The 72089-nt window shown below is 35.5% G+C and overlaps 3 protein-coding genes across 5 annotated transcripts; 1 reads left to right on the forward strand and 2 right to left on the reverse strand.

Annotated features, from left to right (window-relative positions):
- Positions 1–22291: 22291 nt before the first annotated feature.
- On the forward strand, positions 22292–24788 carry LOC113282910. Its single transcript, XM_026532019.1, has 2 exons — positions 22292–22870; positions 24342–24788. The coding sequence occupies exons 1-2, from the start codon at positions 22520–22522 to the stop codon at positions 24552–24554; spliced, it is 564 nt and encodes a 187-aa protein (XP_026387804.1). The 5' UTR covers positions 22292–22519; the 3' UTR covers positions 24555–24788.
- A 432-nt stretch (positions 24789–25220) lies between these two features.
- On the reverse strand, positions 25221–27736 carry LOC113327525 (small GTPase LIP1-like). Of its 2 annotated transcripts, XM_026574712.1 has the most exons (7): positions 27385–27735; positions 26758–26849; positions 26530–26671; positions 26090–26394; positions 25936–25989; positions 25706–25836; positions 25221–25621 (listed from the first exon to the last, which is right to left on the reverse strand). In XM_026574712.1, exons 1-7 carry the CDS (start codon positions 27479–27481, stop codon positions 25603–25605), a joined length of 840 nt encoding a protein of 279 aa, XP_026430497.1. In that variant the 5' UTR covers positions 27482–27735; the 3' UTR covers positions 25221–25602. The 2 variants fall into 2 exon arrangements, with proteins under 2 accessions (XP_026430497.1, XP_026430501.1); XM_026574716.1 differs by lacking the exon at positions 25221–25621 and having other exon boundaries at positions 25936–26008; positions 27385–27736.
- A 28711-nt stretch (positions 27737–56447) lies between these two features.
- Positions 56448–58445, reverse strand: LOC113327537 (probable WRKY transcription factor 51). Of its 2 annotated transcripts, none has more exons than XM_026574724.1 (3): positions 58061–58445; positions 57790–57936; positions 56448–57212 (listed from the first exon to the last, which is right to left on the reverse strand). In XM_026574724.1, exons 1-3 carry the CDS (start codon positions 58348–58350, stop codon positions 56996–56998), a joined length of 654 nt encoding a protein of 217 aa, XP_026430509.1. In that variant the 5' UTR covers positions 58351–58445; the 3' UTR covers positions 56448–56995. The 2 variants fall into 2 exon arrangements, with proteins under 2 accessions (XP_026430509.1, XP_026430510.1); XM_026574725.1 differs by having other exon boundaries at positions 58057–58231.
- Between the last annotated feature and the right edge of the window lie 13644 nt (positions 58446–72089).

Here is a 72089-nt window from a genome sequence, read left to right on the forward strand (position 1 = left end):
TAGAAAAAAATAATTTAGTCCCCCATAAGATAAATGTCTGGCTCCGCCACTGTCTATGTCATTACCTAAATTTAATACTTCAACCCAAAATCTCTCGCGATCCAGACCAAACCACGGAAAATGGGTCATTTGTCCAAATATTTTTAAAACATGGTTCTAATGGGCGAGTAAAAATTAATATGGTAAAATGGACACCAAAAAAATAGCAAGAATGAAACTGGAATCATCCTGGCTTAAACTTAAAAAAGAGCGAGGATGAAACTGGATGCATCCTGATGTAAATTAAAAATAAGAAAAAGCATTTGAAAATGGGTAGGATGAAACTGCTTACATCTTGTCAATTTTTACAATCTCGTCCATTTAAACAGTATCAAATTTTACATGTCTTTTTCATCTAGAAATTGTCGTTATTGGGTTAATGGACCAATTTTGTGACCAAATATCCCGTGCCCCAAAAGTTGCGCAGTGACTTTCATTGAGTCTTAGACTCTGGCATGTGATTTGCATTGCGACTCCAATTTTCCCTGTGATATACGTAACTCAAGATTACAATTCAAAGTAAGCCATTGTGATCTCATATTTACCCTGCCCTGAACTAACATCTGTCAAATGGCCTAACAATTTCATCGTCATCCAAAAATGTATCCAGATTGCTGAGAATTTGCTTGTAAAAGTATGCATTATTATTCATAATCTGCAATGTTATTCAAAATGTGAACGATCGATCACATTAAATCAAATCAACGATTGGCCAAAATTATAGAATGACGTATTCGAATTTTCTACCTTTTGGTGGAATACTTCTCATGTTTGAGACAAATCCTTGTTGGCTCCATCCCCTCCCTCCCTCATAGAAGTTGCCCTCCTGTTTGTGCTAATGTTTAATAATCCCATTCAAGTTCTAATGATACTGATACTGACCATTACCTGCTGATAATAGCCATCGCCCCTAAGTGGTAATATCCCATTCTTCATTTCAATCAGTACAGTCAAGCTCAACACGGTTTCAAACAGGCCAAGATTGAATTCCTGGCTTCACTTGTGTCGCTAAAAATCATGGACCTCTTATCATTAGATGAGAAAGTAACGTCTGAGGTCTACTCCATAGAAGATTTATGGATTCATTTTAATACCCTCAACCAACTAATAAATGAATATGAAATGGAACTCAAAAATCTAAAACTAAGCATGGTTGTGCAAGGCACACCAGTTTATCGGGAGGGTGCCAAAATCTGTACACGTAATACAAAGTGAAAAATGCGTTTCTTTCTTTATTATTATGGACTTAAGTACCTCCAAGTAGTGTGGCACCGCCATCAACAGTGTCGATAGTTCTGGATGAACCGTAGCTTAGGTACCACTGCCTTACTGTACTCTACTATTCTGAGTCTTCAAGTCACACTTGTTGATTGGAAAATTGTCTGGCTGGATCCCTTGCTAGCAAGGCCCCAAACATTAATCACTAAAATCCGTACTCTATATGTATAGTGATAACCTCATCATGAGCAGCAAGCGATTGCCGACCCTAATATAGCAATTAATTGCATCACATGGGAAGATATATATTGAATTAAATTAAAGGGTGGTATATAACATGCATTACATAAATGAAAACTTAATAGAGTGTCCGTACACACTTCACTCAACACTAACAATTATAATCCACTTCAATCACTTAATTTAATAGCAGTAGCAGTTGCTTTCGGATTGAGTGATTTGGTTTTCCATCAAATCTCTTTATTTGGGAATTGCCTAAACAAGCGTAATTAATCGATTAAACTGATAGCAGTATTGGTTGCTTTCAGGATTGCGTTCCTGGTAATCGTCTCCTGTGAAGAAAAACACAAACATCACTACTAATTGGTCCAAGTTAAATAGTTAATTCACTTGGTAACTTTTATTCTTATTCTCCCAGACGTGTCACTAATTAACATTTGCATACAACTGAACATTTAATGGCGACCAGGAGAGTCCGATGAAATGTATAGGATTTCTTGTTATGTTAGTTAGAAATTTGTATGAAATGGATATGGTTCCTAGCAAATATTCAAGTGATATCCAAGGATGGAGCTAGGAATATAAGCATGGGTAGGCAAAGAAGAAAACGAAAATGGACTTAGGGTAGACAAACACAGGGTAGGGTGGGCTTGGAAGCCCATTTCATCAACGAATATGCCTGGAAGCCAGCTGTTGGGTGTGCAAGTGCAACTGCCACTCATGATTCAAGACATCTAAAAATTGTCCTTATATAAGAATGTTTTTTCAGGGACTTTTTTGAGGGGACCATGGTTTTATTAGGCCACCTTCCCTATATTGATAAAGGGTGTCCTAAAATATTGAAATGACTAACCTACCCTTAACCTAATTTAATTTAAAACAAACCTAATAACCACATATATATAACCACCACCTCCTCCCACCATCACCTCCGATTATCACCACCATCAACCACCGATTACCACCACCGCCCACCACCACCTCCGATTATCACCACCACAAAACACCGATTACGACCACCACCTCCTCCCACCACCACCGCCACCGCCTATTTAAGAAATGTAACAACATCAATACAGTCACAATTAAGTTCGGTTACATAATAATTTTATCGAGTATAAAAGACGCCAGCCGCAACCTGATTCTGCCATGGGACCACTCCGGAGGTATTTTCCAACATACCCTTCACTTTAATTTGATTTTGATTGCTTCAATCGAATAGAAATCATCAAAATAGGGTTTTAATAGAAGTTACAGAGCCATGTTCGGTTAGGCCGATTTTCCAAAAAAACCTAGTTTACTAACCGAACTTCTTGAAAATGAAGAACACGAAGAAAAGTTCGGTTCTATTGGATTTAAAACTAAGTCACCGAACTCTGTGTTCGGTTGTTTCGCAAAAAAATTTAAAACTACAAAGTAACCGAACTCCACCCTTAGAACAAAAAAAAAACAAATCCAGTCTAACCGAACTGTGTTGTTGTGGCCACTATGTTGAGTTCCAAAATAACCGAACTTAACCAATAGAGTTCGGTTTGTTCGCAAAAACTATTAATACTACAAAGTAACCGAACTTAGCCAATAGATGTTGGAACTTCACTTTTTTTTTTTGTTAAGTTCGGTAACTTCACAATTTTATCGCAGAAACCGAACTCAGAGTTCGGTTGGTTAGCTGTTAGGTTCAAGTTTGCGAAAGAATCGAACTTCGTAAACTTATATACTCTTATATTACGTAAAGTTCGGTTAGATTAAAAGTGCATGCAGTTTGCGAACCAACCGAACTTTGTACACCAAAGTTCGGTTAGTTGAGAACCAACCGAACATAACTCTGTAACTCATAGAAATTCTATTATTTGAGAGTTCGGTAACCTGCTTGTTTGGAACAAGTAACCGAACTACACTTTCAGATGAGTTCGGTTACTTGTTCATCTCATGGGGCAACCGAACTACAGCTTTAGATGAGTTCGGTTACTTGTTCTTCATATAAAGTAACCGAACTGTTCAAAATCTAGTTCAAATCCGGATCATTTTGAAGATTAACAAATATTCTAGGAGAGGATGGAGATGAAGAATCAGATGATTTTTCATCATTTGAATACTCAAACTTAGTGAATTGGAAAAAAAAATTATTTTTCATGTTTTTCTCCTTCATCTTCTCTAACTCTACTCTCTCAATAATTCTACTTAACTAATAATAAACCCATCTTTTAATTTAATTTCACTAATTGTTTTTAACTAAATCATTCATTAATCATAACCTAAAATTGACTAAGAGGGTAGATTAGGTATTAAATAAAGAAATAGATATGGGTGACCTAAAATTACTTCTAATGCCTTTACCCAAAATAAAACCATGGTCCCAAAAAAATCGTTCTTATATAACCCCGAACGAGATTTTAACGGAAAATGCTAGCTTGACCGAGCAAAATAATCGTCTCTAATAGATGGCTGGGCCCCACTTTATCCCATTCATCATTCCAATACTAAGAATGCGTCTGAAACCGTCGATTCCCCTCTTGGGATGAAAAATCAAGATAAACACCCGGTGAGTGCATCACTTCCGGATTTTAACTCGTTGATAGCAAGACCAATTCTGCAAAACAAATGGTGTATGATTCCAGAGGTATTGTTATATTTTTTTTATTTTTTTATGTTTTTTGAAGAAAAAAGGATATATATAAAGACAAAAATAATTACAAGCTATAATCTAACAAAATACATTCTTAAAACAAAAAAAAGGTTGCTTCGAAAAAAAAAAAAAAAAACAAAAAAAAAAAAGGAGTTAAAAGACGGGCTAAATTGGGGCCTATGCTCATTAATTTGGGCCTGCACTATAGGACAAAAAAAATTATTAAGAGATGAAACTACCAACTTACCGTTTATCAAATATTAATACTACAAATGTGTCCCCATTAAATCCTAATCATAAAATTAAAAATTAAAGTCAAAATCATAAAACTAAAATCATAAAATTAAAAACTAAAATCAAAATCATAAACCTAAAACCACAAAATTAAAATCAAATTTATTTTCATCTCCACTTCAACTGATTTTTCTTCTCAATCTAAATTAGGTTTTAATAACATGCAATCGCTCAAAAATTAAAAATTTTAAAATCGAACTTTTCCGGGTTTACCAGAATCGGTTAACGTTAATGTACATGTGATCCGATTGCAAATAGAAACCGTTTATGTTCATGTCCACAAAGACCGATTGTCCTGGATATGTTTTGTGGTTCGAGAAATTTGAACCAGAATCGTTCAGTATTAATGTCCATATAGCCTGATTGTCTACCATTTGAATACATAACTGCTTAGCCCATAATCGGATTACATTAGCACTTATAAAAACCGATTATTGATGTATAATGCTAGAATCGGATTTTATATGTGTGTCGAGTAAACCGATTGTTGTAAGAAAAAATTCACAATCTTTCTGTATCTTTTTTTTGTTAGAATCGGATTACATGAGCACTTTTATAAACCCCTGTTGTGCAATGTCAATAATCGGTTTTTATGTGTGTATCGTGTAAACCGATTCTGGTTATACTCAAATTGAAAATGAGTATGACTATATATGATTTTACACAATTTCAAAACGAGTATGATTTCATACTCGATCTCAAAATGAGTATATGAATTTATACGCGAACTGAAATCGAGTATGAAATCATACTCATTTTCAGATCGAGTATGATTTAAATTATGTTTGACTTTTTTCTTTCCCATAATCAGTTTTTTGTGTACATTTGTAAAAACCGATTCTGGTTTTTTTTTTGTGAATTGAAAAAATCAACCCAGAATCGGTTTATCAGAGCACGAACATATACCGATTCTGGTGTGATTTTTTTCAAAAAAAAAAATCACGTTTTGATGAAGAATCAAGATTAGTTAATTTTTAGTTTAGTTTGATTAAACATCAATTAATCACCCGATTAATACTAATTAATCAAGGGATAAACTAGCCATTTTTTAAAATAATTGGATAAAGGGTGTTTTTTTTTACATTTTAATGACTTTTTTTGTCATGTAGTTGTAGGTCCAAATTAATGGGCATAGGCCCCAATTTAGCCGGGGTTAAAAGACTCCTACGCCAAAACAGACTACTGATTCCAGAGGTAATACTTTGCGGCATTTGGTCCGAAAGAGAATTTTAGAGCTTTTGAGAACAAAGAGAATTGAATTATTGCAGTTCTGAATAAGCCTAGGTATCAGTTATTCACTTGGTTTTTCATTTTTATGGACTTTGAGAAAACTTTTCACACTTATGTGGTGGTTAATTGGGATGTTGCTTATTTTGATAAGAGGTTAATGCTGCAGTTCGTTAGGATGTTCGCTTTTTGTTAATTATTGTTTTTATTTGCCAGGGTGATTTAAATCATTAGTACAAAAAATTTACTTCATGAATCTTTGACCATTCAAATAAAAATATCAAATTAAGACTTAGAGCCAACAAGATTTGATTCTTCTGGCATCCGTATATCCCATTCCAGCGGAGTTCATTTGCAATTAGCTTTACTAGTTCGGGGAGATAACATTCATTACATAAATGAAAGTTACCTCATCCATAAATGAGTAATCAATAACCTGTTTTCATAGCAGTATTGGTTGCTTTCAGAATTGTGTCCTAGTTAATCGTCCCTTAATAAGAAAAACACAGATAATAACACTGTCCGGGCTAGTTAATATTTTGTAATGCACTAGTCATTTTCCCTAGTTAATATTTTGTAATGCACTAGTCATTTTCCCTTTTGTTTTCCGGAATATGCCACAAGTATTTGCATACAATTAATAAATTTAACGACAAGAGCAAGTCTTATGATGGAATCCATCCATCTTCCATCTTCCACGTCACCTCAACACTTGGAACTGTGGATGGAAGCTCAAGTGTAATGGTGGAATAGTAGAAACGCTATTCTTAAAGGAGCTAAAAAAACGCAATTAAGAATGAAGCTAAAAAAAACGCAATTAAGAATGAAGCTTTTTTTCAGCCGTTAGATTCCAATAACTCATTTTAGATCTACGGATAAAAAAAAACGCAATTCTTAATGACGTGTTTTAGCGCCAATCTTATTTGCGTTTAGCGCTATTCTTATTGGCGTTTAGATGGATTCCACGAACCCTTCCACCAAACCAAGGAACCCTCCTTGGATTTTTTGTGAAAAGCCCCAACTTGGAAGCCACTAAACTTGACATTCCATGATTTTTCCACACTTGGAATAGGTTGGATTCCACCATAAGACTTGCTCTAGGGGAGAGTCCGAATTTTTTTCACATTTTCTACAAATGTCCCATTTAATATTTTCATGTGCCTTTTAGGTTACTTTTAGTAGTTATATAATGGAGAGGCTTGTTCCCTAAACCTAAAGCAGTTTCATCAATAATCCCTATCAAATTTACGCCTCCTGTTGAAGTTAAAGACAAACTTCAAGTAAAAGCTCAATCGGAAAATCCGACGGCGGGAACGAAAAAATGTGAAAACAGAGTGGTGTGATTTTTATGGGTAAAAAAACATCTTCGAAGCACTGCAACTAGCAGTAAGCAAGCAGTGAAATTTCAAAAAATATGTAACAATCAAGCTCTATAATAATGCTGCATTTATATTAGATTCCAAAGATGAAGAAGATAAAAGACTTGTGCTGAAAACAAATTCAGTTTACATATCAGGTAAACTCTTCACTTTCAAGCGCTGATCGTTGGAAAATTCAATCTCCATGATCAAAAATGTCCCTTTATGGGTCATGATTTATGGGTACCACTGCATATGTGGGGTAATGAGGGATTATGGTTGATATCTAGTTATCTAGGGAAACCCTTATATGTTGATGATTGTACTTTAAACCAAGAGAGATAGCCTATGATAGGGTCTGTGTTGAAATAAATTTATATTTTTCTTACCCTGCTAGCATTCCGCTGGTGTTAGATGGTAAGATTGCTCTTGAACTTCCAGTAGATTATCAATGGAAACCAGCACAATGTGATGTTTGTATGGTGTTTGGACACACAACAAAGAATTGTTCGAAGAAAACGAAGACAAGAGGGAACCCAAAGAAGAACAACAAGACTCTGCAAGTTGAAAGCATGGGGGTGAATGGGAAATGTCCAATCACAATTGATGAAGAGATAAGGCAGGGGACAGAAAAAAGATGTCAATGGTGATGAGACTTTGGGTATTAATTATCTTATTCAAGGGGACATCAGTAATGGCTCAACATAAATCCCAACTGAAGCAAGCAATGTTGACAACAGAGACGAGAATGAGAAGCTGCAAGACCCAATGGAACCATTTGAATCTCCTTCCCAGAGATCCAAGAATTTAGAATTGCATTTGAATGCAAATGGAGGGCACAAGAAGATCACGTGTGCTGCAAAGCCTGCAGAAGGAGTTGCAAATAGGGTCAAAAGAAGACTGCAGAAGGAAGAAAAGGTTGTGGGAAATTTTCTAAGACTTCATCGATGCATGCTTCAAAAGGTGTTATTGCAGGTGTTGATAACACGAGGAAGATTGAAAATGCAACTAAAAGATCAGAAAAGCTTCATGCAGTGGAACGGTTGTTAAGAAAGGGGTGGTACAGAATATATATAGTGGAAAAACTTAAGCATAATCCCTTCATAATGCTCAATGATTTCCCATTCAAAGCTAAAAGTCGATACCCAATAGACAGCAAGAAGGTTTTGGATGGTGAAAATGCAAATAAAGGAAGGCATTAACCCTAGGAATACTGCAAACAGTAACACTATTGAGAACAAGAACGAAGTTACAAGCAAAAGCAATGCTACTAGGAGTGAGTCTTTTGTCAAGGTAAGTACAAATAACTCTTTCATCTTGTTGATTAATGAGAATGCTCTAGCTATCCAGGATAAAGATAGAGTTATTATTAAAGATTGTGAGGAGGATGGTGAAGGGTTCTCTGATGTTGATTCGGATACGAATTCTCATTTCTTGGTTTATGAGGACAAAGCTTGTAAAAAAACATAAAAAGAACTTTCCATACTCAAATGGAATGGCAAAATCCCCGATTAAGGTAGCAATGAGAACTTGGGCAGAGAGCAAAGATCTGTTGTTAGGAAACATTAGTCTTCTATTGTTTCTTATTAGGAGTGTTTGCAACATCATTGGCTTATGCCCCTCCATGTGTTGTTCTTTTATTGTTTTTAGTTTGGCTCTTGCCTCATCGCTTGACACACTTAGGCATTCATCTCTTGTATTCTTTTTTCTTTTTTCTCGGTCAATGAATAACTTTTAAGTCAAAAAAAAGTAGTTATATAATGATGAACGAGATTCTTAACCAATTATTATTTGACCAATTAAATAAAAATATCAAAATTCACAATCCTTATGGATAAGGTGTAATATTATGTTTAACGGAGTTTGTAACACCGTTTGTGTAGGAGGAGTTTCAAACTACGCATTGTTTTTCAAACACTGAGTAGTGATTTTAATATCTTTCGATCCTGGGAGGTGCTTTACACTTTCTGGAGATTAATGTGTGTTTTAAACTATACTGAGATACAAAGGAGGTTTTCAACAAGACCATATTTACTGAAAAGGCAAGTAGGTTTTCAAGTTTTAACATAGTTCAAAAAAAAGATTCAGAATCAATGGAAATTAAATAACTCTTATCAATTTGTTCATATGAGCAAGGGTTTTATTACTATTAATCTTAAAGGAAAACTCGGAGTTAACTAGGTGTCATCTTCTTCATCAGTTATCACTTTTTTCTATATATGGTTCCTACTTTTCTTGCATGCAATAATCTCAACCTCCTTTACCTTTTTGATATAGTTTTCTTTTTATTGATTCTAATGTTTCTTTCCATTTTTTCATTAGGTTCTCGTTCATCGCGCTTGGATGACTGTCTAGGACATCAGGGATTTTACTTAATTGACCCTTTCATCTATCTCTGTTTTTTCCTTTCTTTATTTCTTCTAATGACCCCATTTTTTATTATTATTGAAAACTGGAATCCGAAGCTTCACTTAGAAATAAAATCAACTTAAAAGATTTTATCCTTTTCTGTTTCCTTCGTCGTTATCATTGACAACAGAAAAAACAACCGTAATAACCCTAAATCCAACCTTATACCCTCTCATACTCAAAAGTTACATATTCATTAAGCTTTATGTAGCTGTTCTTATATTTGTTTTCTATAATCTGAGCTTAATCAGAAATTTCATAAAGAGTTTCTCTCTTCTGATGGATCCACATACTCAAGAAGTTCAAAAAAGTATGGACACTGTTTTTATCTCATCTAAACTCAAATCCCTAGCTAAAATAGCCAGAACTAAACTTTCAAAGATTTGATCCAAAATTCAAATTAATGGAGATTTTTGTTTTACTGGAAGAATCTATTCAAACAAAACATACATTGTTGGGGAACTTAAAATCTATGTATTAAGAGTAAATATATCGTCACCCATGGAACATATTCACGAGAAGGGTTAAGATCAGCAGTTACATTTTCATAGAGTAATTCAAGCTGTAAAACACAGGCCAGGAGAGAGTCAGATTAGATGCAATATAAAACAAATAAGAATGAAATGCAACATGAGAATGCTCGATCTATCCTTTTTGCGAAAAAATGGTCATTTATCCAAATATTTTTAAATCATGGTTCAAATGGACGAGTAAAAAATAGTTTGGGTGAAATGGCAAAAAAAAAATAGTAATCCTAGCTTAAATTTTAAAAATAGAAAGGATGAAACTGGATACACACTGTGTAAATTAAAAATAAGAAAAAATATTTGAAAATGGGAACGATGAAACTGGTTACATCCTGCCTATTTTTACATTTTTGTCCATTTAAACAGTATCAAAATCTAACTGTCCATTTCACCAAGGAATTGTTGATTTTGGTCTTTTTAACCAATTTTGTGTACTTTTTGTGCCAACCTATATTTGTAGAACTTATGAGTGTTCCAGTGGACGGGAATGTTGTTGTCTAAGTAATGATTCGATTAGTATGTCTTTTCTTTCGCAAAGAAGTTCTCCACATTCAAGCGGAAAAGGAACGAATCATTTAGGATAATAATACTTCACACTTTCATTCTTTAGATAATAGAAGGAGAGCTAGGAACAACATTATAGCTCTTAGAGATTCAAATTGGCAGTGGTATCACACAAGAAAAGATCTTGTTAGCTTCTTTACTACCCACTTTTCTTATATAACTACTATTACATCTCCAGCTCTACCAAATTATTTTTTCCATCTCATTCAACAAGTTATTACTCAAGAAGACAATGAAGATCTCATAAATATATCATCTAGAGATGAAATTCATGAAATAACGAAGAGCCTAGATAGTGGAACGTCCGTGAGCCTGATGGTTGTACTACAAGTTTTTTCCAAACTCAATGGTCTAATATTAGTAAGGATATCATAAATATGGTGCAGAACCTTTTCTTAACAAAAAAAATACCAACTCATATGAATCAAACAACCATATGTTTAATCCCAAAAAACAAACATCTTTCCACTCTAAATGACCACAGACCAATTAGACTGTGTAATAATACCTATAAAATAATTTCTAACTTGCTGGTAAGTCGAATGAAGCCTCTCATGGGAAAAAAATTATCTCCCGTACCCAAGCTTCATTTGTTCCTCAGAGATTTATCAATGATAATATTGTAATTACTAATGAGTAAATCCATTTAATAAAAAATCCCACAAACGAAAATAGGTCAAGTATCTCTCAAGGTTGACATGTCAAAAGCATTTGAAATATTTCAATCAATAGGTTTTTGTTAAAATTGGAGAGCACTTATTCCGAAAGTGTATGACCACAACTTATATGTCCTTTAGGTTAAATGGTGGAGTTTTTGATTCTTTTAATCCCGTTGGAGGTTTGAGACATGGGACCATTTATCTCCCGATCTTTTTATTATAACAACAATGTAGTATAACAGTACAATGTTAAACATAGTTGAAGAAAATAATCTTATTAAACGAATTCAAGTTGCAAAAAATTCTCCTTCCATCAACCGCTTACTTGTCGGTGATGACTTCCTACCTTTATTTATAGTCAATTCTTCTTATCAAGGTTTAACATCTATCTCTTATCAAAGGCATCAACGTTGTCAGGTTATCCCTAAGGAAATCTGCAAGAAATTTTGGAGAAAAGCTCCACATAAGGTTAAACTTAAAAGAAATTATTTCTACTAGAGTAAATATAGCTGGTCAGGATAAACAAGACTTGGATAACCTATGCATCCACTGTAATAAATAAGAGGAGACTCTACAATACCTCACTATTGACTGTGATCATGCCAGATCCATTTGGTTGGCCATGAACCTTAATAATATTGTAAACCTTATTGCTTGGGAGTCTCTACACCATTATATAAATGATGGAGGTCTTGATTTTAGGAACGTAGAGAAATACAACAATGCTTTGATCACAAAATTATCTTTGAGAATATGCGCGGAGTCGGATCAATTATATGTTAAAATCCTAAAGCCAAAATACCGTCCATGTTGTGACTTTATTCATTTTCAGAGTGAACATTATAATTTTTCCTGGAAATAGAAAGGAATTGAACAAAGTTTAAAGAATGTTCAGAAATTTTACAGATGACAAGTTAGATGTGGAAACAAAATTCTTGTCTGGTATGACAAATGGGTCAAAGGTTTTATTGATCCATCCATTCCAAATAATAACTTTGCAAAGACATTTGGAATAGTTTACGTGTCAGAAATATGCTTCACAATCCAAGAAGGTGGAATGCCCCCTCTCCCCTAACCCCCCAGAAATTTTTTTATCTCTCTTACCCAAGATGCTTCTTTTCCTTAGAGATTTATCAATGATAACATTGTAATTGCTCATGAGTTAATCCATTTAATACGAAATTCCACGACGAAAATAGGTCAAGTATCTCTCAAGGTTGACATGTCAAAAGCATTTGAAATATTTCAATCAATAGGTTTTTGTTAAAATTGGAGAGCACTTATTCTGGAAGTGTATAACCACAACTTATATGTCCTTTAGGTTAAACGGTGGAGTTTTTGAGTCTTTTACTCCCGCTAGAGGTTTGAGAAAGGGGACCATTTATCTCCCGATCTTTTTATTATGACAGCAATGGAGTATAGAAGTACAATGCTAAACATAGCTGAAGAAAACAATCTTACTAAGCGCATTCAGCTTGCAAAAAATTCTCCTTCCATCAACCACTTATTTTTCGATGATGACTTCCTACCTTTATTTTAGACTCACGATAAAAAAATTAATCACATGCTTAAAATTCTTAAGGAGTTTGGTGATCTTTCTATAAAATTTATCAATATTCCAAAGCATGCAGCTTTTATAATAGGGGAATCGTCTCATGATGAGAAATTATCCGCAGTAAATAATTAGGGGGTAAAACAACTTTGTTCTTCTGACAAATATCTTGGTTTACCAATTGTCTTTGGCAAGTCTAAGAAAAGTTCTTTTACTAGGGATCTTTCCACAAAGACTTCTCCACTCTTCCTAAGTAGGAAGATCTTATGGCAGGGCTCTCAAGATAAGTTGTTGGTAGGACTCCTCTTTCAAGATAGCGGCCTTTAAAAGAACACACTCTGAGACAGCTAGATACAATTTAAAGAAAATTTTGCTAGGGACATAAAAGTAATAAATTTGTAAACCTTATCGCTTGGGAGTCTCTATGTCATTTCTAAAAATGATGGAGGTTTTGCTTTTAGGAACCTAGAGAAATACAACAATGCTTTAATCACTAAATTATCTTTGAGCATAAGCACAAAGTCAGATCAATTATATGTTAAAATCCTAAAGCCAAAATACCCTCCACATTGTGACTCTATTCATCTATATTGTGACTTTATTCATCTTCAGAGTGAATACTATAATTTTTCCTGGATATGGAAAGGAATTGAACAAAGTTTAAATAATGTTCATAAATTTCATAGATGGCAGTTAGATGTGCAACTAAAATTATTGTCTGGTATGACAAATGGGTATATCCAGAAGAACTGCTTCCCAAACACGCATCTGACCTCATCCGGAGAATGTATTTAGTTCACATGGTGAAGATACAATCATCAGGGAACCTAACGGGACAAAAATATTTACAGTCAAATCTTCTTATCAAGGTTTAACTTCTATCTCTTATCAAATGCATCAACATTGTTAGGTTATCCTTAAGGAAATCTGCAAAAAATTTGGAGAAAACCTCCACATAAGGTTAAACTTAAAAGAAATTATTTATACTAGAGTAAATATAGCTGGTCAGGATAAACAAGACATGGATAACCTATGCATCCACTGTAATAAATAAAAGGAGACTCTACAATACCTCATTATTGATTGCGATCAGGCTAGATCCATTTGGCTGGCCATGAACCTCAATAATATTGTAAACCTTATTGATAGGGAGTCTCTACGCCATTCTAAAAATGATGGAGATCTTTCTCTTGGGAACCTAGAGCTATACAACTATGCTTTGATTACTAAATTATCTTTGAGGATATGCACAAAGTCGGATCAATTATATGTAAAAATCCTAAAGACAAAATATTGTCCATATTGTAACTTTATTCATTTTCAGTGTAACATTATAATTTTTCCTAGAACCTAACAGGACAAGAAAATTCATGGTCAAATATGCTTATCAAGGTTGGACTTATATCTCCTATCAAAGGCATTAACAATATCAGGTTCTCCCTAGAGAAATCCATAAGAAATTCTGGAGAAAAGATTAACATAAGGTTAAACTTTTCATCTAGAAATTCTTAAAAGAAATTGTTTCTACTAGAGTGAAACTGAGTCAGGATAAACAAAACATAGATAAACTATGCGTTAATTGTAATAAATAACAACAGGTTATGCAGTACCTCATTATTGACCGCAGTCATGCCAGATCTATTCGGTTGGCTATGAACCTTAATACTTCAAACATCCAGTTTCATCATACCTCAGTGAAATCCTGGATCCATTCGGTTGGCTATGATAACTTAGCTGCTTTGTCCTATACTTGCAGGTCTCTTTCCAGGGTACCATTAGCCACCAAAAGACAAGATAACGACACCAAATTCAACCTCATTGGTTTCTTTTGGCAACATCACCCCATGCATCTCATATCTTGGAATAGTATATGGTTAAATCCTAAAACCTGTGTTAAAAACTCTGTGTACAACAACCAAAAATACAACCCGTGACTATATTTCAAACTAAAGCCTGCATGTTTTTCCTCTCTCTTGAATTATCTCCCTTTACCTATAATTTTTTCAGTGAACATCACACCCCCCTACACCCTTTTCCCAACCTGATTTACTACCTTCTCATGTCTTCTTCTTCTAACACCAATCCCACCAATATTGATAATTTAGTAAACAAAATGAACTCAGCCCTCTTTATCCCTGACGATCTATTTCCAAAGGTTTTTTTCAACCCTGACAATGTCAAATCTAAACAAAATGGTGTTTTATTGGTAACCTATGCAGCAATATTTGCTTTTAAACCACCAGAGTTAGCAATTTCATCAATGCTAACTGGGAGCTTCAGAGCAGAGTTGAAGTGGATGTTTGGAACAGAAGGAGAAACTACTATACTCTCAGACTTACCCATGAAGAAGACTATTCTACCTTGAAAAAAGGAGGTACTAAAGGAGTTTTTGAAAAACATACGGTTTTGGTGGGAGTCCCTGCTGGTGGCTCTGAACTGATAGATGAAGAACTCTTCTCCAAAGTCATGGTATGGCTTCTCATCAAAAGAATTCCTACACACGTCATTCCTGACATCAGAGGTATAGTCAAGCCAATTTGAGTATTTCAAGATGCAAAAAAAACTTATGGTAGAGATATATATGAGAAAAACTTGGAAGTTAAGCTCACCATAAATGTCACTAAACCCCTCAAATTTGGCATTGAAGCCTTTGAAACACCTACTCTCTCTCACTGGATGGAATTTTCTTATGCTCTTAATGGTATTAAGTTTTGCAAAGTCTGCAAAATCCTTAATCACCCAAATCCTCTGTGTGAAATCCCCCCCAAATCAACCTCACCTACAACACCCTCATCTACCAACCCCCCGACCAGCAACTCTTCCAAGAACTCAACAACAAAAAATTGCCCAAGTTGGAAAAGATATAATCTACAGACCTTACTCTGATGCTGATGATGCAGCTGAATTTGAAGCTAAACTGAAAATTGATAAGAGGTTAGAGGTTGAAAAATCCATAGCAAACATTGCTTCCTCTTCTAACATCCCAGTATCCTTTGGAGATCAACATTCTCATAATGATATGTCAAACTGTCCTCATCCTGATGTTCTGGCTTGTCAAATTAGAAACATGAGACTAGATATGACAAAGAAAATTGTGGGTTCCTACAAGAAAAAACTTCCAAAAATGAAAGTTGCTGCAAGAGCTCAACACACCAACACTTCGGATAACTCTAACCATCATGTTGTTGTTGCTGAAAACATTTTACCTGCTTCTCCTTCCCGTAAAACCTTTCCTTTCAATACCCTTCCAATCTTGCCCAAATGAAATCCAGAATGGAAGCTGAGATTGCTAAAAAGAAGAAAGAGGCCTGGAAAGCAAAGAAAAAAGCACATAGGTTTGAGAACCTAAGTGACATTTCCTTGATTATGATAAGTGCATAATTCATATGATTTTAGTATCCATTCCATACTTGTTTTAGCTATTATTCTTACATGTATTCGTATTATTACTCTTGTTTTCTCTTATTTGCCTCTAATAGTTGAATCATCCAAAAAGGAGCTATAAAGTGCTGAAAAGACCTAGGAAGAGAAGAATTCAAAGTATCCAAGTGCCCAAGTCCAAGAGAAGTGGAAGAAGTATGACAAAAAGGAGCAAAACGCTCAAAATCAAGAGAAGGAACAAATACCTATCTTAACTCATTCAAATTAAGGATTTCTAATCTCCATCTTAAAGAGAATTGAAAGATAAAAGGAATTCAAAAAGAATGAGGTCATTCCGAGTTCGGATGAAGAAGTTGTGGCCAAAACAAGCTTTTATTGAATATCGAAGACATTAAGGTACGTGTACGGGTATGCATACCCTAGTTCCGAAAATTTCTACTGGAATTTGAGGTTCGCGTACTTAGCAAGTAGGAAAACGTGTATAAACTCCTTGTAAGGCCTAAGGGCATGTTTGGGTACGTTACTTCGTATTTTTTGGGTCAGGTTCTTGAACCGAACTAAATACTTGATGCCCAAGCAATGTAAACTTATAAAAATAGGTATTAGGCCTTTCAGATATCATCGATCATCGAATCTCATATCACAAGTTTTACATAAAAACCTAGGGTTTACGCCTTTAGGTGGAAACCACCATTATTGATCTTCTTTGTAATATGAGTAGCTAAATCCTTTGTTGATTAGGGATGAATTCAATGTTCTAAGCGTGAAGCTTTATTATTAATACAAATCTATTGAGATTTTTTATCATCATCGTTTGTCTTTATCATATCTAGGGTTTATGAGTGATTCTTATATTAATTTGGGAGGCCTACTAGATCAAGATATTGATTGTTCTATTGCTAGTAGAGATTTGGAGCAATCCGTAATTGTCGTGCAACTTCTACACAAGTAGAGAACACGAGACCTCGCAGAGGGATTCTGTGGAGCAATCGTGTGTGAAGACAACACTAGTAAGTGGACCTTGTGCTAAGAGTCTAAGTTCTAGGATCAACCTAAGTTCACATAACTTAAGTCTTCGGATTGGGTTACATCTTGAGTGCGCTACTACTTGGTGGTTCAGTTGGATATAACTTGATATGCGAGCGCTTAGGTATCAAGTTACACAAGGATATTTGGGGATAACACTGCTCTAGCTGTTATTCTACGGTTGGTGATGAATGGTTCTTACGAGCGATAGATAAGTATTCTAATCCTGTTAATGCTTGGTAACGGCGAAGGATTCCTTGATCATCCCTTTCTTATTATTGTCTTTATATTTATTTTACAACCAAAACCCCCCTTTGTTATTTACTTTATCTTGTTGATCAAATAACCTATCAATAACACAGCTCCTTGTGGGAACGGTCTCTTACTACCGCTATATTACCAGTTAATTAGTGGGAAAATATTTATTAATTTTTTGTGCGTACGACAGACCATACAGACTCTCACCAAACATGGCTCGAAAAGAAAGAAACCAATCTCTTATGAGGATAACTAGATCTCCAACAACATTGACTTTGAAAATCTCAAAAGATTCAAGGACGTGGACGAAGATACAAATGGGCAGATTGGAAATACTCCTCTCCTAGTGGCTAATGGTATCTTGGAAATCTCCTCTTCTGAAAGAATGGTACACTTCTTAACCCCTCTTTATTTTATCATTGTAGGATTTTTCAAACTTTTCTATATAATTCAGATAACCATAACCACATATTATGACCATATCACCAGAAGACTAACTTCCAAGTATCCTAGCTAGTGTGTCATATTTCTGGCAATTCATCACATACTTGGCATGGAATTGTCAAGGATTGGGAACTAGAGATGCTAAGAGTTATCTAAATGATATGCTCAATAAACTGAATCCCGATATTATCTTCCTCTCTAAAACTAAACAAAAACAAAAAAAACTTAAGAAAACCATGCATGAAATTAGTGTCAACAATTTCTGGTTTGTCAATCCAGGAGGGGCAAGTGGCGCTGCTGGTGGCTTATCCTTGATATGGAAAAGCAACATCTCTATTGACATCATTGACTTTTCTTTGAACCATATCAATGCTATAGTCAGACATGCCAATATCCCCCCTTGGCTTTTCATAGGATACTATGGTAGTCCTTATGATACTTCCAATAAATTAAATTCTTGGAAAAAGATATATAAAACTATACCCACCAACCAATTGCCTTGGTTGATTATGGGTGACTTCAATCTTATCCTTCATGACACTGGAAAATTCAGTACTCACCCCATTAACTCCACTGAAGCTTCTTTATTCAATAACAAAATTCTTGATCTAGATTTAGTTGATCTTGGTTTCACTGGTTGTCCCTTTACTTGGTCTAATAAAAGAAGGGGTCATGCTCTCGCTGAACAAAGATTAGATAGGGGACTGGCAACTGAAAATTGGCTAGTCCTTTATCCTAACACCACCATCACTAATATGCTAGCTATTGGGTCAGACCACCACCCCATCCTGCTAAATTCCAATCCTCATTGGAAAAATGGCAAAATTCCTTTCAAATTCTTTGGTCCTTGGTTGGACCATGAAGACTGCAAGAAAATAATAGCTGAATATTGGAGAAAATCTTTATCTGGATCCAGTTCCTTCACCATTGCCAGAAGACTAAAAAATGTAAAGCTTCAAATCAGAGTCTTGAACAAAGATGTTTATGGAAACATCAAAACAAAAATTGAAGAATCCAAGCAATATCTAAACTGGTTACACAACAATTAATTCAGGATGGATAGAGACCCAGCTCTAACAGATGCAAGAAAAAATCTCAAAAACTAGCATGACATTGAAGAAAAATTATGGAAGACCAAAAGTAGAGATCAACTAATAAAACCAGGAGATCCGAATACAAGCTACTTCCACAAAGAAACCAACAGTAGAATAAGAAGAAACAAGATTGATATAATACAGGATGATAAAGGAGATTGGATAACAGACTATCAAGAAGTCAAAAACTGTTTTACAAACCATTTCTCAAAAATGGCCACTGCTGAAACCACCAACATACAACAGAAATTATCAATCTCATACCCACAGCCATTACCAAAGATGAAAACATTATGCTTGACAGGAACCCTGATCACAATGAGATTAAGTCCATTATGTTCAGCATAGCTAGAGATAAAGCTCTAGGGCCTGATGGTTTTCCTCATAATTTCTTCATCAAAGCCAACTGGGAGATTCTGGGAAATGGCATTGTGAAGATGGTACAACACTTTTCACTTCTGGCCACATGCTAAAAGAAATGAACTCTACTTTTATCTCTCTCATCCCTAAAATTGACAATCCTTCTTCCCCAAGCCATTTTTAGACCCATCAGTCTCTGCAATACGACCTATAAAATCATATCCAGACTCATTGCCCAGAGAATGAAACCTCACTTAAACAAGATCATATCTCCTTACCAATCTGCTTTTATACCTGACAGACAAATATCTGATAACATAGCTATTGCTCATGAAATCATTCACGCCATGAGGTCCAAAAGAGGAAAAAAAAGAGACTATGGAAGTATGGGTATCAAAATATATATGCAAAAAGCCTTTGACAAAGTGGATTGGACATTTCTAGTAACCATCATGAAGAAGATTGGTTTTGATGATCAGTGGTGCAACAAAATATTTCAGTGCATCTCCACCTCCACCTCAGCTATTCTTATTAATGGTTCTCCTGATAAATTCTTCAAACCTTTCAGGGGTCTAAGGAAAGTTGACCCTCTTTCTCCATATCTCTTTCTTTTCTGCATGGAAACCCTTTCAAGAACTCTCATTCATGCTGAGGAGTTGGGTCTTATCACTAGGATTAAGATTTGTAAGTTTCCCCCCTCCATCAGCCACCTCCTATTTGCTGATGACTGTATGGTCTTTTGCAAAGCTAATTTGACTGAAGCTCAGAACATTATGGATATTCTAAAGATATTTGGAAACACCTCTGTTCAGCTCATCAACTTCAACAAATCTGGAGTCTTTTTCAGTAAAAACACTAACCCAAGTCTTATCCCTACCATCAGCAACATTACGGGTGTTCAAGTTCTCCAACTGGATGATAAATACTTAGGCTCACCTCTCTTCACTCACGGAAGCAAAATCAATTCAATTCAAACCTGGTGTTGAAAAATTAAAAATGAGACTATCCAATTGGAAAAATGTGCCTCTAAACCCTGCTAGGAGGGAAGTGCTCATCAAATCTGTCACCTCATCTGCTTGTATCTACCAGATGAACTGCTTCAAGATCCCAAAACAGACATGCAAAGACATCAACAAACTCCAAAGGGGCTTCTTATGGGGAAAAAGCTTGGAAAACCCCACTGGTTACTACCCAAAAGCTTGGACTGCAGTCTGCAAACCCAAAGAACTAGGATGTTTAGGCTTCATGAATATGGATCTCTTCAACAGATCTATGGTCACCAAAATTGGATGGAGACTGGAACAGGATAAAGACTCTCTCTGGTACAAACTTATGGATACAAAGTATCTAACTGGCAGAAACGTTCTCAACATGGACATCAAGCTAAAAGATGGTTACTCCTGGATATGGAAAGGAATTCTAGAATGCATTAGCAACATTCAACAACATTGTGTCTAGAGAATTGGCAATGGAAAAAGAATCAAAATTTGAGATGATCTCTGGATCCCAAACATCACTACAAGACTCAGTAAACCTACTAACTTTCCTCATCAAATTGAAACCCTCATTCTCCCTAATGGAAACTGGGATGAGAATCTAGTTCAAACTTACTTCAGTAACAATACTGCTCAGGCCATTCTTGCTATGAATACTCATCCAGAAGAAGAAGACGGGATTCAATGGAATCTTAATGACACAGGAAAATTCTTTGTCAAATCTCTATACAAGGCAAAGATGGACAATCTATACAGAAATGATACAATAACAGGAAATTGGGAGGCAATCTGGAACATGGATGTTTCTCCAGTTATTAAGATCTTTATCTGGAAATGTGCTTATGGGATCCTCCCCACAAATGCTAAAACAACTAGGATTCTGCATTACATTGATCTTATATGCACCATATGCAAAAGTGGGGAGGAAACAATGACACACATGTTCTTAAACTGTCATGCTGCCTCTTTTGTTTGGCAGGAAATCATTGGTCCTCATCATACTCAGTTTGATAACGCTACAATTTTTATAGACTGGTTGAATTCCTGGTTTCAGACTGGGATGGCCAGCAAAAACTGTAATATTTATGTCACTGCATGCTGGTTCATCTGGAAAGCTAGGTGTGATCTGGTTTTCAGACAGATTCAGCCAAATGCAAGACAAACTTCAAACTACATAAAACAATACTTATGCAACCACAACAAAATTCATCATATGCTATAGCATATTATGAACACTTTCTCCCTATCTACTGAAGAAACAGATTCATCTATGGAAAACAACATTATACCATACAATCTGAATCAGTACCCTACAATGGATTATGGAATAATCATCAAAATATGCACTCTGCAGGACCCTGAAAGCTTGATATACTACTCTGCACTAACTTTTATGGGTTTTGCAGGAAACACCATTGGTACAAGAGGACATCTAGGATACTCTGGAGCTAGGGAAGGAACATGAGGTGCAGACTTAGCTTTTGAATGGGCTAAAGGAATGCAACACACTAACATAGAAATACAAGTTGAATCCATGGAAGGATCTAGTCCGTTTCAAGTTGTTATACCATAAAGCTGTTAAAGGAAGATTTCATCTAAGATACCATGAAAGAACAAACAGTGAAGAGGAGGACAATGACACTGGCGTCAACCCAGTAAATTTCATTTTACTAAGACTAAAAATCATCCATCGTCTCCAAAATATGGATACTTTTAATATTGCTTTATCTTGTAAGAACCATATTGGCAGGATGAGTGGTTCAACCACTGCCAACATTTTGTATCGGTCTTAGGTGCCCGTTTGGCCTAAGTTTTCTCTATAAATATAAAAAAAAACGGTTTTAACCATTTTAACTATGCTAGCCTATTTTGCACCTCTTAATGCGTCTATATTCATGACATACTCACCATTTCTTAAGAACCTGGTTCCACCCATGGTGTTTGTAGAGGGGTTTTTGCCCTCTACAAAGTCAAATTTAGAAATTATCGTTACGGTGACTTTTTGTTGCCGGCTTGCCGCTTCAATCCCAGTGCCGCCGCTAGCAAATAACTTTCCAAGTTCGTTTTGGATCTCGTTCGTGAAAAGCTGTCTGGCAGATGTTTATACAGCCTGTGGAGTCGCACTTGCCGGCATAACCAAAGGGTAAAATTGCGAATATACTTCTCATCAAATTGCCGTCTTTTTTAGTTTTAACTGTAAACAACGAACAAGAAGAAATTCTTTGTTTTCTCTCAGATTGAATCGAGAATGGAGAAAGAAATCGTAACAGACGAAATCGAAGAGAAAATCGATGAAGTAGAAGAAACACCTCTTCTGAATCCTCACCCCAAGACAGTGAAAACGAGAGTACCTGAAGTTGAAATCAATGTATACAGAAAAGGAAGAGGTCCAATTGATAAATTCAAAACTAATTTAGGTGGATGGGATCAAGATCGATTAGAAGTTGTTGATATTCTTGATAAATATGGTTTTAAATCAATCTTTGCTTTTAATACTGATAAAGGAAGAGGTGTTCCTGTTCGATTTAATGCAAAGAACGGTAGATCTTTGCTTCCTTACAGAGATGGATCTGTGATTTTCATTGATGGTGAACCAAAGGTATGTTCTTTTTGTGTGTGATTTATTGAATTTGAATTGTTTTTAAGTTTGGGTTTTTGATAAGAATGTGTTTGCTTGCATATTATGTGATGATGATTAGGGTCATGATTCCGAAACCCTAATTCAATGACTGAAAGGAGCCAATTGCAATGTAGAGATCATCATATGAAACATAGGATGCACTTTATAGAAATGGATCACAATTAGTTAGGCATGACAAAGTTGGCAAAAAAAAAATGAAATTGGGTGCTGGTTTAGCTCTTTAGGGACACAATCGTTATGATGTTACGCGGTCTGCTTTTTTAGTTTTCTGAATCTGCCTTGTTTGAAATACTTTTTAGCTAGGTTAGGTCATACTTGAATAGTTAGTGTATTTGGCCATAAAGCTTAGCTGAATTTGCCAGGAACTACTGTAAATATCGGTGATCTTGAATCTGCTGGTGAGGAATGTTAAGTTCCTAGTGTTGCTGGGGAAAAGTCTGAGGTGGTTGCATAAGCCTCTCTCATAGCCTTTCTTAATGAGGAGCATTGTAGTTGCTTTATTATATAGTTGAATTGTTTTTAAGTTTGGGTTTTGAATACGCTGTTTGATTTAGATAAGAATGTGTTTGCTTGCATAATATGTGATAGCCATGTAGACATTCATCATATGAAACATAGGATGCATGATCTAAGAGAACTTTATAGAAATGGATTACAATTAGTTAGGCATGACAAAGTTAACCCTTGCGAGAAAAATGAAACTGGGTGCAGCTTTCGAGCTCTTTAGGTAACTAATCATTGTCATTTATGCGGTCTGCTTGTTCAGATATTCGAATGCGTATCTGAATCTGCCTTGTTTGAAATACTTTGTTAGCTAGGTTAGGTCATACTTGAATAGCAGCGTATTCACTCTATTCACCCATAAAGCTTAGCTGAATTTGAGGTGGTGCACATTGCGTAAGCCTCTCTGATAGCCTTTCTTAATGAGGAGCATTGTAGTTGCTTTATTAGATAATTAGATAAATGGACTAACTTATGTTTTTGTTTGTGATATTTATGAATTTACTTTTGAAATAAAACATTCTGTTTCTCATGGGATTTTGATGAAGGGAATGTTTGCTATGCCATTACGTTAAACCGTAGACCTCTCAGTATGTTAGACTGACATAACTAGCACTTCCTGAGATTTTTAAATGTTAGGCTTTTGATGGGGAAGGATCTTTTAAGCATTACTCCAATTTTCTCATCGAGCATTAGACTATGCTTGAATAGACCTATTAAGAGGACTAAGTGGTTGCTCATAAACACTGTTTAGAATACTCCTATTAAGTATTAAATAAGGCGCACTTGTCTGTGTTAAAGTACGACAAGCATGAAGCATTACATTTTTCTCCATCTTGTTAGGGTATCTTAATCTTGCAGCTCCCTCCGTAACTTTGTCTACTATGCTATTACTTTCTCATTTATCATATTTTGTCGATGGTTGCAGGACTCCCTGATCAAGCCTATATCAAAGATGTTGTTTGGTCTAGCAATGTCTGTCCTTCTTATATCATTCGTCCTGAAAGAGAGACCTGCCTGGTTCGAGAAATTGAACGCTTATGGTGGCAATTTCCCTCCATGGGCAATTGCTTGTGCTGTTATAGTTTTCACTCGGATGAGAAAGAGAACAAGAGATTTTCTGGCAAAATTTGGTTTCTGAAAGTAAATTCTGTGAACCTCAGAGTTGTGATATCATATTAACACTTTCTTTTAGAATCTTTGTATCTCAATGACATCGGTTAGAAAGTTGAATATTCATTCAAATGACTTGGGTTCACGTTTATTGGAACCAAAAACTCGAAACATATTGAATGACCTTACACGGATTAATGGAATAGTAGTACATTGTTGTGTAGTCTAATGTTTTAATTCATATTTGGTTATTTTTTCTTTCTTTTTTTTTTCCCTTCGTGTGGATTACTTGTTTCCTTAAGGTGACAGCAGAAAGAATTGGATCTGTGAATTGAAAAACCTACAAGGTTCAGTTTATTTGGTAGCTTGTATGTCTGATTTGATATTTATGATATCCTGCTCTACAAATGCAGGATAGCTAAATAATCACTAGTATTTGGAAGTTTATAGCTTGAATTGAAATAAGGGATATGAGCAAAAAGCTGTACAATGTTCTGATTCTGGGCCTAAAAGTGTAGTCTGGATCAAGATATTAACTTGATTCCTAATCTCTTTGGTTTTTCATGTCACCTTAGTAAGGGCCAGTTTAGTTCCTGGGAGAAGGTTTCTGAATGCCTGAATGGGGCAATCCAAGTCATAAGCATACATGCCTGGCTGCACCTACATAACATAATTACTGTACTCAAATTTCAAAAGTTACCCTTTTGTGTGTATAGATTTGGGAAACAATGTTCATTACAAAATTTACCCTGTTTTATGATTGAAATTTGAACAGGGGATCAATAGCTATCATTTCACACTTCATTCAGCGCAAACCACACTGCAGTGGAGCCATTCCCTTTGTGGAGATTATTATTACTAGTATACAAAATACTGGGTACAAAAGAATAGAGGGTGGAAATGGCAGCTTAAAACTTCAATCTAGTGTTATTGGCTGCCAGAGATCCAGTTGAGCAAAATCTTGGGAGATTCTTGGAGGTGATCTCAGATGCAGAAACCGGGGTTTGTTCAGGATAAAGTGTGGTTGAAGGTGTGAGATTTCTTTGCGCAGGAATTTGGGGAACAAGGTTGGAAGCCTACGGATCATTGTACAAACTGCATTTTCATACAAAACTCTCCAAGTGAGATTAAAGAGCCACAGAATATACTGAGTACAGATTTTTTATCATGGAGCCAAACCTTGGAGTGCTATTATACTGATCACTGTTGCTTATATCTTCATCCAAACGCTGGGGAGGTCTCTGAAATGGTGTACTAGACCAGGGACTTGGTGAATATAACTCATCCGCGAAATATCTTCTTTTGATCAACTGAAAAACAAAAATGATTCCCAGCAGTGTTTAGTCCATGAAAGACTGGAGAGAAAAATTAAAAGCCATTAGTAAGAACATTGTTCCAATCAGGCATACCATGTTGAAAAACTTTAGCACGGCTTCCTTGTCATATCTTGCTTCTTTGGAAGCCTGTAGTGTTCAAAAGAAGCTTCAAAAAAAATAAAATTACATGGTTTTCGCATCGAAAAAAGTTCTTTTGCAAATAATGTTTAGAGATTGAGTTTCTTACAGCAATGAGTCCTCCGCTACCAGGAAAACTCTCGACTAATGGCAGTTCCTCACTAGGTTGAATCAAACCTTTCTTTTGAACCCACTGGCGAGCAGCATCAACAAGATTTCCGTTACTACGCCGTTCACCTACCTTTTCTGTAATGTCTGCTTTGTTACCAATGACAATGTATGGAACAAGTAGTCCCAAGGGTCCACCTGAGCTAAGAGGAGCTGAAAATGTTCCTGTTGCAGCAACATCTGATGCCCACTTTTGTAAGTTTGACTTAGTACTTCTCTGAGCGAGATCATGCACAAAGATTACGCCTGCAGTTGGAACGGATTAGTAGAAGATATGTAAGTAAACTTGTTTAAAGAGAAAAGCACGCATTGGAACTCCAGAAGCATTACAAATAAAAATTCTCTGCTCATTATGAGAATCAAAAGTGGTAATTCCCCTACCGTTGATTTGTGAATAGAAAAGAGAGCGGCAATCCTTGTAACGTTCATGCCCCGATACATCCCAAAGTTCAACAAAGAAGCCTCTCTCCGTATCACCTCTGACGTTATTAGAAGAGCTACCAGAACCTCCATACGAGGTATGCTGGACAAAAGAAGCATGAGAACGTTACTGAGGGATCCAGGTTTGCAGCTTAAACTTCTGACTTGTAAGTAAGAAATTTAACCGACCTTTACACTAACTGTACAACCAACAGTTGGCGAAGTGCGTCTTACACGAGAGCCTTTAACAATTAGGTGCACAAGTGATGTTTTCCCCACACCTGACATTAGGGTCAAATTTCAAATATGCATTCTATCACACATCATCGAATCTAAAGAGGTATTGCATACTATAAGAACACGATGAACCCAAAAACTATTTATTACGACTCAGATAGGCATGCACTCCATTTTACAAAGACGCACGAATAGGAATATATCCCATAGAGTTTGACATCATACAAATGAAGTGGTTCCTCTTCAAATCCTATTGAACACCTCTCAGTGAGGACTTTCCACAAGCTACATGTATTAATCTAAATTAGGATCAGGTACCTCGAGCCATGTCCAACACCCAGTACCAGGGTGTGCCATTTTGAGGTCGATATGTCAGACTCCAATATTCTCATCACCATTGTCCAAAAGATTACACATAATTTGTATACACTGCTTAAACTCCAAATGTTTCAACAGTATTTGTATGTTTGACAATATGCATGTTGGTACAAAGTTTTACAATATCCACAGCTACAATCAACAGAAGAAGAAAACGATGCAACATTGACAATTTTGAATAAGAAAGGGAAAAAGGAATACCTGAATCTCCAACAACAAGGACTCGAATCTGACCACAATGAAGATCATCAGTACAAGGTTCAATATTCTCTCTTTGATTTTGACCCCAAAACATCATTTTTTTCAATCCAAATTCAAGGACCCAAAATTTTCCTGTTTAGGTCAAATACATTTCTCTTGACATATCTGGTTCTTCTGAATTAAAACCTAAAAATCTAATTTTCAATCAATAGAAATTCCCGGTGGATGACTGACTTGTGGTTTGAAATTATGGAATCCATAATTTTTGCAAAAGCTCATGGAATCATCGATGGCTAGGTGAATGACATATTTACTCTTTGGTAAATCTACTATTTTCAGACTTGAAGATTTTTCTAGAGCAGTGGTAATTTTGTCCTCTTATCACCTTTTACATTTTTCAAGCGGGAGTGCGGGACTTGGCGTCTCTTTTTACTCTGTTGTCAGTGGGAAGTGCACGACTGCACTGCACGTAGAAAAAATGAAAGTAAACGGTGAAAACTTTTTGTTAATCATGTGGAAAAAAACTTGGTCGATTATTCTGATTCTCAGCAACCCATGTTCAGGGATACTAAAAAAAAAAAAAAAAGGAAAAAAAAACATTTTTAACAAAGTTTCATGCGTTTTAGGAGGTCCCATGTTCGAGCCCCCAATAACGTAATATTACAGAAATTAACATAGAAGGTAGAGTTAGCTTGCCCCCTTCTGACATAATCTCAACACCCCCATCCGCTTCGGCTTCCTTGGCTAGGTTAGCCATGAGGCTCGATGATAGGCTAGCACGACAACCTGTTCAATTAATGTAGTAATACGTCGTTGGAGCTTAGCTTGTTAGGCTTCCAACTTGTTAATATAATATTCTTTATCTATTATGAAGTAATTTAGAAAATCACGTACTCAAATAATTTTGGCAATGGCTAAATTATTTTTGAATATCGCCAAATTTGTTAAGATTAAACTTTAGATTTTGATTTTATGTTTTAGTGTTAGCAAAAGAAGAAGGTAATTAGGAGATTTAAGTGATATATTTTAGCAAGGTATTTGATGTTGGGGAATCTCCATCTCACCAAATTGAAGGTACTTATTGTGTACGTTGATTTTAATGACTCCCAATTACAACCTTTTGTAGATAATCAAACTTCCATCCATCAAAAAAACACTAAATCAATCCTAAGGTGCTTACATATATTTATGTTATTTTTGTGTATTTGATTATTGCATTTATAGATTCAGAGTCGATATAGTATTGCGATAAAGACAAATCCGACTGTTGATGGATGTTGGGCAGAGACATTCATCAAGAGTCGGCATTGATGATGATGTTCATGTAGTGTCGACTTCTCAACAGTCGGCATTGTGTGGGTTTTCTCGAGCATGCCGAATGTTGAGTCGACATTGTTTTACTTCTTTTCGACTATGCCGACACAACTCAATTTGACAAAAGATAATTGGTGAGAAGTCAGCAATGTATTCAACTTAATGTTTATACCGACAGAAGAATAATTCATCCTAAATATCTATACCGACAGCTCAGTCGGCATTGAACCCATCATGCAATCAATGCCGACAGACACTGTAACTGAAAAAGTTATGGAAGAAGAGGAGAATATGAGAAGAAGACTAAGAGTCGGCAGTTGTGAAATTAAAAGGAGATACCAAAGATAAGATGATTGAGGTTTTTTTAGTTTTCTTTTTTACTTTTTATCAGGGTAATGGGAAGTATTGATATTTCATTATTAAAAAAGTACCCCCTAGGCCAAAATTCAGCCACTTGTAATTGTTAGTATCCCCAAATTTGTGGAAGTATTCCCCAGGGTTTATTTTCAGGTAGATTTTTTTCATGTATTTTCTTTTTGAAGGATGAATCTTATTAATCTGCGATTACTACACGAGGATACATCGTACTCATGGAGTCATTTATTACAAATCGATTAATATAGTTGGGATTATGTGATCCCAAATCATTGTTGGTAGGTTTCCTATCAGGTTGTTATCCACATCGTGATTCGTTCACTCACCTACCGCTTTATTTCCTTCCTTATGTTTGTATCGAATGGTGTAATATGGTTTATATTTGGTTGAGTCTCATATAGATTTCAGAGATCCTTCATGTTAAGTATCATGGTGGTTCATAGTGGGATGTTAGGAATCTCAGTAGAATTTTCGAATCCATTTCAAATTGCACCTTTTGCCAGCTTCGATCTGTTTTCATTTCTGAAGCTTAGAGCATGGCTCAGGATTCAGGTGAAAGCATTGTGGTGGTACCTAAAGGTTACGCTACTGCTAAAACGTTTCTGGAGGTCGCATCTTGATCCAATCTAGGCTAGGGGATCCATCCCACCTGCATGTTCCTACTGGCATTCCATGAAAAACCGAAGAAAGGGTTTTTTGTGCCCAAGTATGTTCCTGCCGAAGGCTTGGGGTCATTTGTACTATATATGTTTCTTGGGTTTGATTGTTTTTGGTGATATATTAACTCATTCATAGCAATAAATAATAACTAAAAAAGGAAATAAAAGGAATAAGTAATAATTGGGGCTTTAGATTAAAGGATTTGAGAGATTGTTCATTTCTGGTTTCGGGATAATGGGGCGGGATTGGGTGGAGCATGATTAAGTAGCAAGATGAGATGTTTCATGAGGTTAGAACAACTTGATAAAGAAGGAGAATATATATGGACAGCGGTTTCCGGATCAGTATTATATTGTGGCCATTGCCATATGTTCGAGGTGGTGAGGTCGATATGGTTTAGAAAGTTGAGGGTTGGTAGGCCCTCGTGATTGCTTTGCACTAGAAAATTTATAATTTTGGTGGACAACATAAAGTCCAGAGGAATTTGTGGTTGAGACGGGATTTGATGCAATAAATTGGTTGTGTTAGTTAGGCAGTGGTATCTTGATGATGTGTTGTAACTTCCAGATTAGGTAAAATGACATATAATCATATCCATGGAGTTGTCTTAGGGGAGGTGAATACCTATGATTCATTAGGTTGTGGCAGGGAGAAGGTTTGGTAATTTTGTAACCATAAACGGATTAATGAATCAGTGGTGTCCGCGACTGTTTAAATAGGATAATATTGTACCAGATCAATGTTATTTGCGTGTTGCGAAACCCAGACCGCTTGGATGGGGGTGGTTGATCCTTTGCCAATCCAAAGGAAAAGGAATTTTTTTATTGTAGGTATAACTGGTGCGAGTTGTTTCCATTGGAGGCTGGTTGGTAAATTCCATGGAATTTGGTAACCCCTATGGCATATCCTTGTTGCTTAATGTCCAAGTAAATAACTTAGTTCGCCACCATATTCATTTATATTATAGTTTTCACACTATTACAAAGTTTCGATGTTATTTTCTTTAATTAAACATAAACGGTGATGGATTTGAAGGTAATATTTTGGGAATATGTATATTCTTCTAATAAAGGTGTACGTTCCTATTTAAAATGATCACACTCCGAGACGTATAATACCATCATATACTACTTTGTAATCTCATTTTTCAATTATTTAACTATTTCCTTAATCAATATGAACTTTTAACCATTAATTAGTAAATAGTGTGGTTTAATATTTTGGAACCCGCTCATTTTTGATAGGTATGTATAGATTTGTAAGATGAACAATATCCATAAAGTATCAGCTTCAAATTCATATCTCTAACTCACACCAGAATTTCTAATTCAACTCACACCAGAATTTATGAAAGTGAATTTCAACTCACACCAGAATTAAGAGTTTAATATCTCTAACTCTTAATTCAATCCGCAATCAGCAAATAGAAATCTGTGAACCCGATTGAATAAGAGGAGTAACTTGAACGGTACCAAAGACCAAGGTTGAAGTGTCAATCAATATAAATCAACAACCCAAGGTTGAATATTCTAATTGATTGATCTTAACGCACAACCTGTGATAGTTCAATTATATAACAAAATATAATGCGGAAAAAAAATAACACAGACACCAGAATTTTGTTAACGAGGAAACCGCAAATGCATAAAAACCCCGGGACCTAGTCCAGATTGAACACCATACTGTATTAAGCCGCTACAGACACTAGCCTACTACCAATTAACTTCGGACTGGACTGTAGTTGAACCCTAATCAATCTCACACTGATTCAAGGTACAGTTGAGCTCCTTACGTCTCTGATCCCAGCAGGATACTACGCACTTTATTCCCTTAGCTGATCTCACCCACAACTAAGAGTTGATACGACCCAAATTCTAAGACTAGATAGACAAATATGTCTCACACAGAAAAGTCTATAGGATTGAATAAATCTGTCTCCCACAGAAATACCCAAGATTTTTTGTTCCATGTTTTGATAAATCAAGGTGAACAGGAACTAATTAATAAAACAGACTTATATTCCCGAAGAACAACCTAGTACTATCAATCACCTCACAATAAACTTAATCGACTAGAGAAACAAGTTATTGTAGAATCACAAACGATGAGACGATATTATCTTCATGTTTGTTTGTTATTACTTTTCTATCTTTCCTATCGGAGATATAAAATTTAGAGCCAATTTTTTCAATTGCACTCAACACGATAAAAAAAGTAAGATCAGATCACGCAACTACAAATATAATAGTTGAGGACTCAACCTACGATATGGCCCACAAATGATAACGAACTTCCTCTTCAAATTCCAAAAGCGCGTTCCACATCCTTCCTTCCTCACCGTCATTTGGCGTTCGTTAAAATGTTGTATGGGTCATTAAAATGTTGTATGAATGACCCAATGCACCGGCAGGGGGCTGACGGTAACATTGAACCAAGGTTGACCATTTTGGGTATATACCATCTGCAAGATAATATTCATGAGTGTACTGATGGTCGTTGATTATGAAACAGACTTGGGGACAAATTCCATACTTTAGATCTTCAAACATACGATTTGTGCAAAACATTAATATTATTTTGTGAACCCGGAAGACCAAAAAATGTTTCATATCCAACAATCATAAGAAGCAGCAGCTTCAAGGACAACTGTTGGTTTCGGATAATGACCCGTATATATTGACCATCCCAATAAACTGGGCATCCTTGTCATACCCAATGCATATAATCAAGACTACCTAGTATTCCTGGGAATCCTCTATCCTCATTCTCCCCCAATCTTGTCACTTTTAATCAGGCACATGAGACAAGATGCACATGAGAAGAGCCTTTTTCCGGCTCACATCACTTGGTTGAATAGAGCTGATACCAAACAGATTTGGTGTTCCTTTACTGTTTGGAATACGAACCAAAGGAATTGTTCCAAGTACGTGACTTATTCATAAGTTGGAGTGTATGATCAGAATCTCGCAACGATAATATCTCAGCGAAATTATCAACAACACAACACCACAGCGTCGCAGAACAATTTCAGAAATGATACGATAAACGACGTCAGCTAGGATCACGAGAAAGATGTGATAGTCCTGCGAAAATTAGAGAGCTTGAGAAATTAACATTTGTAAGGTTGCGAGAATGTCGCAGACCATACCCAAAAGTAAAGGACAGATTAGCTGTCATCCACTATGTATTTCTCTATAAATAGTCGTTCAAGTAGTAAAGAAGGGGAGAGATCTTTTTTGAGTAAGAAACAAGTAAATAGGAGAGAGAAAGTCTAGAGCAGAGGTCATTCCTGACTTCTTTATATTCTCTTGTAAGAACTGTAGGATCAGAATCTCGCAACAATAATGTCTCAGCGAAATTATCAAAGGCACAACACAATAGCGTCGCAGAACAATTTCAGGAAGAATATAACAAACGACGTCATCTAGGATCATGAGAAAGATGTGACAGTCCTGCGAAAATTAGAGATCTTGCGAAATTAACATTTGTAAGGTTGCGAGAATGTCGCAAGCCATATCCGAAAATAAAGGACAGATTAGCTGTCATCCACTATGTATTTCCCTATAAATAGTCGTTCAAGTTGTAAAGATGGGAGAGATCTTTTTTGAGTAAGAAACAAGTAAATAGGAGAGAGAAAGTCTAGAACAGAGATCATTCTTGATTTCTTTATCTTTTCTTGTAAGAATATTCAAAGATTGTTCAATAAAATAAAAAGTTTCAACCTAAAATGAGTTGATTAATAATAAAATCATACGAGGGGTGTAGTGTAGGATTTCCTGCAACTACAAGAACATTCAAAAATTAATCAATAAAATTAAGAGTGTAAACCTAAAAATGAGTTGATTAATAATGAAATCATATGAGGGGTGTAGTGTAGGATTTCCTGCAACTACATAATGGCGCTAGAAACATGGAATGGATTGAAGATTATTCTAGAAAAAGTTGAAGATTAATATTGAGATTTGTGAAGATTTAGAGTGATTGATTAAGAATTTTACATAATTTCTTGCAATATTGTTAACATTGAAGAGATGGCTAGAAGAAGAAATACATCTGAACAACCGACTACTGTTAGAAGAAGCAAGGGAATTGCTGGGAGAGAAAGACGTGAAATGGGAGAATCTACTAGAATGATAAATAATGGAGAAAATAAAATTCAACCACCAATTCAACAAACACTAGTACAAGGGAGGAATACAGATTATGATAGGGTGAGTATACACACTTGGCAATCAAATTCGGCAAAAGAAGTAGAAGAAGAGCAACAAAACAGAAACCATAGACATGTAGAGAGAAATCAAGAAGCAGATGAAGGAATAATTCATGGAGATGAGGAAATTGGAATGTTAGAAACGTTGAGACGAAGAATACATGAAGAAAGAAGAGCTGAGGCAGAAGAACGTGCAAATCTAACAAGGAAAAATCACGAATTAAGGATGGAGAATATAAGACTACAGAATAGAAGATCGAGAAGTATTACAAAATCATATTCAAGATCGACTAGAAGAGAAATGAGGCGAAACTCACCCACAATCAATGCTGGAAACAATATTCAAGAAGAAATATCAAATCCTAATGAAGAATATCGCGAAAATAGAGAAAGAGCTAATGATCGTTACGTTCCACAAAATGAAACTTTTGATGATGGGCAAAATGGTGGAAATCAAGAGAACGGAAAACGCCAGGGACGAATTGACCAAGATGACGAAGGAAATCGAGAGAAAGGAAAAAGAATTTTAGATGAAAGAGAAAATCAAAGAAATCAACAGACAATTGAAGAAGAAATTGAAAGACATTATGCTGAACAAGCACGTTTAATCTGCGAACGTGAAAGATTGAGAGCGGAAATGGAAGAACAAGAGCTTCAGGAGACAATTCACCAGAAAAATCACGACAATCGAGAAAGAAGACGTACACAAAACCGGAATAACGGTAATCTCAATGAGGAGTATGATAGAGTACAGAGGATGGCTGAAAGACAGCGAATGGAATTGATAAGAAATAAACAAAATCATGGAGGGGAAAATGAAAGGCATCATCATATGCGAATTCAAGATAGAGATGAGGAAGAGAATCACAGAAGAAGACGAGATGAGGATAATGAAGAAGAAATGCAAAATTTCGCGAGAGAAAATAAACATGAACGCAGAAGAAGAAAGGTGAAATTAAAACGACCAATGGATCAAGATTCAGGTGTAAATAAACAAATCTTGAACGAATTAAAAGAAATGAGAGGAATGCTAAATAACAGAGGAGAAGTAGGTAGAAGAAAATTAGATGAAGCAATAGAAGAAGCTGCGAAAACTCCATTTACAAGGGAAGTACAATTAGGAGGAATACCACCGAAATGCAATTTTCCCGCATTAACCAGCATTTTTGATGGAACAACTTGTGCAATTCAGCACATTAAAGCCTATAAGAGGTGCATGTCACAATGGGAAAATCAAGATGCGGTATTGTGCAAATATTTCGCATCCAGCTTAACAGGAGAAGCGTTAAAATGGTTTGAATGTTTACCAAAGAATACAATAACCTCCTTCGATCATTTGCATACTACATTCTTGGGGGCATATATAAGTAATAATTCCTCACGACCTGGTATAGAAGATGTGTTTGGATTAAAACAAAGAATTGGCGAAAGTTTGAAACACTTGACTAAAAGATGGAGAACTATGTGTAGCGAAATGGCTGGCCGTGTAGATGAGAGTTATCTCATATTATCATTTATCAATGTTATGTTTGCAACAAACCTATTGTATGTCCAAATTTTCAGAGTCAAGAATACGATTACAATGACTGAATTGTGAGAACTTCAAGAAGAATACATTGCTCTAGAGGAAAGGAAAAATGAAATGGAATCATATCCAGTTGCGAACACCAGCTCACAAACAGCGAATGCAAGCTTATTACCCAAGGTAATAAACACAGTGGCGAATACTTCGCAAGTACAACAAGAGAAAGTGACAAGTAACAATCAGCAAAAATTGGTAGCTATGGGGAGACGAGATCAAGAAGAGTATGAAAGAGAAAGAAATTTCTACAATCGTGGAGGAAATAACAAGATTCAAAGGCTCGATCAACCGCAAGAAACTTATGGAGGTCAAAGACAAAACTATAATAAAGGACAAGGTAATATGGGAAGAAATCAAGATGCCACCTCTAAATGAAAGTGTGGAGAAGATATGGGAAGCTATAATTTTGATGGAAAATATACCAACACCGTGGAACATGGGAACGGAACCACCTCCAAACCACAGGAGTCATGAATTTTGTTCTTATCATCATTTTCATGGACATACCATAAATGATTGCAGAAATGTAAAAAGAATTATTTTGAGAATGATAGATCAAGGAAAACTAAACGACTTTCTGGTAGGGCATCCGCAATCTCAACCATTACCACCACCACCAGAACATCACAAAGTGAATACGATGAAAAAGAAAGAAACATTCTTCATAGAAGTTGGTGCAAAAGCAAAAAATCTATTATGTCACTCTATCGTACATTCATATAAGACAATTGGATATTTTTATGATAATGTTTTGAGTAGAGTGTTCGCAAGAGATAATGATGGAAGAGAAATTATGAATATTGCGAAAATCTCACCACTAGAGGAATGGCAGAAACAAATCATTTCTTTTACTGCAGAAGAAATTCCCGAAGGAGAAGAGGTGCATGACAATCCATTAGTAATAAAATTAGAAAGTAATCCAAAACCAAAAGAGGATGAGGATGATGAAGCTGAAGGTTCATGGGAAATCAATAGAATTCTAGTCGATACTGGAAGCTCTGTGAACATCTTATTTTATCATACTTATAAAACCATGGGTGGAAGAGATGATGATCTTATACCATTAACATATAAGATATATGGTTTTAACGGTACTGCTAACAAGCCTAAAGGGGAGGTTACTATGTGAATTCCATTGAAGGGAATATCTTCTGAAATCTCATTATGTGTCGTTGATGTAGAATCACCTTACAATGCGTTAATTGGTCGACCTTGGCTACATGGGATTCTAGGTGTAGCTTCAACTTTCCACCAGTGCATCAAATTCCCTCACCCCAATGGTGTATGAATCATAAAGGGAGATTGGGTCGAAGGAAAGAGATGTTACGAAACTGAGATAGAATCTTGCGAAGGAAGAGCAAACAAGAAGGAAAACTGGCGACACAAAATCAAAGATGTAAAAAGAAGTGAGAGGTTGATGGTGGACACAATCGAAAGGAAAGGAGAAGATATGTTGCGAAATTAATGCTAGCTCAGAATAAAAATGATGAACATACTACTACCAAAGAAGCAGTAGCAGAAAATAATAAAGAAGCAGATGATGGAAAAGGTAATAAAAACAAGAAATGTATGAATGATTAAGTTGTTGCGATGTTATCACAATAAGTAAAATTCCCAAAAATACATTTGATTGAACAACAAAATTGAGATTGTGAAATTCAGATATAATATAATGATTTGCGAGACTTTCGCAGAGATAATGAATTTTATAGAAACTAATCAGAGAAGAATGACAAAAGAGAAAGAGGCGAACCTTTATGGCGTATACCCTAGTTCGCGAATACAATTTCGCAAGAGGCAAATATAAGACCTAAAGTACATCATATAAGGGGGTACTTGTTGCATGGCTCAGGGAAAGGCAACACCACCCCCGGAACCTGAGTCATGGAGATTTGGGGTCAATAAAGCCCATTCGGGAGAGGCACCTTGGATTCTCAGCTTAAGCATATGACTTAGGTTGGGCGACTAAGGTAATAAGGACTCTCCCAAGGAGTGCAGAATCTGATCAAGGCGCCGAGGTACACGGTTGAGTCAAGAGTGTCGGGGGCGTTTGAACCGTCCTTGCCATTCTTGACAAGTCTTGGCTTATACTGCACTCGTCCTGAAGAAAACCCCACTTAGGGTGCAGTCTTGTAACCATAAGCCCTATATGTAAAAGGGATAAGAGGCTGCGAAAACAACTGGTTGTTGTTAATACTGGATGGGAGGAGCTAACTTTGTATGGTAGAAGTACGCCTCCTTGAAGGGGCAACCAGGGGGAAGATAATGGCGGCACCCTCCATTAGAGAGCTGATAAGTGTCTTAAGACGCAAATGTCATGAGGCTTTTTATTCGCAAGGATATTAAGGCTTGTCATATTTGTGCAACAATCCTGAAAAGGCAATAATACAAAATAAAAGGATAAGACGAGATCAATGGGTTTTCACATGAAAGTGCGAAGACGTCCTGCGATTTCATTGCAAGACGACAATGTCATGGGGCTTTATTTTTGCAAGAATATTTAGGCCTGTCATATTGTCGCAACATTCCTGAAGATGCCATAATACAAAAGAAAAAGTTAAGGCAAGATCAATGGGTTTTTGCATGAAAGTGCAAGGACGTCCTGCGATTTTGTCGCAATGGCAAAAGGTGGCATAATAAGACCTTTAATTAGGAAGGACAAATAAGACCATATGATAAAACAAATTAGTTATAAGTATTCGCAACAGATTATTTTTTGCAAGAAAGATAATGAGAGGCAAGTATGGGAATCAATACACAAGAAGCATTATCTTTATCATCAACAAAATATTAAAAGAAAAGTTGATTCCAAAGTTGGTAGAAAAGTGTAATTCGCAAAAGTGATAAAAATAAGACAATTCAAGAAGACAAAGCTAGATAGAGAGCTCAAGATTCAATATTAATTTCAGTAGCAGGAGATGACAAAATTTCTTCTCCAATATTCTCGCAAGCCTCTCCTTCATTTCGGTTTTGATCTTCGCCATGACTAGCATCTTGATTATCGCCAGCAATTACTTCTTCAGGAGAAATTTCTTTCTCATTCTGATTAACACCAGCAGATACTTCTTTAGAAGGAACCTCTTCTTCATCTTCCAAGAAATTATCCTCTGCACCGCTTTCGTAATCATAATCACTATCAGCAGGACGAGGAACTTCATCGTCATCTACTTCTAAAGGATCAATTGATGTAGGAGGAAGAGAGTTGGATAATAAAATGTCATTTACAAGGACTTCAGCCCGGAGATGAACTTGGCGAAGAAGTGCTCTCTGATGATTCCTATCTTGAATATCCTTAAAATAAGCAAGGTAATCAAGTCTTCTTTCCGCTCGATCGCGAGAACCAGTAAGAGTAGAGACAAGCAATGCATTTTCTTTGCGAATTTTGGCATATTTAGCATCCAAAACAGAAATAGAAGAATGAAGATTCTTCTCAGACTCTGCGAAAGATAGAATACAAAATTTCATTAATATAAGAAGTTTAGAGAGATATGACAAAGAAAAGATAATTAAGGCAGTCAAACTATTATGACTACCTTCCTTTTGCGAAATAAGGTGTTGAATCAAAGACAGACAACTATTCTCCCAACGATCCATTGCGTCATCAAACTTATCTCCAACTAAACCTTTAAGTCGAGACTGAAGATTTTTCTCTTTAGAAATAAGAAAGGAATTTTTCTTCGCAAGAGAAGAATAAGATTCTTCTAGTTTGGAATATTGTTCTTTAAGTTAATTCGCCTTTACACTTAAAGCTATTCTACCTTGAATGAGTGTATCTCTTTCAACGATAGATGACTCTGTTACTTCTTTAAGTTCATTTCTCAAAGAGCGAAGAGATTGCTCTTGGTCAGCACATACTTTTTGGAGAATACTAAGTTGTTGCGAAGATATCGCCATCTTGTTTAAATAAGTTCGCTTATCTTGAGATAAGGTTTCATTCTCATCTGATAAAGTTCCCATCCCTAAATTAGCTTTAGTTAAAGAATAAGAAAGACGAGATACTTCATTACTTAATAGATCTTGTCTTTGAACTAATTGGGTATTTTCATTGGTAAGATTATTTATCTGATCAAGAGAATATGAATAGAGGTTGTCTAATTGGTTATATTGATCCATCAAGATTTCTTTATCAACACGGGCTTCTTCAACATCAGATTCAAATTGATATCTATCCATTATTCGTTTCTGGTTTAATGGTTAACATGCGAAAGAGGGATTTCAAGGATAATTAAACATGGGAAGGATAAAACTATCGAAAAGGCAAATTAAAGACATAGATAAGAAAACCATCCAGCAAAACATTCTGAAGCTTCTGATTTCAAGATGAAGAACATTGCATTCTTTTTCTAAAGCTGTCTGCGAAGCAGCTCTGTCAGAACCCAAATGCTTACTCAGAATTTCGCAAACATTAGACTTGATAGGATCAGTAGAAGACTTCTTGCCATCATCCAGAATTTCAGATAAAACTTTGAAAGAAATATCTATCCCTTCCACGGTTTCTTTCGAAAGAGGAAGAGATTTGGGTAGAGAACTGGTAGAGATAGAAGGTTGAGAAATATTCTCAATGGGAAAAGAAGAGGTTTCATTCGCAGAAGGATCCACAAGGGGGATTTCAATCATAGAAAGATCAGCTGAAGAAATGTAGTCAGATGCAGCATTTTCGCGAATCGGAGACAAAGGTTTATCTTGCGAAGATGTCGCAGGAGATTTGGAAGAAATGAGTAGGTGGAAGAGAACAGAAGTTGGAACAGTTTTAAGGTGGAGAGATTTCTTGAGAGGTTTATTAAGATCTTTATCACCCTGCGAATTACAATCCAGATAAGAAACAGAGGCAACAATATTTTTATTAGAAAAAGATAGTGTTTCTTACTACGTTCTCATTCACAGACTTTCTTTTATGTGCGACAACCTTATGTTGTGATTTGGGAATGTTAGGGTTCTGAACTGTAAATTTAGTGTTGGAGCCTCTTTTGCTGAAATAAAAAGAGTATGGGAATCACATAAACAACATCAAATAAGGCAATAAAGAAGATCAATTTCAGATATATCAATCTCAGCAAAACTCATAAAGAAGAAAAGAGAAGACTAACCTTGATGAATCCATGAAAAATAATAGCAGGAATATTGTCTCAAAGAAAATTACGAACTATGAAGATCTAGTATGAAGATGAAGAAGAACTTAAAAGATTGAAGAAGAAAGAAGAAAAATTGTAATAATGGAATTTGCAGAAGAACGATGAAGTTGCAGAGAAAAAAAAAGAAAAAAAAAAGAGTGGGAATGAATATATATAGAGGGAATTTCTCCTCGAGAAAATAAACATGATCAATACGGAAAGATATAAGCGGTTAAAAAGCAATGGTTACAAAAGACGTGTCGACAAAATAAATGGAGGAAAAAATACGTGTGATAAATGCAGAATATGAAGAGGAGAACAACTACGACATTTCTCACATCATTCTCTACTTCGCAGAGAAGATATGAGAAGAGGCAAGATGTAGGATCAGAATCTCGCAACAATAATGTCTCAGCGAAATTATTAAAGGCACAGCACAATAGCGTCGCAGAACAATTTCAGGAAGAATATAACAAAAGACGTCAGCTAGGATCATGAGAAAGATGTGATAGTCCTGCGAAAATTAGAGAGCTTGCGAAATTAACATTTGTAAGGTTGCGATAATGTCGCAAGCCATATCTGAAAAATAAAGGACAGATTAGATGTCATCCACTATGTATTTCCCTATAAATAGTCGTTCAAGTTGTAAAGATGGGAGAGATCTTTTTTGAGTAAGAAACAAGTAAATAGGAGAGAGAAATTCTAGAACAGAGATCATTCTTGATTTCTTTATCTTTTCTTGTAAGAATATTCAAAGATTGTTCAATAAAATAAAGAGTTTAAACCTAAAATTAGTTGATTAATAATAAAATCATACGAGGCGTGTAGTGTAGGATTTCCTGCAACTACAAGAACATTCAAAAATTAATCAATAAAATTAAGAGTGTAAACCTAAAACTGAGTGGATTAATAATGAAATCATATGAGGGGTGTAGTGTAGGATTTCCTGCAACTACATAATGGCGCTAGAAACATGGAATGGATTGAAGATTATTCTAGAAAAAGTTGAAGATTAGTATTGAGATTTGTGAAGATTTAGAGTGATTGATTAAGAATTTTACATAATTTCTTGCAATATTGTTAACATTGAAGAAATGGCTAGAAGAAGAAATACATCCGAACAACCGACTACTGTTAGAAGAAGCAAGGGAATTGCTGGGAGGGAAAGACGTGAAATGGGAGAATCTACTAGAATGACAAATAATGGAGAAAATCAAATTCAACCACCAATTCAACAAACACTTGTACAAGGGAGGAATACAGATTATGATAGGGTGAGTATACACTCTTGGCAATCAAATTCGGCAGAAGAAGAGCAACAAAACAGAAACCATAGACATGTAGAGAGAAATCAAGAAGCAGATGATGGAATAATTCATGGAGATGAGGAAATTGGAACGTTAGAAATGTTGAGACGAAGAATACATGAAGAAAGAAGAGATGAGGCAGAAGAACGTGCAAATCTAACAAGTAAAAATCACGAATTAAGGATGGAGAATATAAGACTACAGAATAGAAGATCGAGAAGTATTACAAAATCATATTCAAGATAGACTAGAAGAGAAATGAGGCTAAACTCACCCACAATCAATGCTGGAAACAATATTCAAGAAAAAATATCAAATCCTAATGAAGAATATCGCGAAAATAGAGAAAGAGCTAATGATCTTTACGTTCCACAAAACGAAACTTTTGATGATGGGAAAAATGGTGGAAATCAAGAGAACGGACAACGTCAGGGACGAAATGACCAAGATGGCGAAGGAAATCGAGAGGAAGGAAGAAGAATTTTACATGAAGGAGAAAATCAAAGAAATCAACAGACAATTGAAGAAGAAATTGAAAGACATTATGCTGAACAAGTACATTTAATCTGCGAACGTGAAAGATTGAGAGCGGAAATGGAAGAACAAGAGCTTCAGGAGACAATTCGCCAGAACAATCACGACAATCGAGAAAGAAGACGTACACAAACCGGAATAACGGTAATCTCAATGAGGAGTATGATAGAGTACAGAGGATGGCTGAAAGACAGCGAATGGAATTGATAAGAAATAAACAAAATCATGGAGGGGAAAATGAAAGGCATCATCATATGCGAATTCAAGATAGAGATGAGGAAGAGAATCACAGTAGAAGACGAGATGAGGATAATGAAGAAGAAATGCAAAATTTCGCGAGAGAAAATAAACATGAACGCAGAAGAAGAAAGGTGAAATTAAAACGACCAATGGATCAAGATTCAGGTGTAAATAAACAAATCTTGAACGAACTAAAAGAAATGAGAGGAATGCTAAATAACAGAGGAGAAGTAGGTAGAAGACAATTGGATGAAGCAATAGAAGAAGCTGCGAAAACTCCATTTACAAGGGAAGTACAATTTGGAGGAATACCACCGAAATGCAATTTGCCCGCATTAACCAGCATTTTTGATGGAACAACTTGTGCAATTCAGCATATTAAAGCCTATGTGAGGTGCATGTTACAATGGGAAAATCATGATGCGGTATTGTGCAAATATTTCGCATCCAGCTTAACAGGAGAAGCGTTAAAATGGTTTGAAGGTTTACCAAAGAAGACAATAACCTCCTTCAATCATTTTCATACTACATTCTTGGGGGCATATATAAGTAATAATTCCTCACGACCTGGTATAGAAGATGTGTTTGGATTAAAACAAAGAATTGGCGAAAGTTTGAAACACTTGACTAAAAGATGGAGAACTATGTGTAGCGAAATGGCTGGCCGTGTATATGAGAGTTATCTCATATTATCATTTATCAATGTTATGTTTGCAACAAACCTATTGTATGTCCAAATTTTCAGAGTCAAGAATACGATCACAATGACTGAATTGTGAGAACTTCAAGAAGAATACATTGCTCTAGAGGGAAGGAAAAATGAAATGGAATCATATCCCGTTGTGAACACCAGCTCACAAACAGCGAATGCAAGCTTATTACCCAAGGTAATAAACACAGTGGCGAATACTTCGCAAGTACAACAAGAGAAAGTGACAAGTAACAATCAGCAAAAATTGGTAGCTATGGGGATACGAGATCAAGAAGAGTATGAAAGAGAAAGAAATTTCTACAATCGTGGAGGAAATAACAAGATTCAAAGGCTCGATCAACCGCAAGAAACTTATGGAGGTCAAAGACAAAACTATAATAAAGGACAAGGTAATATGGGAAGAAATCAATATGCCACCTCTAAATGCAAGTGTGGAGAAGATATGGGAAGCTATAATTTGATGGAAAATATACCAACACCGTGGAACATGGGAACGGAACCACCTTCAAACCACAAAAGCCATGAGTTTTGTTCTTATCATCATTTTCATGTACATACAACAAATGATTGCAGGATTGTAAAAATAATTATTTTGAGAATGATAGATCAAGGAAAACTAAACCACTTTTTGGTAGGGAACCAACAATCTCAACCACTGCCACCACCACCAGAGCATCACAAAGTGAACGTGATGAAAAAGAAGGAAACATTCTTCACAGAAGTTGGTGCAAAAGCAAAAAATCAATTATCTCACTCTATCGTACATTCATATAAGACAATTGAAGATTTTCATGACAATGTTTTGAGTAGAGTGTTCGTAAGAGCTAATGATGGAAGAGAAATTATGAATATTGCGAAAATCTCGCCACTAGAGGAATGGCAGAAACAGATCATTTCTTTTACCGCAGAAGAAAGTCTCGAAGGAGAAGAGGTGCATGAAAATCCATTGGTAGTAAAATTAGAAATTAATCCAAAACCGAAAGAAGATGAGGATGATGAAGCTGAAGATTCATGGGAAATTAATAGAATTCTAATCGATACTGGAAGCTCTGTGAACATCTTATTTTATCATACTTATAAAACCATGGGTGGAAGAGATGATGATCTTATACCATTAACATATAAGATATATGGTTTTAATGGTACTGCTAACAAGCCTATAGGGGAGGTTACTATATGAATTCCATTGAAGGGAATATCTTCCGAAATCTTATTCTGTGTCGTTGATGTAGAATCACCCTACAATGCGTTAATTTTTCGACCTTGGCTACATGGGATTCTAGGTGTAGCTTCAACTTTCCACCAGTGCATCAAATTCCCTCACCCCAGTGGTGTAGGAATCATAAAGGGAGATTGGGTTGATGGAAAGAGGTGTTACCAAACTGAGATAGAATCTTGCGAAGGAAGAGCAAACAAGAAGGAAAACTGGAGACACAAAATCAAAGATACACAAAGAAGTCAGAGGTTGATGGTGGATGCAATCGAAAGGAAAGGAGAAGAGATATTGCGAAACTAATACTAGCTCAGAATAAAAATGATGAACATACCACTACCAAGGAAGCAGTAGCAGAAAATAATAAAGAAGCAGAGGATGACAAAGGTAATAAAAACAAGAAATGTATGAATGATTAAGTTGTTGCGATACTCTCGCAATAAGTAAAATTCTCAAAAATACATTTGATTGAATGGCAAAATTGAGATTGCGAAATTCAGATACAATATGATGATTTTCGAGACTCTCGCTGAGATAATGAATTTTACAGAAGACAATCAGAGAAAAATGACAAAAATGAAAGGGGCAAACCTTTATGGCGTACACCCTAGTTCGCGAATGCAATTTCGCAAGAGGCAAATGTAAGACCTAAAGTACGTCATATAAGGGGGTACTTGTTGCATGGCTCAGGTAAAGGCTACACCGCCACCGGAACCTGAGTCATGGAGATTTAGGGTCAATAAAGCCCATCCATGAGAGACACCTTGGATTCTCAGCTTAAACATATGACTTAGGTTGGGCGACTAAGGTAATAAGGACTCTCCCAAGGAGTGCAGTTCTGATCAAAGCGCCGAGGTACACGGTTGAGTCAAGAGTGCCAGAGACGTTTGAAGCGTACTTTGCCATTCTTGACAAGTCTTGGCTTATACTGCACTCGGCCTGAAGAAAACCCCATTTAGGGTGCAGTCTGGTAACCATAAGCCATATAGGTAAATGGGATAAGAGGTTGCGAAAACAACTGGTTGTTGTTAAGACTGGATGGGAGGAGCTAACCTTGTATGGTAGAAGTACGCCACCTTGAAGGGGAAACCATGGGGGAGATAAGGGCGGCACCCTCCATTAGGGAGTTGATAAGTGTCTTAAGACGCAAATGTCATGAGGTTTTTTATTCGCAAGGGTATTAAGGCTTGTCATATTTGTGCAACAATCCCGAAGAGGCAATAATACAAAAGAAAAGGATAAGACGAGATCAATGGGTTTTCGCATGAAAGTGCGAAGACGTCATGCGATTTCGTCGCAAGACGACAATTTCATGGGGCTTCATTTTCACAAGAATATTTAGGCCTGTCATATTTTCGCAACATTCCTGAAGAGGCCATAATACAAAAGAAAAAGGTAAGGCAAGATCAATGGGTTTTTGCATGAAATTGCAAGGACGTCCTGCGATTTTGTCGCAATGACAAGAGGTGGCATAATAATACCTTTAATTAGGAAGGCAAAATAAGACCACACAGGAATGAGATTTTGAAAAGAATCAAAATTCACTTCGCATAAGATTCTTCATCATCAGCTTCGCTATTAGAAATAATCAGACTGGGAGTATTCTGTGGGATTTCTTCCAAGAGACAAGGATAATCAGAATGAGGAATATTATGATCGTCACAAACCATTTGGATAGTTTGATTGCGAAAATGCATGGCATTATTCTTAAAATTCGCAACAGTGATCTTGATTTGAATCTTTACGAGTTCCTCTTTTTCAGCTTCGAGTTCTTCAATCTTTTCACGATATTTATTTTCAGAATCTGCAAGCAAAAGACAATCAATTATTAACTTGATGAAAATTCATAAGAAGCAAAAGATTAGTAAAGAAGAGCAGTTAGTAACCTTCTCTGTCAGAAATCATATCTCTAATCAAGGATGTATGCTCAACTTGGAGACTAACATTTACACCTAAATCTTTTCTATCATCATCAAAGATTTTCGCAGCCCAAACAAATTCATCCTCACTACTTATAAGAAGACGAGAAAGAATTTGATTTTCCCTTTCGCAGAGTTCGATGTTCTTGCGGTTAGCTTCATCTCGTTCAAGTTGAACTTCAAGAAGAGCCTCTTGGAATTTCGCCAAAGCCTTGGCATCTTGATCAGAGATGCGATCCTTATCATCTATGAGACCGCTAATTTTGGTTCTTAACTCGTTGGTTTTCTCTTTAGAATCAAGAAGGAGACGCTTAAATCGGTTGGCTAAGCCTAAACTAGATCTATGGTCAATTTCTAAGAGGCGAAATTTAGATATAAGCTCATTTAGAGAAAGAAATGAAATTCTATCATTTGAGAAGCTATTTAAGGAATTGTTAAGACGCTCAAGAAGGGTATCATTATCCAAAGCATTAGGAAATGAACGAAGAAGGGTAACTTCATCAGAAAGACCATAAATGTCTGTAAAAAGGATCATTTAAATAAGATAAAACAACAGGATGAATGAATGAAGGGAAAATAGAAAAGTAACATACCGTAAAGCTGATTATTAGCTTGCTGAAGACTAGAGATTTTGTTCTTATACGAAGAAGAATTAATTTCTAATTGTCTATTTTTCTCGCGAAGACCTTTAACTTCATCTTCCAATTCTTCATTCTTTGTGCGAAATTGAAGATTCTTCTTTTCATGATTTTCGCGTCTTCTCTCTAGATCTGAGGCAACATCAAAAGAAGATTTTCCAGCCTACGAGAAAATATAAAAAATATTAATATAGAAAGAAATTTTGAGTTATGACAATGAAGAAGTAAAAGGATAAAAGTATACCAGACTATTGAGAGAATGCAAGAAGTCGGGAGTCACTGATCTAGAAACTCCACGAAGAGAGCTATCACCATACATTAAAGGGACATCGCAAAGGGTAGCGAGATATTTGCAGGTATTTTCGAATTGGCTATCTCCCATTCCTTGTAGAGAATCAGAAAAGAGGCCAGAGAGCTTAGCCATAGAAGATTCAGGTGGAGAATCTTCACTTGCGGCAAAATCATCATTATCCTCGTCATCCTTGTCACTTTCGTAATTTTCGTGAGGAGGAATATTTGAAGGATAAGAAGAACGGACTTTCCTTTTCTTTGAAGGAGGACAAGTTGGTTTTTCCCTGCGAAGAGCACCTTTGCCTTTATCCCTAATAAAGACAAGTAAAGAAATATAAAGTGATCTAAACGGGAAGAAACATACCTCTTTCTCCTTCTCGTTCCAAGAGAAAACCCAAGGTTGATAAGCAGCGAGATTCGCAGGAAGAACATTTGATCCAGCAATGTAAGGTCCTTTTAGCATTAAAGGAAAAACACACCATTATCATCTTTGGATTGGCGAGGAGTTGTGTTCTTACCAGAATTCCAGTCAATGTCTTGGATGATAATTTTAGCTTCATCAATGTTATCTTTCCTTTTTAAACGAATACCCCAGCGAGTATTCTCTTTCTTCATGGAGATCAGTTCATAGTTCTCAAAGAAACTCGCTACTGTGTATTTCTCAGAAATTATCTTTAAGTCTGCGAATTTAGGATCCCTAAGTTCTTTGGAATATAGATATCCTTTACCAGCACCACGGTTAGCGAACTCTAGCATCAGACGAATGCAGTCTCCATTTAGTTGGAAGATGGCTCGCGAAAATCCCGAGTGAGCGAGAATTTCATAGAAAAGAGGAAGATCTGGGTCATAAAGAGGAATGGGGAGACCTACGAGAATCTGACCTAGCGAAATAATGATTGATTGATCATCACAATACTGATCAGAGAAAAGTTTGACAGAAAGAATTGACTTGGCGCTTTCACCAGGAATGGTAGAGAGTATGAAACCTTTCCCAACAAGATCTTTTTGGACATATTTTAAATTCTTCTCATGTCTATGACCACTTGGAGCCATATTTGAATAAAGAGTATGGGAATGAATAAAAAGAAAGAAGATTGAAGGGGGGAAAATTACAGCAGCAGAACTTGCAGAAGAATAACAGAGTTGCAGAGATGAGAGAATAAAAACAGAAGAGAAAGTAAAAAAGAAAGTGGAAAGAAGAGTAAGAAGAGTATATAAAGAATATTTTTTTACTCGAAGAAATAAACACCATTAAGACTAAAAGACGTGAGCGGATGAAAAGCAGCGGTTACAAAAGACGTGTCAAGAAATAAATGGAAGAAAGAATACGTGTGATAAATGCAGAATATGAAGAGATGAACAGTTGCGGCATTTCTCACATCATTCTCTACTTTGCAGAGAAGATATGAGAAGAGGCAAGATGTAGGATCAGAATCTCGCAACGATAATATCTCAGCGAAATTATCAACAACACAACACAACAGCGTCGCAGAACAATTTCAGAAATGATACGATAAACGACGTCAGCTAGGATCACGAGAAAGATGTGATAGTCCTGCGAAAATTAGAGAGCTTGCGAAATTAACATTTGTAAGGTTGCGATAATGTCACAGACCATACCCGAAAGTAAAGGACAGATTAGCTGTCATCCACTATGTATTTCCCTATAAATAGTCGTTCAAGTTGTAAAGAAGGGGAGAGATCTTTTTTGAGTAAGAAACAAGTAAATAGGAGAGAGAAAGTCTAGAGCAGAGGTCATTCCTGACTTCTTTATCTTTTCTTGTAAGAACATTCAAAAATTAATCAATAAAATTAAGAGTGTAAACCTAAAAATGAGTTGATTAATAATGAAATCATATGAGGGGTGTAGTGTAGGATTTCCTGCAACTACAGGAGGCGTGGGAATACAGACGAAACTAGGTGAACTAAAAGTTTAGTTACTTGGTCTCAACTATACGAAGTTAGGTTTAATTTTGTGTAGCGGCTTAATCCTGAGAGTATTCAATTCTGGACAAGGTCCCGGAGTTTTTCTGCATTTACGGTTTCCTCGTCAACAAAATCTTGATGTGTCATTTACTTTATATTTCGGCATTATAATTTGTTTTATTATAATTAAAGTAAATTACACAAAAGTTAATTCCTATTTACTTGATAATAAATCCTATTGTGTTTGGTTAAGTCCGAACCTTTTTTTCAAGTAAACATACTTCGTTGTTGTATTGTCTCGATCTCGTATCCGTAGACAATCAGACGAAATGTGAACCGATTAATTGCATTGTCTCGACTTAGTCCATATACAATCAATTTCAGAGAAAGGACTTATAGGTAGGAAAAGTTTTCGGAAAAGCTAGATCAATTCCCGAAGATCTTCATGTTTGTTTGTGATTACTTTTCTATCTTTCATATCGGAGATATAAAATCTCGAGCCAGTTATTTCAATTGCACTCAACACGATAAAAAAAGCAAGATCAGATCACGCAACTACAAAGATAATAGTTTGGTCTGGCTTCACAATCCCAATGAAGTCTTCAAGTCGTTACCCTACAGGGTCTCGAGAAGAAACCTAAGGTTAAAGGAGAATCGACTCTAATTATGCAACTAGTAACACACATGAGGTGCGGGGATTAGGTTTCCCAGTTGCTAGGGTTCTCCTTTATATAGTTTTCAAATCAGGGTTTGAAATCCAAGTTACCTTGGTAACAAAGAATTCAATAATCACCGTTAGATAAAAAACCTGATTCAACCAAGCTAATATATTTCAACCGTTAGATCGAACTTAGCTTGTTATACACAAATGAAATGTACCCTCATTTATGTTTATGTAAATGTACCTAAACGTGTACACCAGGTTGGTTCATAAATAGTTAACCGAGGTTAGCCATATGATTACTCTCATATCAACCTTATTCATCTTAACCATAACTAGTTCAAATGACTCAAATGAAATTAGTTAAAGAGTTTTTCAGTTGTTTAGAAAGTACAATTCAAACCAAATCGGTTTGATTCACTTGAATCAATCATGAACATTATAGCATGGTTTGCAAAGATTGCATTCCTTTTGATTTAAATGTTTAAGTCCATGAACTGACCGATTTAACAAAGTAAGTAGCTTAAGTATACGTATGGGTATGCGTACTTAAGCAACCGGATTTTGAGTTTGTTAAGTTTCCAAACTCAGCTGGAGTTTTTGGTTCAAAAACTTCCGCCTGTATGCGTACGGGTACGCATACTTAAGGTGACTAGTTTAGCAGTTTGTAATTCCCAAACTCAGCAGATATTTTCGGTTCGAAAACTTCCGCCAGTATGCGTAAGGATACGCATACTTAACCTGTCTCCTTCACCAATTTCGCATACACACATATGCATACTCTTGGATTCCGGTTTATGGATTTATACACTAATGTGCGAACACACTATATATACTTATATCCAAAGATGGTTACATCATCAACTCTTTATTTCAATCATTGAAACATTCTTATATAATGACAATAGCTGTTTTCACACACTATTAGCATCAAAGAAATTTTCAAGATATTGAAATAATCATTATTGACACATTCCAATCCTACATCAAATGATTGTATCACACAAACCATGTAAGATGTTACTTGGCAATTTTCTCATGAGATAAGATGAACTTGGTCGAAGAGAAAGCTTACCAACACATATTTCGAGAAATATATAAGTGAGATATACTCATCTCGAAATCTCAAATGTGTCTAGAGAAAACTATATCTTAACACGACTTATGTTTCAATATAGGAGATAGTAGAAATAGACTTTCTAAGTGATAGATGAGTTCAAGTGTCCACATACCGTTTGTCCCCTTAGTAGTTCTTCGTCTTCAAGAGATGAACGTCGAGAGATTTAAGCTCAACTACACTATCTATGTCCTAGTCCGAGACATCTATAAATATGCTAGAAATCAAGACTTATAGTTTTGAACACTAACATTGACAAGTTCGACCGAGCAATGCTATAACACTATTAATATAGAATGGAGAGAGCAAATATGACATTTGATAGCTTTGGACATCATACTGGTGGAGGGGCTACACAGAATCAACCTAGAATGGCTGCAAATCAACCGAAGGTAAGTTTTAAAATTTTGATTCTAAAACCTAATTTCAGGGATTTTGATCCTAAAATTTTGATTCTAAAACCTATTTTGGGGATTTTGACTTTAGTCCCCTAATTAGGTATTTTCAAACCTATAATCTGAATTCTAATACCTTTTTGCAGTTTACTTCCTGGGATATAACTAATTGTTTCACCATGAAAGTGTTGTCTTGGAATGTGCAGGGTTATGGAAATAAATTCACTAGATATCATCTTAGTGATTTAGTTAAATCTAATGACCCAGACTTAGTCTTCTTAGCTGAGACAAAAAATCATGATAAGAATATGATTAGATATAAACAGAATTTAGGCTTTATGAACTACTGCTATGTTAACCCTATAGGAGCTTCTGATGGTATTTTCCTTCTGTGGAAAGATGGAATTATTCTTGACATTGTTGATGCAAATAACAATTTTATTGTTTGTCATACTCAGATCAATGCTAGCAGTGATAAAACTATGATTATTTTAATGTATGGAGACCTAAATCAGGAAGGCATTACTGATCAATGGGAATTCCTCTACAGGCTTGCTAGTGGTTTTGACTGTCCTTGGGTTGTAGTAGGTGATCTTAATTTCATCACTACTAGAGAAGATAAATTAGGAGGTAATAATCCTAGTCAGACTGATCTAGACTTTGTGAATTATCATTTTAATAATTTGAATCTCTCTAATGTTGCTTATATTGGAAATCCTTATACCTGATCTAATAAGAGAAGCGCCCTAATTTGATCTTAGAAAGGCTGGATAGGGATTTGTGTAATGGTAAATGGTTCAATTTTTTCCACAACTGTGTGGTGTATCATCTATTTCCTCATGTTAGTAATCATTTTCCTATTTTTTTAGTTTGTGACAGAGAGGTAAATGATACTAGTAAACCCTATAGGTTTAACAAATGTTGGTTTTCTGATTTTTCTTGTGTTGAGCTTATTGAAAATAACTGGAGGTCTAATGAAAATGGTTCTCATGCTTTTAGGCTCACTAGGTGTCTCAAGAATGTAAAGTTCATTCTTAAGGATTGGAATCATAATAAATTTGGTACTTTTCAAACTCAAATTAGAGATATTCAGTCTCAGATAAATATTCTTGCCCAAAATAATTGTTTTATTAATGTCAGTAGTATGTTAAAAGAACTAGAAAATAAGTTGGACTATTGGTACCAAGTTAAACGTGATTATTACTTGCAAAGATCTAGGAAGAATGTTATATCTTGTGATGACAGAAATACCAAATATTTGCATGATAAGGTCAAATATAGGAAAAGAGGGACCCATATTGAGACTTTACAATCTGATACAGGTGTTTGGATTACTCATAGGAAATGCATTGCTAGTGAACTAAGGAATCATTTCTCTGATGTTAGTAGGTCTACAAATCCTCCAAATTCTGATGATTTTCTTTGTGATATTGTACCTTGTATAACTAATGAAGAAAATGATATGCTTACTAAAATCCGTACTAGTGAGGAGATTAGAAATACTCTTTTCCAAATGCAACCTTTGACTACTCCTGGTCCTGATGGATATCCTCCAGGTTTTTATCGAAAAATGTGGCATGTAGTGGGTGATGATACTGTTAAGATGGTCCAAGCTTTTTTATCTAAACATCTTTTAAAACAGAAGAATCATTCTTTCATTAGTCTAATTCCTAAGAACAATGGACCTAAAACACCTCAAGATTTCAGATCAATAAGCCTAAGTAATGTAACTTATAAGATTATTAGTAAGCTTCTTGCTAGTAGACTTAAGAGGGTTGTGGATAAATTCATTATCCCTTACCAACCTTCTTTTCTTACTTCTAGGCAAATAACTGACAATATTGTTATTTCCCATGAACTAGTTGATTCCATGAAAAAATGTAAAGCTATGAAAGGTTTAATGGCTGTCAAACTCGATATGTCAAAAGCATTTGTCAGGATTGACTGGGGTTTTTTGATTAATATCCTTAGGAAACTTGGTTTTCATAGAGATTGGTGTGATATGATTTTTGAATGTATCTCTACTATTTCAGCTTTAGTGCTACTGAATGTCTCTCCAGGTGAAGTTTTCTATCCAACAAGGGGTCTTAGGTAGGGAGATCCCTTATCTCCCTATCTCTTTATTATTGTTATGGACTGTTTTTCTAGACTAATGGTCAAAGCTGAACATGATGGAGTGTTACAGGGTATCAAAGTTTCTACTTCTAGTCCAGTTATTAGTCATCTGTTTTTTGCAGATGGCTGTCTTATTTTTTCTAAACCCAATCCTCAAGGATCTAGGACTTTGGATAACATCATAAAGAACCTATAAAGCACGGATACTGATACGGGGATACGGATACTGGGATACTGATACGGGGTTTCTTCAATTTTTTAAAAATGAGGATACAGGATACGTGTATTTTTTAAAATCATTTAATTTTATATTCATTTTAGTAAAAAGAATCACATAAAATTAAAAAAAAATCTTAGATACTTAATGGAATATTAAAATGAAATAGATAAAAGCTTTCTAACATCTCGCTCGCCCACATTCTACTTTATCCTTTCGTATAATTTTCGCTTTTTCGTGAAAGAATATGAATATTACCATAAAACAAACAATAAATCCTCGGCACGTTGGGGTACAATCTTGTTTCACTTCATTGAATGGATAAAATTATATATGCTCCAATTTTTTTCCAATAATAAAAATTATATATGCTCCAATTATATAATATGAAGTATCCCCTCTCAGAGTGTCCGAGAGTATCCCCTACCCTTTTCATAATTAATAAAAAGGGATATTTAAAATGGAGTATCTGATATGTATCCCCAAGTGTCCCCAAGTATCTGGCACGGATACGTCACCGGTCTTTAAGTGTATGTGCTTCATAGTAAAGAACTTCAGTAAGTATAGTGGAGAGTCCATCAATTTTGAGAAATCAGGTATGGCCTTTATCCCTAAAATGGATAGTCATGTTAAGAATGAAATTACTAGTATTCTTAACATTAAGACTCTAGGTCTTAAAGATAAGTAATTAGGTGTACCTATTCTAATTCAGCAAAATAAAATGGAGACCTTTAGTCATCTTCCAGAGAAATTTCAGGACAGATTATCTAGATGGAAAGGTAAGAATATGAATCAACCTACTAGAATTGTTATGGTGCAATCTGTTTTAGGAACTTTAGCCTCACATCATTTAGCAGTTTTTTCTATGCCTAAGAAACTGACTGATAAGTTAGATAGCATCCAAAGAAACTTTTGGTGGAATAAAAAACAAGGGGGGAAAGGGCTTTTTGTTAAAAAAAAATGGGACAATGTTGCTAAATCTAAGGCTTTAGGTGGATTAAATATTAAGAAAACTACTGAGTTAAACAGTGCTCTCCTTCCAAAGCTTGCATGGAGAATGTTAACTGAAACTGATGTTGAATGGGTTAAAATGCTTAGTCATAAGTATTTTCCAGATCATAATCCTCTTCATAGTACTAACACTAATGGCAGCTGGATATGGACAGGAATCTGCAGAGGACTAGATGTTATTAGAAGACACTATTGTTGGGAAGTAGGTAATGGTAGGAACATTTTCATTTGTAAATATATTTGGGTGCCAAATATGTCTTCTACTCTCTCCACTAGGTTTCAGTCCAATAATATGAACACTGTTGATCAGCTAATTATTCCAAATAGCAATAGGTGGAACATGGATATTCTTAATGCTTTGTTTGACAATGATACTGTCAATGAGATCATAAAAATTAGGATTCTCATATGTGGTGAAGATAAGTGAATCTGGAAACCTAATGCTAATGGTTTATTCACTGTTAAATCTGCCTACATGGTGGTTAATAATGAGAGTAATATGAATTCATCCAGTTCAGATGGACCTGTTAATTTTCCTTGGAATATTTTCTGAAAAATGAAATTCCCACAAAGAATTTTGCATTTCTTGTGGAAAATAGTTCATGGTTGTTTACCTGTGAGAGCTGGAATTTCTAGGCATATGCATGATGTTGTCTCTACTTGTCCTCTCTATAATACAACAATAGAAATTGTGGAACATCTTTTCTTAGAATGTAATTTTCCTAAGAAGGTATGGGAATCTATGGAAGTTACTATGATGAATATGGTCTCTGATACAGATTTGGTTGATTGGATAAGTAGTTGGTTTAGTAATGGTTCTCATAATAGTAGAATGCCTAACACTACTATGCTAGTATGTATAGGACATGTCTTATGGCATATTTGGAAATTAAGATGTGTTGTTGTTTTTGACAATGCTCGGATACAGGTTAATCAAATAGTTCAGCAGATTAAGAAATAAATTCTAGAATGAAATGATAACTTAATAAAGCAAACTAATAGAAAGAGACAGAATGCAAGGGATGGAGCTATGGTGCAATGGCAGTCTCCCTTGGGCAGTTTCATTAAAATTAATTTTGATGCCTCTTTTTGCAAAGAAAATAAGTGTATGGGAACTGGACTAATTATACGTAACAATGCAGGTGCCTTCAAAGGAGCCTGGTGTATCCCAGCAGTAGCAGACAATCCAGAGAAAGCTGAAGCAAAGGAATATCAGATCTTCATGTTGAAGGGGATTGCAGAAATGTTGTGGTTGCTTTAAATGGAAAAGCTGGAGTTGTCAAATGGCGAAATAATTCTATAGTCAGAGACTGTCTTGAGTGTCTTTAAGTATTTTAATAACTGGATGATCACTTATGTATCGAGAGAAATAAATTGTGTGGCTGATCTACTAACAAAAGATGCAGTCAGTATGTCCATTCGTACTAGTTGGGAAAATGATCCTCGTGAGTGGATATTATTAGCTATTATGAGAGAAAAACTCTATGTTCACCAATTTGAATGATTAATATAAAATCATATTTTCTATTAAAAAAAATACATATGAATAGATATAAAATTTGGTAGTTTACAAGTGTATGCTCGTTATGTAGTTATGCTTTCAAATGCATGATAACAGCAAACACCAACAATATTACAACTTCCCGGAATTCAACATTGAAGTCTGGAAGGATATAGTAGCCAAACAAATAACTTTAATCAGCCTCCAAATTATAAATATTAGGATATTAGCGTACACAACAACAACTACGTAGTTTCCATGTATTATAAAATTTAATCTAATAATTTATAAAGCTAAAGAGGGCGGCTATCCATTGTGCGCCACACTTTAGAAGGACTTGCGACTTGATATTCTCCTCATTGTGTCATCATGCTTCATGAAAGTCACCCTAAAACTAGGGAATGGGAATGACACTGAGAATTTGGTAAGGCGAAATCGGCCCTTGACCAAATTCAGTGTCATCGCGTCCCAAACTGTGTATAAAAAGGTATGTTGCAGCATCTCTTCAAGTGAACATAATATTAATGATCGAGATAGAACTGTGAAAGTAAAGACGGCTTAACTACGGAAAGGATGACGAAGAGGAAGCATTAGATGATTGTTGATGGAGAGTCCAGCCATTAGGAACCATTAACGGAATTTCATTGTAGTAAACAACAGAAGGACTTTCATGGTTGTGAACATTTTCATAAGTTGTTATCACATAACTTGAATCTTCTCCATCTCTTTCTACTCTTTTTTTCACAGTGCATCCTACACTTGAACAACGGTAGTAGTTCCTGCGTTGGAAGCAATCAAATCATGATTAATATCCACAAAATATATTAGACCAAAACATTAGTAAATCATTTAGCTAGACTAAAACAGTAATTAAGGTTAATTCAAAATAGTAAGGTTACATCTTACATGTAACAAAATGCTCATATCTTTTGTTGAAATACAAAAAATGAGAAAACAAAAATAGCTTTTAATGATCTTTATTTTTCGTTTGGGTTTGATATGTAAAGGCATTGGGGAATTTGTTTGGCCATAACTGTACAACCACTAAAAAATCAAACTCATCTATTGGGTTTAGCTAGAGATAAGAATGTTTGTGCATCAATAATTTGATTGGTACTCTAAGAACAAAAAACCAATATTAGTAGTTGACAAAAAAAAATTATCTATCATCAACAGATAATCTTACTTTATAACCAACTGTCATAGCAGCCATTGCTAGTCTCCAAAAGCCATTTGGATAGATTAGCAATTAAATTGAGTGCATATGCTAATCATGTTTATCAAGAATTACAGTAATAAGTTAATTGTGGTATATTTGTGTGTTACTTGAATTAATTTAATTGCTAGACGAATTACCTTGGATTAGGACTGTCCTTTACCGCCTTTTTCCCGTACTTCCTCCATTTGAATCCATCATCCAAGATCTCCACCTCTGATTTCGTTCGAAACGCGATCCTATGCCGTCCATCCGCCTTGTTTTTCTTCGCCACACCTTTGCATTTCCTGAATAATTAAGCAAGAAAACATAACATCATTATAACAAAAACTGTCAACTGGCATACAACTAAAATTACCGAACTGTCTTAAACTAATGAAACTAATTAGTCTTATGATAATTAGTACTTGCATGTTACTACTTGTCGGTGTACTCCCATTGCTTACAACCGGATCATCAGTCAAACTTGGCAAAATGGGACTAGGCAACGAATTGCTTCCGGTTAGGGTCGACGTAGACTCGTCCTGCGACCCATGCTCGAGCAAAAAATAATCGGAAACTTCGAAATCCGATAAATCTAAATTGTTATTCATAAGATAAGCAGTGTAATTAGGGTTAGCATCATGAACTTTACTATGATTTTCTTCATGATTAACAAAGAAGTTATTTCTTTGTGGAAAACTAAATTGATCAATAGACATAGTTGTGGTGAAACTACTTGATCAGATAGTAGTGAATGAATAAAAATTTGAAGTAGAGAAGCAAGACCTCTCTTGGTTTTTATTGTTTAGTAAAGTATGAGTGTAGTTTCCTTGAAGTGGTCATTTGATTTTTTGCTCTTATAATACCTTCAAGTGTTCATGGTGGTTTCTTGGAAACCATTCAAACTCCAATGGACGAATAGTTTGTCAGGAAGGTTCATTGAGGACACGTGGACGAATAGTTTGTTGCCACCTTGCATTTCGTGACGTTGCAAGGGTGACGTTTGATGATAACATTGATAGGGACACTGCTCTAATTATCAATTGCTGTCTTATCATTGGTGCTTTGAGAGTGAAAAAATAAAAATAAAGCACATTGGTGGTGTGCTAGGGGAATATTGATTGTACTACAGAGGAGTACAGGGGTTTAGGTGGGTAAAGGGAGTTTGCTGAGAGTCAAGGTCAACTCAAAATGCTAGTGTCGAGTCAATCGACAGTTAAGTTTGACTGTGGTTCTGTGAATGTTGCTTGTACGGGAAACGTAGAAAACGAGCACTCCAAGGGTTCGGATTATGATATCTAGGGTACACTATGTATGCATGACAGCATGAGAGGCTGTAATGTTTTATTATACTCATAAGAGTTTGGATAGTCCATACCTCTTTTTCTTCGATGAAGAAGAGTCAAGGTCATAATGCTAGTGTTGAAAAATAAGCAGTTTCTTCTGATCAGAAGAAAGGGAACACACAATTCAAATTATGATATTTTGTGTGCACGTTAGTACAAAAGTTCAGAACAATAATCAAATTTTAATTAATAAAAGGCTAACCATATGTGTTTTTTCATAACTTATATATATATATTTTCTAAGCTGGCTGAAGAAAAAATTCCACAAAAAATTTGTGAAATCTTTTTTGGTAACGTGGTTTGGTATAAATCGTGAATGTCATAGATTTGCGGAACTCGGATTTGAAAAATACAGTTAAAGTTGTCTCAGAAAAAGTCTTAGAAAAAAATCATTTTTGAGAGAGTCTTATAAGAGCTGGGATTTGCCAAAAGATGTATAAGATTTGCTATGAGAGACCTGTTACTATCTTGAGCAAAATAAATTTGTGGTCCATGTTGGGTCTTTTATTTATTTTTATTTTTGGAAGCATGCGTTCTTTTATCTAGGTCCAATGTTATTGTTGTGGCCACCACGGCAGACATTGTCAAAATGTGCTTATGTTAATAAACTACATGCATATGATGTACTTAAATAATAAACTACATGCATATGATGTACTAAAGATATCAAATAAAATTTGAAAGTAAGGTTTTTAGGCTAACTAGCACAAATTTGACCAAAGAGATGAGAACAACTTACTTAACATACTACTACTCCTTCTAGATTATTTTGATTGAGAAAATTACAAGTGAAAAATAGACTAAATATAACCAACTAGGGCTAGCTCAGTTGGTCAGGGACGAACTCTCGAGTTGTTAGGTCAGAGGTTCGAATTCCGTCGCCCGCGGATTGTGTCAAAAAAAAAATATCAAATAATCAACTTATTCATATATTTATTTTTGATGGATAAAGAATATTATAGTAGTATTTTATTTATATTGTTTTGCAGATGATATATTATAAGAAGATGTAGGGTCCATGGACACTCTTAGATGGACAAGGTCGGACATAATTTGCGTCATTTTCTCCGCAAAACCCAAACAATAATGAATTTAAGTGTAATATTTTGATGATAATGTTCCTCTTATAAGACTCTACATTCCTACAAAAAATGAACGCAATTCGTGATAGCAAACCTCACCCTCTACCAATCTTAATTTCATCCGTTAAATTTCAATGGCTGATATTCAAAGGGTAGATGGTCGTCTTAATTTCAAACCTAATAAGCAAATTGTAAGTGAGAAACCACAAAATTTCACCCTCTATAACTTGAAAGCCGCCAATTTTATCTTGAGCAACTTCTTCGTTGATTAACATAGAAAAAAACTCCACTACCAGGAGAAAAAGGAAATGTGACAAAGGGTTACCTTTCCTTATACCTTTAGAAGGTGTAATCCTATTTGTAGCTTCACAATTTACTAGAATAGTAAATTCTGCACCTGTGACACACCACTGAATCCGCTTCTCTCCAATTTGAAAAGACGAAGGTACCCAAATACACCACAATCGTTTAATATCAACTTATAAATCTAATACCAAGTGTGATCGTCTATGGAAAACAGTCGAGACAATACGACAACTTGATATTTACTTGACAATATTACGGTAATAAAGCCGATTGACTATTTGATCAATGTCAAGTAATTCGTATTAAAGCAAAATAGTATTATTTACTTAATTATAATAACATTTATAATGCAGAAGTAAATAAATAATACATACAAGATTTTGTTAACGAGGAAACCGCAATGCAGAAAAACTCAGGACCTAGTGCCCTTGAACCAGATTCACGTTTCCAATATCATATCTCTAATAGATTTATCCTCTTAACTCCCTAGAGAACTGAAAATTCCACCCACAAGTCATCATCAATGCCACAGACTTAAACTTCGGCATGCTCAATTTATAAAGTATCGGATACTTGTCTTTAAAAGCCTTTTTCTCATCCCACCAGTCATGCCAAAATCGAATAGATCTTCCATGCCATCTTTAACCTGAATAGACACAGAGTCAAAGAAAAACTCATACTTATCCCAATAGGATATCTAACCTGCAGCAACACTAGGCAGTTCTCCTCTTCTTTATTTTTTTCACAAATATTACGCCTCCACAACGCAGTCTTGTCCTTGCAGTACCTCCCATGTCGCTTGGCCAATAAAACATTGTTCACTAACCTCAAATTCCTGATCCCCAAGCCACCTTTTATTTTTAGTTTACGAATTTTCTTCTATGAGATCGTTCTCATCTTCTTCTTATCGTCATCTTCTCCTCAGATAAATTTCTCTCATAATTGTGTTCAATATCTTCGACACTGAAGCTGGGAGATAGTGAAGAAACATGAAATAAACTACTAGACTCTCAAGTGAACTTCTGATCAAAACTATTCTACCATGTTTATTCAGATATTTTCTAGCATTAAACAAAGTTTGAAAGTAGTTAGATATTATTTGGATTATCTCAAGTCTATAATTATGTGTCACTATATATGTTTTGGTCGTTTTTAAGACATCCTATGTTATTCCATTCTACTTTTAAGAGTAATATGGAAGTATTTGGTATTTTTTTTTCTCCTAGTTACATTGTGTTATATCTGGATTGTTGTTTGTCTATAGTTTTCTGAGAGTCGTAGAGGTTTTCTAATAAGACTCTTACCACATAGTCAGTTGGTTTATTAGATTTAAGTCTTTATATTTCTTTGAGTAGTTTGAAATTTTCTATGGGAGTCCATAAATGTTTTATTTTCCATTCAAGGAGATTAATTCCTAAATATTTTAGGTTACTGACTAAGGTTATGGATGGATCGGGGTCTAGAGAGTTACTCCAAGAAACTCTAATAATTTATACGCATGAAGCTTACTTTTCCCCAGTATCTTAGTATTTGAAGACCCAAATTACTTTAAAAAACATTTTATCTAAAGAAGGAAGGATAAAGCAGTGGCCATATCCCAATGCCACCAGATATGAGAGTTTTGCATTACGGAATTGTAAATTCCAATTTGCATTTTGGACAACTCTGTGGAGTCTTTCTTGAATATTATTTAAACCTTTCCTATGATTATTCCAAGTGAGCGTGACCACTGAATCCTAAATCATACAACCCTACTCTTTTTAATGTTCTTATAATAGTATGCAAAGTCAATGTTTTTAAAAGGTAAACCTCCATAATTTTTCAAATTGATCGAAAATCATGTTAGAATCTCTTGTTACTATCCATGGAATTTTATTTGATTTCATATCTCTTCCAAATAGTCCCAAGCAATATTCCTATTACTAGGATAAGGACTACCGTAGAAACATGTTAGAACCTATTTATTGGTATAAAAATTGGTTTTAACAATTATGTAGGACGGGGTCACATTCTCTATGTGAATGTCAAGTTCTAGACATTGGATTTAACATCCTCTATCCACAACTAGACCATGTAGTCTAAAGATTATCTTAAGAAGTTAGTGTTAGAGCATTGCTCTATCGTACTCACAAGTGTTTCTATCTCATGCTTGTTGTCAAACTTAGTTGTCAAAACTATATCTTGATTTCTAGTCTACAATTAGTTAAGTCTCGGATTATGATAGAAGTGTAGTTGAGAAACGCACATCACGAAAGTCATCATTTCGTTCTACCATTTGAAGGAAAATATCAACTGAAACTTTTGAATAACTTCTTCAAAAAAATAAAAACATATTTATTTTGGATCAACCGCTAGGAAAGGGAAGACTGGACCACCTATTTCTCAAGTTATATTCATTTTTCTATCTATGAGACGTTGTCGCATAACTACGCACATCAATATTTCGAGTCAAGTTTATATGGTAATTAGTCCTTGAAATATATGACTAAGCTTAATAAACATTTGTTCATACTTGATGAATTTCCGTTAATGACAATTTATTATTCGTAATCTAAATCGTGATTCAAGATTATCATTCGAAAATATCCTAGAACAATGATATGTGTCATTGATGTTATTTGGGAATGTTTCGAATTGATTTAAGGAGAAATATAGAACTACTGTAATTTCAGATATAGGACAGTATGCATACCGGTCTTACGAACTGGAAATACTGCTGAGGTCCGGAGCTGGAGTACATGTACCATTACACGTACTGGATTAGCTATATGTCGACAGAAGCAGTATGCACACCTTAAAAAGTCTGTGAACTCATGAACCCAGATCGGTACAAAAACCAGTACGCGTACTGAAAAGAACTTTTGGTCTAAGAACCGGTATGGTATACATACCTGTACGCATGCCGAAATAGTTTTGTGAACCCCGGAACTCGGTTATGTCTTAAAGATATACATACCGGTACACGTTCCATGCCATAGCTGTTCACGAACATGTTAAGTATATGTACCTAGTACTCCTGCTTACCATTTCGATCAAATTCATATGCACATAAAATTATTTCTCCGAGATAAATAGCATTTGAATAATCTCTAAAAACACTATAGACATATTTGATCACATAATTGTGACTCAAGGTAAAGTCTTAAGTATTATACGAATATGCTCAAGCTGATAGTTCAGTTGGATAGTTTCGGCTAACCATTCATGAGCGTGGTCTTTGTACACGACTCGGTTACATTTCATCCTAACCAGAATGTATATCTTGTTATGTTAATCATATTCAAAGATTCATCTAACAGTGGATATTGTTTGCTCGGTACCAAATATATCTTAGCTTAAACCTAAAGCAACCTATGCTTTGAATGTTTATAAAAGGGGAACCTCAAAAAACTGGGATGTTTTAATCCTCACACTACTTTTTGGTGTCCTAGCTGTAAAATATAGTCATCTTATTCTTAAAATCCTTTTAGGGTTTGGAGACTACAAAGATTTCACAGGGATTCGTGAGCTATTATTTATCTTGATAGATCGAGTATCCCTATCTTGATTTGGTTGTTGAGCTTGATCCATAAATCAAGATAGGTATAAATCATCAAAGTTCTCTTCGTCTCAGGCTTTGTTGATTCCACAAGTTTAATATTTGTGGGGTGAATAATAATCTAGGTTGCTCTTCGAAAGCATAAATCCGAATTTTGATGTTAGCTAGACTTTTTCTATTGCTATCGATTTCCAATCTCACCTTGATCTACGATTAAAAAAGAAATCACACATATAAGCTTATCTGGGGGGGGGGGGAGATTGAGTTGAAGAAACTCTTATGTTGTAAAGGACGTCATCTAAGGGAATTAGTTGCGCAGAGTCCTGCTGGAATTCAAGAGGTATAAGGAGCGCGACTGCAACTGAATTATTGTGAGGGTTTAATTCGGTCTCAACTATATTCCAGTATGAAGTTAATTGGTAGTAGGCCAGTGTATATAGAGGCTTAATATGGTTCAGTGTTAAATATGGACTAGGTCCGGGGGTTTTATGCATTTGCGGTTTTCTCGTTAATAAAAATTCTGGTGTTTTTGTTATTTTCTTTTTTTCCGCATTATATTGAAATATCACAGGTTGAACGTTAATCAATCAAAATAGATGCATTCATCCTTGTTCGCTGGATACGACTTGATTGATACTTGGAAATTGATCTTGAAATCATCCAAGTACTCTCACACGCAAATCAGGTTCATGGACTTGTCTTTGTAAACTTTCTGATTGTGAGAGAAAGATATATAACTCTAAATATTATTCCTTGATTGGGATTCATTAAGTTGAACTGTCGGAATTATATTTAAGTTTGTCCATACATTTGGTGGTGTATTTTGGTACCTCAATGTTTTAAGTTGGGATTGGATAAGAGGGGAGTTGAAAGTGCATCCTACGTAAATTTAGATATTTTCCTTCAAACACATTTCACTGGGAAGTTTTAAGATGGAATTTCAGGTGTTAATTACCACATGTTGATATTCAAAATGATCTGTGACTAAATAGTCTAAATTACATGTGGAAAAAGTGTTTTTGTTTTTTAAATATATATAAAAACAATCATATTCAATGATATTATCTTTAAATTAGTTTTCATATATTGTCAAAATAAGAAGGTAACATCATTAGAACAATGTCTTATATTTAAATTAAAAATGACAATTAGTCAAATGAAGTTGACAAATTTAATTAAGAAGGTAAAAGGGAAGGTCCCCTCATATTATAGGTCAGGCTAGTGAAACGCCAAGATGGCGCAATACAACATAGTCGGCCTAGTTAGTGTTCAGCCAGGATGGCGCTACACTGCATAGACTATGAAGAGCTACGATAGAAGAACCCTGCAGGGATAGTAAAGTACCAAGGTGGCGCTACACTGTAAAGTCAGTGGCCAAGTAATAAAGTTATTTTCCGACACAATAAAGCTTCCTTGAGGAAGACAAGGAAGGCCAAGTTGACAAAGGCAACATGCGATGTTGGCACTGATGCATATTCGTAGAATTGAGTTGGCCCGAACTCAAGGAGATGCAAGAGTGAGGAATAGGCTAAGAGTTAGCCTATGCATTAGTCCAAGGTATTTCAAAGCTTGTACAGAGCAATTGGCTAAGTAAAGAAAGAATTACGCATATTGGTATTAGTTGGGGAAGCATGTTGGCATGAAGTTGGATTAGCTAAAGCTTCCTAGAAAGTTCAGATCAAGGTCATATGCAGTGGTGCACAAAAGTGGCGTAAAGGTGGTGCATTATGGCTTAAATGTTGGTTATTGGATTTGCGAGCATGCCAATGAAGTGATACAAGTTGGAACCATTATAAAGTTTGTTTATAACCATATTAGAGTGTCCATAACCGTTTTGGATAGGTTTGGCATGAAGTGGCACAAATTAGAAGAGGCTAGTCAGTTATGCACACTTTAGGCGGTTATGGAAACTTCCCCTTGGACACTTCGTTGTCCAAGGCTTGTGCAAATGGTTTCACAAAATTTTTGGCCTGATCCTAGTAATATAAATAGCATTTAAATCAATAATGTTGGTGTTGTTCCTTTTAAGAGAAGAACCACTAATTTGTAGAGAGAGTTAGGTATTCACCAAATGGGTGAATGGCCTGTTTTGGTCCATGTGATGGAAAAGTTTTGTAATCTTTCTTTAGTCCAATAAAATGGATTTGTTTCAATATGTATTTGTGTTGATTAGGTTTTTGATTTGTGTGAGATTGTCAAATGGATTTGATGCATCGCAAACCTTTTATACTTATGTGAGCATAAATAGTTAGAGAGAAAAGAAGTAAGACTTCTGTTACGTAAAACCTTAAGAGTGAAGACATATGCATGGTTTGATGCAAGTGTACAAGGCTGAATACTTGTGAGTGAAGATGATTCACTGAACAACAGAATATTGCGGGTCATGTCCCATGAAAATTCTAAGCCATCATGTGACACCTACCAACAAACGTTTCACTGATCAAAATATTTACCCACCTTAAGTCAATGATATACAATCTCCACATGTATTTTACCTTTCTAATATGCGTATATAAAAATCATAAAAAAAATTAATAAGAGGAATTGATAATGGCACATATTGTTTTTTCTGGCTTAATTGACTCATCTGTATTCAGCCGAAAATCAATCAAATAACAAAGTTATTTGCAAGTTTTTAATCTATTTAGATACTTGCTTAACAGGACGGGTTTAATATCGCACATGACTAGAATAGCTCTGAGATATATGTATGAGCTGAATTCAATCTTGAGCCAGACATCAAAAATATGGAAAACAAATAAACAAACATTTTATTCATCTGAGTTAATTGCGATACCATATTCATACTGCAAATCAATTTCAAACAAACAAGATGCTAGGAAAGCAACAGATCTTTTGGTTCAGTTTCTGTACATATAAATCTTAGTACTATGAACCAAGCGGGGATGAAACCTAAAGGAAGAATTGAATTTAAAATATCAAAATTGATGTATGGACATCGCAAAAAGAAAAACTATCCCAAAAGCATACATACAAAAACGTGGGCCTCTTTGCTTCGGGAAGCCATTCCCACCTTATTTTTATGTATTAGGTTTCTAGGGAGTTTTGTTTTTTCCGTCTCTCTAGAATCACTGTCAGAATATTTGGTTTTTGCTTTAACAAGAAAACTAGATTTGTGTCTGTGTTATGTATTGGTCTTTTTTTTTCTTTTTTTTAACCATAATTTTGATTTGGTAGCGCGAGTCTTCGCTCCTCTCCGTGGTGATGCATTTTTGATTTGGTCTAGCATAGAGATCGATGCATTAAATATGTGGAGAAAAAAAAGAAATTTGTGCGATTTTATTTCTATTTTCCCGTTTATTTCGTAGAAAATTTGTGTGAAATATGTGAGTTGTTTTTTTTGTTTTTTATTTTCCTTTCTGTATTAATTAATTTGAAAAAGAAGATTCATAATATGGCAGGTAATCGACTTCGGAATTAAATTTAGATTTCCATAAAATTCCAAACACAGTAAGTTAAGTTTTCATTTTGAGTTTGTAATTTTTAAGTCAGTCATATATTGCCAAGTATCCTCACTAGAATTCTCGTTTCACAAAAGTTATATTTCAGCCAATAGGCAACGAGGGTTTCCTCACCGTTCGACATTTTTGTCTAATCCTTTAAGTGTTTAGAGTAACTATATTTGTGCTCGTGCTATGCAACTAGCATTTCTTTTCTTTTAATTTGGTGTGCGTGGGGTTCGCCCCGCCGCTGGGATGTTTGATCCCGAATATATTAAATAGGTAGAGAAAATATAAAAAAAAATATGTGCGTATTTTATTTATTTTTTCTTTTATTTTTTGCATAAAATATGTGTGAAATATGTGAGTTTTCTCCCCATTATGTATTAATTTGGGAAAAAAAAGAGTCTTATGGTAGGTACTCAACATCCAAATTGAATTTGGACTTCCATAAGATCTCAAACACGGGAAGTTAAGGTTTCCTTTTAAGTTTTTATGGCAAGTGTCATCATCAACACTCTTGTTTCACAAAAGTCTAAAAGGGTTTGTTTCCGCCAATGACAAGAGAAAGATACCATTCAGCATGGGTAGTGGTAAGAATTAATGAGTTGTATTAAATGAATAGAACGTTACAGACAAGAGATGTAAGAATCTCTATATAAAGATAGACATCACACAGGCCAGCCTGTGTCCAGCATATACATGTGAAAAAGCAGGGGTCAAACAACCACACCCAATATTTCGATTAGCAATCTGTATGGACTAACTCGAATATACTTTTAAGAGAATCAACTAGACAGTCAGACTCAATCTTAATAAAAAGTATATCAAGGAGTTAATATCTCTATCTCTCGATTTGATCATACTCAAACAAATAGAAATCTGCGAGTCTTTATCAAATACAAGAGAGATATAAACTTGGATGGTACAAAAGACCAATATCCAAGGATCAATCAATTTCCAATCAACAACCAAAGGTTGGATTTCACAATTGATCGATACAACGCACAACCTGTGATATTTCAATTATACAACAAAATATAATGCGGAATAGAAATAACACAGACACCAGAAATTTTGTTTACGAGGAAACCGCAAATGCAGAAAAACCCGGGACCTAGTCCAGATTGAACACCACACTGTATTAAGCCGCTACAGACACTAGACTACTACAAACTAACTTCGGTCTGGACTGTAGTTGAACCCCAATCAATATCACTTTGATTCAAGGTACAGTTGCGCTCCTTACGTCTCTGATCCCAGCAGGATACTACGCACTTGATTCCCTTAGCTGATCTCACCCACAACCAAGAGTTGCTACGACCCAAAGTCGAAGACTTCAATAAAACAATTTGTATCACACAGAAAAGTCTACGATAATAAATAAATATGTCTCCCACAGATAAACCTACAAGTTTTGTTCCGTCTTTTGATAAATCAAGGTGAACATGAACTAATTGATAAACCGGACTTATATTCCTGAAGAACATCCTAGATTATCAATCACCTCACAATAATCTAAATCTTATGGTAGCAAAACTAGATATTGTGGAATCACAAACAATGAGACGAAGATATTTGTGATTTCTTTTTATCTTGCCTTATCGGAGATATAATCTCAAGTCAATTATTCAATTGAACTCGTATGATAGAAAATGGCAAGATCAGATCGCTCAACTACAAGAGAAGTAGTTTCTTCTGGCTTCACAATCCCAATGAAGTCTTTAAGTCGTTAACTGACAGGGTCTCGAGAATAAACCTACGGTTAAAGGAGAATCGACTCTAGAAAACCAACTAGTATCACACAGAAGGTGTGGGGATTAGCTTTTCCAGTTGCTAGACTTCTCCCTTATATAGTTTTCAAATCAGGATTTGCAATCTTAGTTACCTTGGTAACAAAGCATTCAATATTCACCGTTAGATGAAAAACCTGACTTATCCAAGATAATATCTTTCAACCGTTAGATCGAAACTTAGTTTGTCTCGCACAAAAATGAAATGTATTCATTTAGGTTTGAGTAACCGTACCTAAACGTGTAAATTGGGTTGGTTCAAAAATAGTTAACCAATGGTTAGCCATATGAGCACTTTCATATTAACTGTATTCATCTTTCTCATAACCAGTTCAAATGACTCATAAGAACTAGTTCAATAGTTGTTCAATTGCTTAGGTCTTTATACATAGACACAATTGAAACAAAATCGGTTTAATTCACTTGAATCAATTCATGAACAATATATCCACGGTTTGCAAAGATTGCATTCTTTATTGATTTATTTTTTAAGTTCATGAAACTACCGATTTGAGAAATAACCAGCTTGAGTACACGTACGGGTATGCGTACCTTAGCTACCGGATTTGAGTTTACAAACTCAGTAGAAATTTTCGGTTCGAAAACTTCTGTGGGTACGCGTACGGGTATGCGTACCTAAGGTGACTGGTTTACTAGTTTGCAAACGTACAAACTCAGCAGAAATTTTTGGTATGAAAACTTCCGCTAGTATGCGTACATAACCTGTCTCCTTCACCAATACCGCATGCACACATATGCACGCACTTGGTTTCCGGCATATGGATTTATACACTAATGTGCGAACATGCTATATGCTTATATCCATAGTTGGTAATCTCAACTCTACATTTCAATCATTGAAACATTCTTCTATAATGTTATAATAGTCGTTAGACAAAAAGAATCGACTATCGTCATCAAAGCTATTTTCAAGATTGAAACGTCATCATGAATTTCGTCACGGGTAAAGATGAAAATGGTTAAAGCAAAATCTTACAAACACATATTTCGAGAAAATGATAGGCGAGTAAACTCGGCTCGAAATAGCAAATGTGTATGTATGAAAACTATCATACTTATATGACTTTTGTCTCAAGAGTAGGAAATAGAATAGATAGACTTTTAAGTGACAGATGAGTTCAAGTCTCCACATACCTTTTGGTAGGATGAAGTTCTACTGGTTCCTTGAGTAGTTCTTCGTCTTCGTAAGATAATCGCCATGGAGTCCGGAGCTCAACTATACCTAACTACCTTAGACCGAGACTTATTCATAAGTAAACTAGAAATCAAGCCATATAGTTTTGATCACTAACATTGAAAAACATGCTTGAGATAGCAACGCATTCGAGTTCGACCGATCAATGCTCTAACAACATGCCACATGGACCAATAACAAACTTAGTAAAGTACAGGGCAGACACACATGACTAAATGATGTTAACTAAACCCCCCCCCCCCCCCCCCCCGAAGCTGGAGGTGCCTGCAAGATTAATGTTCAGCTTGTCTCTGAGAAAGGCAAACCTTGGACCAGCAATACCCTTAGTGAAAACATATTTCACTTGATCAAGAGTGGAAATATAATGCACCCTCAAAGACTTGTTTTGCACTAATTCTATAACAAAGTGATAGACAATAGACAAGTGTTTCATCCTACTATGAAACACGGGATTTGAAGACAGGGAAACTACACTGACATTGTCATAGGATATAAAAGGAGGTGTTGCCCAAAACAGATGCAGATACTTCAATAACTGACACACCCATACAACTTCTGCCTCTGTAGAGATTCTAGCAATCCCGTTTTGTCTCTTTCTAGTCCAAGAAATGGTATTAGAACCAAAAAAAATACCGTGACCTCCTGTTGATTTTCTAGTATCAATTGAACCTGCCCAATCAGCATCACTGGATGTATGAAGTGCTAACAACCCTTTAGAGAGAAGAATACCAAAGTTAAGGGTTCCTTTGATGTACCTTAAAATTCTCTTAGCTGCAACAAAGTGAATATCAGTAGGATTGTGCATATAAAGACATACTTGATGAATGGCAAAGCTAATTTCAGGCCTACTCCATGTCAAGTATTGTAAAGTACCAACTAAGGATCTATAAGTGTTTGGATATTGAAGAGGAGTACCATCTTAAGCAGTCATAACAATGGATGGAGAAATGGGTGTATTGCAAGGTTTTGCTTCAGTCATATCAAACTTCTCCATAAGATCTAATGCATACTTGGTCTGACTCAGTAAAATTTGATTTGAATTTCTCTTAACCTAAAGTCCAAGAAAGCAGTGAATTGCACCCAAATCCTTGATAGGAAAAGCCTTCTGGAGTTCAGTAATGAAATGATTGCAGTAAGTGGTAGAATTACCTATGATAAGTATATCATCAACATACACAAGAATAATGGCAATCCTAGAACCAACTTTCTGAACAAATACGGAGGAGTCAGCAAGAGAAGCCTTGAAAGCATGAGAAACCAAAATTGTTTGTAGTTTGTCATACCAGGCCCTTGGAGCCTTTTTTAAACCATAAATAAAATTATGAAGCTTGTAGACATGATTGGGTCTTTGAGGATCAACAAAGCCAGGGGTTGTTGCATATACACCTCTTCAGCCAGATCTCCATGTAAGAATGCATTACTTACATCCAATTGTTTCACTTCCTAATCAAAATTAACAGCAATTGATAAGACAAGTCTGATTGTGGTTGGATTAGCCACAGGACTAAATGTTTTTGTGTAATCAACTCCTTCTTTTTGATTAAATCCTTTGGCTACTAGTCTGGATTCAAACTTACCAATGGTGCCATCAGCCTTTTTCTTAATCCTATAAACCCACTTACAACCCAAAATATTGTTCGAAGGATGCAAATCAACTAAACTCCAAGTACCAGCATCCTTAAGAGCAGTATGTTCTTCTACCATAGATTGTTTCCA

Source organism: Papaver somniferum, chromosome 1 (assembly GCF_003573695.1).
Source record: "Papaver somniferum cultivar HN1 chromosome 1, ASM357369v1, whole genome shotgun sequence".
Classification (NCBI taxonomy): domain Eukaryota; kingdom Viridiplantae; phylum Streptophyta; class Magnoliopsida; order Ranunculales; family Papaveraceae; genus Papaver; species Papaver somniferum.

Excerpts from the sequence above, each read along its gene's own strand:
- LOC113282910 (XM_026532019.1), top strand. The coding sequence starts at position 22,520 with ATGGAGAAAGAAATCGTAACAGACGAAATCGAAGAGAAAATCGATGAA. Across the intron at positions 22,871-24,341 it reads TCATTGATGGTGAACCAAAG|GACTCCCTGATCAAGCCTAT; the intron begins GTATGTTCTTTT and ends CGATGGTTGCAG.
- LOC113327525 (XM_026574712.1), bottom strand. The coding sequence starts at position 27,481 with ATGATGTTTTGGGGTCAAAATCAAAGAGAGAATATTGAACCTTGTACT. Across the intron at positions 26,672-26,757 it reads GTTGTACAGTTAGTGTAAAG|CATACCTCGTATGGAGGTTC; the intron begins GTCGGTTAAATT and ends TCTTTTGTCCAG. Across the intron at positions 26,395-26,529 it reads TTTCTATTCACAAATCAACG|GCGTAATCTTTGTGCATGAT; the intron begins GTAGGGGAATTA and ends TTCCAACTGCAG.
- LOC113327537 (XM_026574724.1), bottom strand. The coding sequence starts at position 58,350 with ATGTCTATTGATCAATTTAGTTTTCCACAAAGAAATAACTTCTTTGTT. Across the intron at positions 57,937-58,060 it reads ACACCGACAAGTAGTAACAT|GAAATGCAAAGGTGTGGCGA; the intron begins GCAAGTACTAAT and ends TTAATTATTCAG. Across the intron at positions 57,213-57,789 it reads AAGGACAGTCCTAATCCAAG|GAACTACTACCGTTGTTCAA; the intron begins GTAATTCGTCTA and ends CTTCCAACGCAG.